At 45.5% G+C, this 70,806-nt stretch overlaps 4 protein-coding genes across 7 annotated transcripts in view; 1 reads left to right on the top strand and 3 right to left on the bottom strand.

Annotated features, from left to right (window-relative positions):
* map3k12 (mitogen-activated protein kinase kinase kinase 12) overlaps positions 1–20,972 on the top strand; it is a 29,316-nt gene extending 8,344 nt beyond the window's left edge. Inside the window, exons 3-13 of the mRNA XM_088914954.1 lie at positions 1,840–2,031; positions 2,714–2,872; positions 6,583–6,741; positions 8,085–8,193; positions 9,750–9,859; positions 10,275–10,391; positions 11,238–11,375; positions 11,858–12,557; positions 13,744–13,814; positions 16,012–16,300; positions 17,815–20,972. Coding sequence (XP_088771080.1) covers positions 1,840–2,031; positions 2,714–2,872; positions 6,583–6,741; positions 8,085–8,193; positions 9,750–9,859; positions 10,275–10,391; positions 11,238–11,375; positions 11,858–12,557; positions 13,744–13,814; positions 16,012–16,300; positions 17,815–17,913 — 2,143 coding nt within the window. The 3' untranslated portion in view covers positions 17,914–20,972. The remainder of the gene's footprint in view (positions 1–1,839; positions 2,032–2,713; positions 2,873–6,582; positions 6,742–8,084; positions 8,194–9,749; positions 9,860–10,274; positions 10,392–11,237; positions 11,376–11,857; positions 12,558–13,743; positions 13,815–16,011; positions 16,301–17,814) is intronic.
* A 3,070-nt stretch (positions 20,973–24,042) lies between these two features.
* On the bottom strand, positions 24,043–44,466 carry pcbp2 (poly(rC) binding protein 2). 4 transcript variants are annotated; one of them, XM_088914907.1, is made up of 13 exons: positions 44,265–44,466; positions 42,490–42,628; positions 41,020–41,043; positions 40,454–40,486; positions 38,021–38,137; positions 37,191–37,322; positions 36,646–36,774; positions 35,829–35,903; positions 33,859–33,900; positions 31,834–31,906; positions 30,631–30,686; positions 29,778–29,947; positions 24,043–24,482 (listed from the first exon to the last, which is right to left on the bottom strand). In XM_088914907.1, the coding sequence occupies exons 2-13, from the start codon at positions 42,556–42,558 to the stop codon at positions 24,446–24,448; spliced, it is 957 nt and encodes a 318-aa protein (XP_088771033.1). In that variant the 5' UTR covers positions 42,559–42,628; positions 44,265–44,466; the 3' UTR covers positions 24,043–24,445. The 4 variants fall into 4 exon arrangements, with proteins under 4 accessions (XP_088771033.1, XP_088771041.1, XP_088771050.1 ...); XM_088914915.1 differs by having other exon boundaries at positions 30,631–30,683; positions 44,265–44,441; XM_088914924.1 differs by lacking the exon at positions 33,859–33,900 and having other exon boundaries at positions 44,265–44,446.
* A 4,442-nt stretch (positions 44,467–48,908) lies between these two features.
* Positions 48,909–55,049, bottom strand: prr13 (proline rich 13). The gene is made up of 4 exons (XM_088914895.1): positions 54,937–55,049; positions 53,419–53,456; positions 50,315–50,751; positions 48,909–49,382 (listed from the first exon to the last, which is right to left on the bottom strand). Exons 2-4 carry the CDS (start codon positions 53,435–53,437, stop codon positions 49,341–49,343), a joined length of 498 nt encoding a protein of 165 aa, XP_088771021.1. The 5' UTR covers positions 53,438–53,456; positions 54,937–55,049; the 3' UTR covers positions 48,909–49,340.
* A 3,867-nt stretch (positions 55,050–58,916) lies between these two features.
* On the bottom strand, positions 58,917–69,703 carry LOC148841473 (bone morphogenetic protein receptor type-2-like). Its single transcript, XM_088919738.1, has 11 exons — positions 69,634–69,703; positions 67,905–68,066; positions 66,751–66,909; positions 64,063–64,170; positions 62,843–62,964; positions 62,273–62,494; positions 61,793–61,907; positions 61,503–61,660; positions 60,542–60,698; positions 59,588–59,724; positions 58,917–59,045 (listed from the first exon to the last, which is right to left on the bottom strand). The coding sequence occupies exons 1-11, from the start codon at positions 69,701–69,703 to the stop codon at positions 58,917–58,919; spliced, it is 1,539 nt and encodes a 512-aa protein (XP_088775864.1).
* Positions 69,704–70,806: the final 1,103 nt, after the last annotated feature.

Raw genomic sequence — 70,806 nt, 5'->3', positions numbered from 1 at the left:
CACGGGGCCCCCCAAAGCACGGGGCCCTGGGCAGCCGCCCCCTTCGCCCCCCACTTTGAGACGGCCCTGGTCAGACGGCTGGTGGCAAAAATCTGACTTGGGGTCCTCCTTCCCCCCTTGGAGATACCCAAGTCACGGCTGAGGCGCCTTCTCAAACCGACAGCTCGGAAACTGGGAGAGGACAGACTAAAACAAATAACTGTCCGTTCTAAATTGCTAGCATTTGTCGTTGTTTTTTTTTTTTAATAGAGAGCCCTGACAATAAGCTTTTCCCCAAGACAGCGAAAGGTTTTTCGGACGATCCCCCCGCCCGCTCCATCTCGCCAGCTGACAAGCGGGAGCAAAGCTGCTGAGTCGTCAGCTCGACTGCGGTAAAATTCAGAGTCGTGCTGAATTACAGGCTGTCTGGGATTAAAATGGAAGGGGAATCAATTTCTCTCATCTACTCCTAACTCCGTTAAGTAACTCTCTCTCTCTGCACCAGCCAGTGCTCTGACCTCACAGCAGTGCTGGAAACTTCAGAGCTACGGGGCACTGTTTCTGATTCCTGTGCTCTGCACATTGCCAAGATCAGTCTAAGTGCACTCCAGACTGTTGCCATGGTTACCTTCCCTGGTGAGAAGCGGGCATCACGAGGCAGAGAGCCGTGGGTTCAGGTTTCAGTGCTAATCCCCAGACACACGGTCTGACGCCGAGAGCTGGGCACAGAACGGTTAAGATGTGGGCATGGACTCCGACAGTTACGCGACAGGCTGCTGAATGCCATCAAACCAGCATTTTATTTTTTAAAAGAAGACACCGAAAGCAAACATCCTTTGCACCACGGCCCAGCAATCTTGGGTGATCCTGGAATCTGAGACGGCAGCTGTGCAGAAGGTGTGTTGCCCACCAAAGCACTGACCAAATCAGAGCTGTCTAAAAGGAGGTCAGGTTTCTCTGAGTGGTCATACATTGCTCTAGCTCATGTAAATCTCTGTGATGGGTGTAGGCCACACCATTAGGACTCATTACCTGCCTCTTTGTGTCCAAGTAAAGTAACTCTGTGAGACTCAGAGCCTCCGAGGATGAGATGATAAAGCACTGATACCTGTGACAGGCTGAGCAGCCTTAAAAGTTGCACGCTTCTGCAGTATTCAGAAAAACAAAAGATACCAAAATTTTGTCTTAATGCAATACACACATCTTTAGTATAACTAATTAAGCACAGATCAACCTTCTTGATTAAACATGCATAGAATGGCTGGAGCAATGGATACATCCTGGAGGAATTGGATTCTTCAGCCACATAGGAGCCCACTGCTAACACCAGTGGAGGTGAATTGCATGCTGCCCCATCATCAAAATTAGCAGTAGCAGGACCGGACATCCAACAACATTAATGCAACTAAGATGAATCTGATTATGATATTGATAAGTGTGAACCGTAGTTTTCTGTAGCTGTAAGTCAATATTGTTTTGTCACTGCGGTCACATACGTCAGGCTGGTCCAGCTCAAGATACTGGAGAGGCCGGTGTGTCTGCAAGCAGGCAGCACCTGAAGAACTGGGAGATAATTGGTAAATTGGTCCAATGAAGCTAATTAGCAAGCCAATTTAGGTGATGAAGAGCTGAGTTGGAAAGATAATCTGAAGGTGCATCAGACCATCAGGACTGGAGCTGGCCCACCCTCTCAGAGGTTGATATGCTTAGCTGGTAAGCAGGCGTAGTAGCATGGGAATCTGTGTTGGTAAGCAGACAGTGAAATGCTAGTCACTAGTACACCGGGAAAGGCTGGATGTGGTCAAAAACAGCATTCTGCTGCCGCCACAGTGTGTTGAACCCCACCTCTCTCTCCCCCAGGGGTGTGTGCACCCAGGCGCCCTGCTACTGCATCATCATGGAGTACTGCGCCCAGGGCCAGCTGTACGAGGTGCTGCGTGCCGGAAGAAAGATCACCCCCTCCCTGCTGGTGGACTGGTCCATGGGCATCGCGGGGGGCATGAACTACCTGCACCTGCACAAGATCATTCACCGGGACCTCAAGTCGCCCAAGTGAGTGTGGCAGCCTATCCTGCACTGCACGAGGCGGCTCGACAGCTGAGGGCAAGAGCCGTGAATTTAATTCATGCCTGCAGTCTGGGGATGGCAGACTTCCCATTGCATACCCTTCTCACTGCTTTCAGATTGTAAGAGCTGCAGGCTCTTGCACCAGTTGTGCCACTAAAGCTAACTTAGACATTTTTTGGTTCATAAATGTGTCCATGCAGTTACCCCAGAATAAGGTGGGAAACATTAAAAACCCAGTACCAGACATGTGTTTAAGAGCTTCCAACTGGTAAAACTTGCCGGTTCAAATCCTGTAGCCGGCAGAGGAATCCTACTCCGTTGGGCCCTTGAGCAAGGCCCTTAACCCCAGCTGCTCCTAGGGTGCTGTACAATAGCTGACCCTGCGCTCTGACCCCAAGCTTCTCTCCCTGTCTGTGTGTCTCATGGAGAGCAAGCTGGGGTCTGCGAAAAGACAGATTCCTAATGCAAGAAATTGTACAGGGCTAATAAAGTGATGTTATGATGTTATGTTGTGTTGTTATGCAATGGCAATCTTACAACGGTCATTACAGCTGTCACATGGCCTCCCACATTGTGGGTTGTACATCAAAGACACAAGGCCACTGCTTGAATGCTATGGAGAAATCACCTGGAGGATGGCTCTCGGCTCATTCTTTCTCTCTCTCAGCATGCTGATCACCTATGACGATCTGGTGAAGATCTCCGACTTTGGCACCTCCAAGGAGCTCAGTGACAAGAGCACCAAGATGTCCTTCGCTGGCACCGTGGCCTGGATGGCGCCAGAGGTGATCCGCAATGAGCCCGTCTCAGAGAAGGTGGACATCTGGTAAGGGTTTGAAAAGGGAGGGAGGGATAAACCAGCAACATCTCTTTTTACCTGTGCGTATATACACCTTGAGCTGCAAATATAAATTCCCACTTTAATATTAATAATCATCGGCAGCCGAAGTGCGCCACTCCGCTCACCATACATCAGCTGTCAGTGAAGAGGAGAGCAGAGGGATGAAGCCAGTTCATAGAGGGGGGTTATCAGGAGGCCATGAAGCCAAGATTTTTAAAGGCCAGGGGGACGTTTGGCCAGGACACCGGGGTTAATACCCCTATTCTTTTTGAGAAAACCGTTGGGATTTTTAATGACCACAGGAAGTTAGGACCTCAGTTTTACGTTTCATCCAAAAGTACGTTTTTTACAATATGGTGTCCCCATTACTATACCAGGGCATTAGGACCCACATAGACTGCAGGGTGAGCGTCTCCTATTGGTCCTTCTAACACCTCTTCCAGCAGCAACCTTAGCTTTCCCAGGAGGTCTCCCATCCAGGTACTGACACCTGCTGAGCTTCAGTGGGCTGCCAGTTGTGAGTTCTAGGGTGATATAGCTGCTTACTGCAAACTTTCTGGCCATCGCATTGACTTTGCTATTTACATGTATGGGAAACCAGACAATCTCTATGACATCTTATTAAAAGTTGTTTCAAGCCTGTTTTGTATTGCGGTGTACAGGTCCAAAAGTGTCCGTTGCTAGACCAGAGAAGGTGATGGCAAGTCCTTTTCATTGCTGATCATCCTGATTAGACGCAAAGCGTTAAACATCTCCTCAGAAGGAGGGAGATTTAGCTGGAGGAGTAGACAGCTGGTGCGTCACTACCAGGACATCTCTCTTGAAAATAATTCAATAATTGATTTTGCCAGATGCACAATGCTAAAATAACCCAAAAGGCCCTCTGTCTGGCTGGGTGCCCACTCTCCATTTGCAGAGAAGACAGAACTCAAATTCTGGAGTCTGTGGGAAAGGTTTCTGAAAGAACTCCAAAAAAATGACATCCCTACGTCCTCGGGAGACTTTCAAAGCAATAGTATGCATTTGCCTCTCTGTTTCCCACACTGCAGTGAATGTCCACAGTGTGCTTATCTGCACCTTCGAAAAACCATCATTAAAATGTTGCTTAGAGATATTGAAAAAAGTTCTTGTTCGCAGCTGTCCAGCAATAGAAACAAGAAATAACCAGTGTGCTGAGGAGCAAGTCCTACAGATTGTCTCCATCCTTGCTCTGTCTCCAATTATATAGCAGGATTTGGGGGACGATATAATTGTACGTGTTTACATGATTCTCTACTCATTTTGACTTGTCGCTTTTGCCATGCCGAGCATTTCTTCCACCAAAAAAAACCCCACTTGCTCCAATTAGGATTTTAATCGCGATTTGCAAAGGACCTGCAAACATTTGTGGACTGTGGCATGCTATTTCTGTCCTGGCACGGATTTCGTACTGTTTGTCTTAGTCCTGCAGTGTCCGGAATGACACACTGATGACCGTGAATTCGAACAGGCTGCTATCCGTGGTGGCAGAGGGGAAAGAAAGCACAAACCGAGACAAACGCGACGCGAGACAGCTGCGCTCCAAGCTAAGACCCCTGCGAGTGCTCCGCGCCCGCTAGTGAAGAACTGACAAACGCTTTTTGTGCAGAAGACAGCTGGCTCTCTGGGGTCGTAGCTGCCCTAGTGAGCTCCCCACGTGCCCACGGCCTCAGCACACTGAGGGGGCAGTCAGACAGCGGGGGGGGGGGCGGGAGGGAGATCCCCCCCCCCTCCTGTTCCCAGTGAGTGAGTTGTCATGCCAGCAGCTGACTCAGCAATGCCAGCTCTGGCATCGCAGTGGTGCCACCCACCCCCCACCCCCCCGCCACAGAGACGCTCGGGGAGGAAGGACGCTGTGAATGAAAGCCTAATAAAAACAGCGGCACTCTAATTACCCAGCCGGCACTCTCTTCGCCTAATGCGGCCTGTCACAGCAAGGCGGGCCCACGCCGCCACACAGAGAGCCTTATTAAAGAGCCTTCTCTCTGCTGGCACTGCGCCACACCTCCACATGGGGTAATTAGTAGGAGGTGGCAGAGGGCAGTTTTTGGGAAGGACAGGCTGGTTTTAATGGGGGTGCTGGTGAGGGGTACAGATGCTTGCGACAAACACCACAGCTTGGCCGGACCCCTCCCCCCAAAACACGTGGTAAGACCCCAGAATGGCCTCGCCTGGTCCGCGCACAATTCTGAGGCCCATCCTGCTCACTGAGCCCAGCCTGCGTAGACCAAAACTGTCCTCAGTCTGATACCTGGCCCGAAGTCTGTCTACAAAAGTGAGCTAAATGTCATCTTCGTGGTGGCAGGAAATTGAAAAAGCAACATTCAAACCCCGGTAAATGCTTAGGAACAGGGGAAGAAATGAAATCATGCAAAGGAGGGAAATTAGGGGTCATTAAAAAGAACTTGAACAAGCAGAGTGTGTTCTGATAGGAAGGGAACTATTTTCCAGGTGTTGTATTGGAACGAAACTTCTTGTAGTACCCTATGCTGGCATGTGGTTATATATACGCACTATATATATGTAGATGAAGGCAGGGCAACAGTCTATATACGTGTTGTGTAATGCTGTGCAGCTCATTGACAACATCTTGGATTGAAATGTCAGTTTCAGGTGCACATGCGGTAATTTCCATTTCTTTGGCAAGAAGCTTTCAAAACCTCTCCCATGCCAGATTAAAAATTGAAAGGACGCTAGCTGTGTTAACTCAGGCTAGAACGAGGCTGTTTAAACATTAACAAAACCCATGAAGACTCCGGGCAAATCCCTCTGCTATATATTAGCTGAAACGGTATCTCTTAAATGTGTTTTATGGAAGGGCAGCACAGAAGGAAGGATCGTTTATTTCCTGAAGCTGCAATGTGAACTGAGCAAAGAAAGACATGAGAAAATTCCCCTTCATCTTACAGCTTTATGCATAACTTCCAAAAACATTGACAGGTGAATAAAAATGAGTCCATAATGTTAGATGATAAGTCTTAAATTTTGTTATTGCGCTTGTAGCTACACTGTTTCTCAGTCTTCCGCACACAAGTCCTGCTTATTCTCTGCCACTGTGCTGTGGTCACCATGGTGATTCCGACAGCTGCAGTGTGGTGTTGACTGAGGCCTTGTTGTCACCCTTGAGGCCTGGGGCTCTCCTGGGTCTCACAACCAGCACCTGACTGGGGCTCGATCCACGCCTGGCTGCACTAAAGAACCGGCGTCGGGAAGTCTAGGCCAGGGCCCCTGGGACACAGACTCCGCTTCACAGACTCCTAGTTACAAATCCACCCCAACAGGCAGAAATGCCTCAGCTGGTAATGTCTTCCTTTAAACCTTTCACAAAAAACAAAACGCTGTTGAAGATCAGCTGTCAACAACTCGGTCTGCAGCCACGTTGAGGATGGAAGTCCGGCAAGTTCTGTAGGCCTTTTTTTGAGGCATCAACTACTGTAACTGGTAAAATTGGTCCAATGTCCAAAGTGAGCTGTGAGCTGAGTGACCTAATGAAGAGCCGAGGCAGAATGACAGGAGGCCCTACAGCCCTGGAAGATTGAATCTGTTGATCTCCTCTGTCGGGGTGAGGTGGCAGAGCACAGAGACTTGAGAGGGAGGCGGTGTCACCCAGAGGCGGGGGCTGGTGGATGCTGGCCAGAGCTGACACAGAGCGTGTCCCCTCTACCCCTGTCCCGCAGGTCGTTCGGCGTGGTGCTGTGGGAGATGCTGACGGGGGAGATCCCGTACAAGGACGTGGACTCCTCGGCCATCATCTGGGGAGTGGGCAACAACAGCCTGCAGCTGCCCGTGCCCGAGAGCTGCCCCGACGGCTTCAAGATCCTGCTGCGCCAGTGCTGGTGAGGGGCAGGGAGGCTGGTGGGCTGGGGGCGGAGGCACTGGACTGGAGGACTGGCAGAAAACCGGGGCCCCAGACCTCCACTGTGGAGAAAACCAGGGCCAGGGGGAGAACCCGTTAGCTCTCAGTCTCATTCATGCCCTGATGTGGGAGTGTGTGCTGGTTGTCTGCCACCCCTATTATCATGTCTTCTTCCTGGTAATTGTTTTAATTAGATCTAAATGGGTTGTTTTTCTAGAGTCCCCATACAGGAGGCAAACACTAGCCCATCGTGAGGCAGATTTTGGATATGTCGTACTGTGCATTGTAAATTATCGGTCACTGCTTTCCCGTTTCTTCCATCCAGGCCCTGGCTGGAAGAATAGTGGGCAGCCTGAAGTGTTATATGAGGACCTCAGACAGCCTCCAGGGCCATAGCACACCCCAGCATCCATCCATCCATTTTCTAACCACGTCTTCCAATACAGGGTCACAGGGGAGCTGGAGCTTATCCCAGCAGGCAGCAGGGGCAAGGCAGGGCACACCCTGGACAGGACGCCAGTCCATCACAGGACAGACACACACCTACTCACACCTCGGGGGAATTACTCTTTTAGCAATTAATTAGAAATCATTGCAAATCAGCAAGCTCCTTAATGCAGTGACCTATGTAATCATGGACTGTTGAACGGCACTTTTTGGAAACGTCTCCAGCATTCATTAAACAGAGTTATTCTATCTGAGGAAAACCTCACACTCAGTGAGACTGCGAGAAGACCTAGCTGAAGGAGAAGTTAGAAAGCAGTTTCTGCCACTGCTGGCATTTCAGGGGTGGAAAAAAAACACAAACAGTTTTATACTAGGAAAATGTCAGGCGTACACTTTTCTATGGTGGAAGGTTTGATGAATACTGCCCTAAGCCTACAGAAACACCTCTCAACGCCCTCTGTACTAGATTAACCAAGACCATGTCTAACAAGACTATATTCTAACTGCTTTATCCAGTTCAGAGTCACGGGAGAGCCAAAATCTATCCCAGCAAGCAACAGGCGCAAGGTAATATACACCCTGGACAGGACACCAGTCCATCGCAGGGCACACATAGACACACACTCACAATTTTCCGAGAACCCAATTGACACAAAAGGGCCAACTGTGGGAGGAAACCTAAGCGAACACAGGGCAGAACACGCAAACTCCTCGCAGACAGGAGGGTGGCGGCTGGTTCGGGGCCCAGTCAATCCTCATTTCCTCCGCGGGCGTGATGGATAACACTCAGATCGAGATATCTTGAGTGGCGGCGCCCTACATACACGGAGACCCAGGAAGCCTTAAAATCTCTTCCTCTCTCCTCTCCGTCCCCAGGAACTGCAAGCCCAGGAACAGGCCCTCCTTCCGGCAGATCCTCCTGCACCTGGACATCGCCTCGGCCGACGTGCTGTCCACCCCGCAGGAGACCTATTTCAAATCCCAGGTACCTTCGCCTGCTCGCCCATTCACTGAGGAAATCAAACAGGGGGACGCCCTAACCTCCCCCCCCCCCCCAAACACACCCCACTCCTCCTCTCCATTCAGCATGGTGACGCAAATGACCGAAATGATGAAAAGCCTCCCCCGTCTGACCTTGCCCCCACCCCCTCCTGCAGTTGATTCCCCCTGGCCAGCGTGACGTCAAGAGAGCCCTGCAGCACTGACGGGCCCCATTGATTGCTTTAATAGCAGCCGAGCGGCAGGCTGGGTCCTGGACTGTCAGGAGAGTCCATTAGCTTAATCATCACAACCCTCCCCCCCCTCCACACTCACACTCCCGATGCCTCCTGCTAACACACACACACACACACACACACGCCGCACAGGACAGGACAGGATTGCGATGCTGCAGTGAAAGGCAAGGTTACAAGGCGGTAGCGGCACTGCTGCTGCAGAAGACACCGTCCTGCTTGAACACCTTTCAGAGTCTTCTGAGGGGGCATGCAGCTCTAGGACTTGATGTCCCACATGCTCACCAGCCTGGCCGACTTCTCACCTGAACTCTTAGTTCAGTTAAAGTCATTCAGGTGGCACTACAGGACAGGAGGTGGAGGGGGGGGGCATTTTCAATCAGATTATTTGCCTTCTGAAACAGGATGCACTACTAAGAGGTGTCCTGCTATTCTTCTCTGCACCAGTAACTGTGGCAACCCCTGTTTGACCCCGCGGGCCAGAGCCAGTATCTCTTGCAGATTTCACCAAGCGGCAGGGTAGCCATCTAGAGATCTGATGCATATTTGCCTCACCAGCCATTTGCAATACAGGCTCTTAATAATAATAATTCCTTACACTTATATAGCACTTTTCTGGACACTCCACTCAAAGCACTTTACAGGTAATGGGGATCCCCTCCACCACCACCAGTGTGCAGCCCCACCTGGATGATGCGACAGCAGCCATAGTGCGCCAGAACGCTCACCACACACCAGCTCTCAGTGGGGAAGAGAGCAGAATAATGAAGCCAGTTCAGAGATGGGGATTATTAGGAGGTCATGATTGGTAAAGGACCAGGGGATATTTGGCCAGGACACCGGCATAACACCCCTACTCTTTTCGGGAAAAGCCTTGGGGGTTTTTAATGACCACAGAGTGTCAAGACCTCGGTTTTATGTCTCATCCGAAGGACGGCGCCTTTTTACACGAAAGTGTCCCCGTCACTATCCTGGGGCATTAGGACCCACACAGACCGCAGGGTGAGCGCCCCCTGCTGGCCCCACTAACACCTCTTCCAGCAGCAACCTTAGTTTTTCCCAGGAGGTCTCCCATCCAGGTACTGACCAGGCTCACACCTGCTGAGCTTCAGTGGGCTGCCAGCTGTAAGTCGCAGGGTGATATGGCTGCTGGCTCTTATAACATTTTATACTGGTAATTGTTTCCTGTGGTTCCGTTTTCTTTTGTTGGCAAAGGGAAGACAGTGTGGGATTTTAGGTGGGCAGCAGCTGGGGTGGCGGAGCCGCTTGTAGGAGCTGGGGCTGACAAGCTGCGTGCTGTCTATCGCAGGCGGAGTGGCGCGAGGAGGTGAAGCAGCACTTCGAGAAGATCAAGTCGGAGGGCACGTGCCTGCACAGGCTGGACGAGGAGCTCATCAACCGGCGCCGGGAGGAGCTGAGGTATCCCACCTGGGGGGGCGGGGTGTTGTCACCCCAGATTCTGCAGGGCGTCTATTCAGTGTACAGTGTGACATTTCCAGTTTTGGAGCCCCAACACCCAAGTGTACAGTTTGTATATGTAGAAAGACCCCGAAGTTGCTTATATTATAATAATGCACAGGGCAGAGCCATTGACAGAACTGGAAATAAGCGTTTTCACTCTCTGACTGCAGTTTCAAAAAAAGTGCAGATTTTGTAACAATAAAAAGCATATTTATGAAAACAGTTTTGTTAGTGGAAAGGCGATGCATTGCCCATGAATGTGGAGCAGCAGAACTGGTAGATGAGCCGGCGTGGTGTCTAAACAGCACTCCGCTGCCCCGTGGGGCTCCAGGTGAAATGGCTGACAGCGCGGTCTTGCTCCCGGTGCTCACAGGCATGCCCTGGACATCCGAGAACACTACGAGAGGAAACTGGAGAGGGCCAACAACCTGTACATGGAGCTCAACGCCGTCATGCTGCAGCTGGAGCTCAAAGAGAAAGAGCTGCTCAGGTAAGGTGGGAGAGGCCCCAGGGTGCAGGGTGTAGGGCACAGGGTGAAGGGACAGGGCGTAGGGTTCAGATGAGGGCACAGGGAGCAGGGTGCAGGGTGAAGGGGAAGGGAGAGAGGACTGGCTGGGGGATGCGGGGTGGAGGGTGAAGGGGCAGAGTGTAGGTTGCAGGGACAGGTACAGGGAACAGTACACAGGGCGCCCACCATCCCACTGTAGAAGCCCTCCTGGGGCCGGTTGATCAAGGAAAATCTCCTAAGGCTGGGTGGAGGACTGGGGTGCTCTTAGATCTCATTCTGGATGTGTGCATGTGTGGAAATGTAGCCGTAAATCTTACCTTAGATCTTACATTTGAGCTGGTGCAGCATGGTCAAATGTTCTTGCTTCTTGACAAGAAGTGTGTAACTAGCATTCTTCTATTTCTGCATGAAATCCTACTGTTAATATATGGTTCTTATTTGTGTTTCTCTTTTAATTGAAAAAAAAACCTCTCCAGGAGTATTTGGGCAGCTCCTGCAGTCTGTGCATTTTCAGATGGGATGTCACGATTGGGGTTGGGATGCAGGCTGGGAACTGTATAGGGTTGATCAGGATCCTCCCTGCACTGCCTTTGGGGTTTATGTGGTGGCACCAGGAAAGTGTGGGACGTTTTGATGGGTGCAGAAGGTATGCTGATGGGAAAGTATGGGTGAAGCAGGAGTAAGCAAATATCCCACAGTCTGTAAAAGCATGTGCCGTATGTTTAACCCCCTCCCATACCCCGGGAGCACAGCAAAGCATCCCGTCCTGTCCAGCCTCTTCCTGCTGTGTGATGTTGCTGACTAGTCCCCCCCACCTGTGTTCCCCAGAAGAGAACAAAACCTGGACAAGAAGTACCCAGGGCTCTTCAAGCACCACAGCTCGCGCCAGGGAGGGCCCTCCAACTCCATGGAGAAGCTCATCAAGAAGCGCAACGTCCCGCAGAAGCTGCCCTCCCACAGCAAGCGGTGAGCAGCCCCTGGCCCCCTCTCCCTCGGCTGCTTCCATGCGTGTCTTCGCCTGAGTCCCGCTCCGGAGCAGTTCGACCCATTCAGCTGCGGGATCTTACCTGTAATGTTGGTTGACGACTTGGAGACGGGAGGCTTTTTTTGAGTTCATTTGCATAGAGATTAGAAATGTTATAGTGTCTGCAGCTCTTGTCCAAAGCAGTGAAAAGTGGTTTTGCAATTTTTTGAAAGATCTAATACAAAAGAAACAGCAGCACAATTTATTTGAAGGGTATGATTTATGGGGGGGGGGGAAGAAACGGAGAAACAGATGACCGAGAAGCTGTTCACACACTGCAGGTTATTAAATAACCCTCAACACAAGAAGGAAGATAAATGTTCCTCGGTAGTTTGAAATAGATTTCCTTTTACCTGAAACTGATGTGATGTTCAGTTGCTTGTCCTTCAGTTTCTCCCTCTTGTCTCTCTCTCTCTCCCCACAGGCCAGACATCCTAAAGTCGGAGGTGATTCTGCCCAAGCTGGACTCTTCCATGACCCAGGTCACCATCCCTGCCTGTCCCAACAAGGGCTCCACATCGCCGGGTCGGTCCCGGAGAGGAAAGACCCGCTACCGCAAGGCAGGGGGAAAGGGCAGCAGTGGAGATCTGGCAGGGCTGAAGGCTGCCCTCTCCCCAGCTTGTCGGGACCCGGCCGCACTGCCCACAAAGCACCTGGACCCTAGTGCCGCTCTGCGCGGGCTGCAGCACGACCTCCTTCTTAAAAAGATGTCCTCCTCTAGCCCAGACCTCATCTCCACGACCCTGGAAGCCGAGGAGCGCAACAGGGGAGAGCCTGGCTTGGACAGGGGCAGTCTCAGTGCTTCCGCGGGGCTGGAGGGGGCCGTGGCGGCCGAACCCGGGGGCGGTGCCGATGACCTCACTGAAACCCCGCCCCGCAGCGACACGCCCAGCGAAGACGCCGCCTCCATCCCGTTCTCCAGCAGCCCTGATTCGCCCTGCGGCAGGGGGGGCGCCACGGGGCGGAGTTCAGTGCTGGGCCAGCCCCGCCTCCCACAGGAGGGGGAGGAGAAAGAGGAGGGGCCTGGAGTGAGCCGAGCTCCAAGGGGAGCAGCCGGGGGCAGCAGCCAGCAGCACCTAACTCCTGCAGCTATTCTCTACAGGGCAGCTGTTACCCGTAAACAGGTACTGAGAATCCCTAAGCAAATCCTGTAGTTCCTATACTCTAGTGTACTTCAGCCCTCTCTCCCCCTTGAACCAACCACTCTAATGATGATACTTCAGCAGGTATCAACCACACGCGTCATTTATACCTTGTACAGTCTCTGATTTGCATCAGAAATGCATTCCAGGGCGTTTTGCACAAGAACCTTATTCAGATTTAATATTCCCAGAGTTCCTTGTTATAATGGGAGGGAGGCATCCCCCAGAAAAAAATTCCATCACCCTGACATAACAAAAACCTCATTCAGATGTGCATTAAAGGTAACATTCTCTAAGTACATACATGAAGTGCTACAAAGGAGAAGTGAAAAGAGCTGGGTTCTTCACTCGTCCGAGACAGACGGGAGGGGGAGGAAGGCCTGACCTTGGCCCCCAGGAGGAAATCTCTGCCCCTGTGTGCAGCAGGAAGGCCGAACACCCGTGGCACACTCACCGCGATCTGGAAATGTCCCGTTTCGCGTCTCGAGAAGGTCAACATACGTTTCAAAGCGCTCATGAGTTACTCGTGTGGAACAGTTCAGTTTATTTTGAAACGTTTTTGAGCCTCGAGCTGTCCACAGGAGAGCTGTCCTGCATGAAGACGCTGATAAGACTGGCACACGGCCGCTGAACAGTGCGTGGTGTTGGCGTTAGGCCAAGCAGAACGTTGGAACATTATTTCAAATGATATATAATGTCAAACTACATCTACCATTTTCATCCGAATCACAGTTGTGGGGGGGCCAGAGTCTGTCTGACAAGCAAGAGGCGCAGGGCTGGGTACACCCTGAGTGGGACGCCAGTCCATCGCAGGACAGATACAGACACAGACACACACAGGGCTAATTTTCCCAGAATCCAATTAACCTACCAGCATGTCTTTGGAAGAAACCCATGCAAACACGGGGAGAACCTGCAAACTCCCCACAGAAAGAACCCCAGGTCTGGAATTGAACCCGGGGCTCCAGCACTGCGTGGCTGCAATGCTAACCACTGCGTCACTGTACCGTCCAAATAAATGTCAGACTGCAGTACCCAATGTGGTGATAACCTTGAAACTATTATTTTTCACAATGTAACACAATTGTTAACTAATGCCATACCAGTGGGCCAGTCAGGATAACAGGGCGAAAACATGTGACCAGTTCCTCTCTTGTCTTGCTGACAGAAAAGGGGCGTGTCTTCAGAGGAGGAGGAGGGGGAGGTGGACAGTGAAGTGGAGTTGCCACGGAGACAGAGGTGAGCGGTTTATGGCAGATGTGTTGCGGTGCTCATCTGCCCTCTGTAGAGCTGAGAAAAGCCTGTGATCCCCCAGGTTCTTGGGTATTTTTAGACTTAAAATGTAATTGGACCTTTGTGAAAGTCTTAGGAAAAGAAGAAGATTACCTGAATAAATGTATGACTCGAAAGCACATTTGGATTATTTAATTAACAAAATAATCCAAACACAAGTCAATATGCACGTGTGAATAAGTCTGAACTGTTGGATTCAGTAACTGGTGACACCTTGAGCAGCCAAGACTTAACTAGACCTTTTCTGTTCCTGGAGCTTTCAGTTTCTCACGCCGACTTCAGGATTTCTGGCCCTTTCTTCCTTACAGAAGTGCAGAGGGTGTCCTTGCCTGAAGAGCTCGCTTGAAGTCAATCACTGGAAACCTCCGGCTGAGGCCCCTGTTGCTCAGCAGTTACTGAATAAACAGGTTCTCAGACATCTTCACACAACGATAGAACTCTTGGATCATCTTGTTAAATAATCCAAATATATCTTCTCTCTCTTTTTGTTGGACGTTCCATCAGGTTATCTGCATCATTTAATCAGGTTTTTCATCTTTCATTTAAAGGGGAACTGCGGTCCCAATTTCTCAGAACAGTTATTAAATCTCAGTAACAAAATAAATGTATTGAAGGTAGAGGGGAAAAAAAGACCATTTTCAAATTAAGCACAAAATCATGAACTTTGTGAAAGTACTGCAAGTCGCCATGTTGACGCAAACTCCCAGCGAGAGCTCCACGGCATTGTGACGTGATGAGGCCCTTCCTGCTCACTAGTCACTGTCCTGACTGATGTCATGTGATGTACGAGCGAATAAGTACAGGTTGTGCGGCACACATTTCAGTGCAGAAATGTTCCAACACGATCTGAATGCATGAGTTAACAAGTAAGTTCCAGTTATTGGCAAAACTCTCTTGAACTCGAGAGCATTATTTCTATTGGATTAAGAGAGATGTATTCAGAGGCCTGCTTGTTTAACAGTGTAATGGGGCCACTTCATCTCACTGGATGTTTTGTTGCCTCTTTCTGAATAACACAATATGGCACTGTGCATACCTGGGGATTTAGTTTATTCTCTACTATAAATCTGATGTCTTACAAGTTACTGTGTACATTTGGCTTTTATTCTGGTTTGAAATACACTCAATAATACTGATTCTTTCTAACCCCGAAATATAAAGATAGCATTGCAGTTCCCCTTTAAACGTTCATGAAATCGCGTTCTGTTTTAGGTCTAAAATGTACAAGAACCTCTAGAGGGGTTCACAAACCTTTACTCTGGTGGAGGGGGGGATGCAGATAGGGGCAAAGTATTGAAGGTCTCTCTCAGAACACCAGTTTGTAATGTGATTTGTTTTTTTGTATTTTTATAGAGTTTGTTAAGACTCAGTACCAAAAACACGAATCAGATTCTGTACTCTGAGATGTGTCTGTCAACACTTAGCATCACCGCTCATGGAAGCAGGGGCTATGCCATCTCAGGCAGTAGAGCTCCGTTTTCTCACTTGGTGTTTATGTCCGTATCATAAATGTGTGTGTGACATTGTCATCGAGGATTGGAGTCTAATTCTATCAGCAGCAATGAAGTTAGAAAATGATTGAAACAGCTATGTTTGCACAGATATTGATGAGCGTTTTTGTTAATACTTTGTCCAGCAGTGCACACAGTCAGCAATCACTTCTCTGTTCAGGTTTCTTTGTACAGGATATTGTTGCAACAGCCCATCCACTATAAATTACCCATTTACTATTCAGTGCAAGGTCCATCTGCCCTAATATAACTCACAAAGCATGACAGAGAAACATGCATATTCAAGCCTCAGGTTTGCTCCAAATATGACACAATTAGCCAGCCTCTGACAGGGGTACTGCAGCACATGAAAGCAGTGACGCTTTGCAGAATTGTGAGACTGAAAAAAATCAAATATGTTAAAGTTTTACTAGAGGTATGAACAGCTACAAGCTAGGCCTACCTGCACGTTTAAGAACATGTAGCAATTCTCCATTGAATCAATATTGGAACAACACAGGAAGATCATAGATTTTAACACGCTCAACATCTGGTGTGCAGCAAACACAATATGCCAGGGTGGGCCGCCAGCGGGACGGGGGAATGGGCAGATGAGCTGGCATCAAGTCCTTGTTGGTTCTCCACCCCTGCAGGCGGCCGGCAGGCATGACGAAGTGCCAGTCCCTGTCCACCTTCAGCTCGGAGAACCTCTCGGTGTCGGACGGCGAGGAAGGCAACACCAGCGACCACTCGCACAGCGGGACCCCGGACGTGGTCAGCACCAACACGGACGAGCGGCTGGACGACAAGTCGGACGACCTGCTGTCCCAGAGCTCCGAGATCCCGGTGGACGTGCTGCAGCAGTCGGACGGGCTCTCGGAGAAGGAGGCCGCGGTGCGCGAGGTCAAGACACAGCTCAACGCGGAGCAGAGCGCCTACGAGGTAACGCCACTGTCCGCCACAACTCCAACCCCCCCCCCAATGCCTGCTTAACAGCGAGTCGTACAGCGCGGATCTGCGGACCTAATCCCAGAGATCTGCTGTCTCTTTCTCAGTGTATCCCTGCTGAGCTCCGCCTGGCTTAATGGTCACCGTAGCACCGAAAGGTTACTGATCCTTGACCCAAGTCATGCCACAATAAAAATGCACCTCCTGAGTGGTAATGGCACTGTATAGTTTCCCTAGACTATATTCTGTAGCTGTGTTAATAAATATCCACCTTCTGCCCAAGCATCTGTGTCAGGCCCTGCGCCATTTTGTCCACCGATCCATTTTCTAATGGATTTTTCCAGTTCGGGGTCGTGGAGGAGCCGGAGCCTATCCCAGCAAGCAACAGGCGCAAGGCAGGGTACACCCTGGACGGGACGCCAGTCCATCGCAGGGCATAAACGGACACAGACACAAACACACACTCACGCCAGAGACAGTTTTCCCAGAAGGCAGTTAAACTACCAGTATGTCTTTGGACTCTGGGAGGAAACCAGAGCATGCATAAGGAAACCTATATAAACATGTGGAGAACTTACAGACTCCACGCAGACAGCACCCTAATGTCTGTAATAGAACCAGGGGTCCCAGCACTGCCTGCATGATTTTATAAAGCTCCTAAAACACCTCTTCTTCATTAGATGCACCAGACCATACAAAAATAAAGACACTGCTGTCCATACAAACTCCTCATGCACTGTCATCAATTGCGCCCCATAACAGTAAATATGACTGTTAACATTTATATGACTGTTTACTATAAACATTTACTAGGGAGGCCATTTAAAAAAAAAGCTCAGGCAAAACCACAATATGAAACCTTCAATGTAAGCGACTCTGACTTGAAGAAAAATAATACTTAAGCTTATTAGAATAAAAAATGGAATTGTGTGCTGTCGAGTGATAACAAATGTGTTCTGACAGTTTAGAAAACATGAGGTAGAAGGTTCAGAGGATTTTCAGGACCAAAGACATGTTTTCATCCCTGTTTCTTCAGCGGAATTGCACAGTTTTGAAAGTGCCAGTCCAGCAGGGGGGGAATTTCGCTTTGGGTGAAGAGCACTCAGCTGAGGGCCTTCTCACCTGGGACAGGGTGCTAGAAAAACCAGCTGACGTTTATTGGGAGTTTGAAAAATGGAGGAGGCTTTGCAGCTCGGCGAAAAGCTTTAAAAACTTTTCAGGGTATTCCAAGAAATCCCTTCACAAATATAGGTTTCTTAGCATTATGTTCTATAGAAGTGGCACTTTTCCTCTGCTGCAACGTGGCCTCTGTTGTCACATAAACAAAAGGTCACATGACCTCTCTGCCGTGATGCGTATGAAAGGTCACATGACCACTGCTGTAATGTGTATGAAAGGTCGCGTGACCTCTTCTGCGTCCCCATAGGTCGTGTAACTTACCACATCAACCTAGAATCCAGATAGAGCCCCTGTTCGTTCTAACACTAAGCTTTATTCCCCCCTTTCAGAACCCATCCCTCTATGACGACTCGGACTGCGACAGCGCCGAGCTGGACCACTCGGGCAGCGCGGAGGCCAGCCGTCCCTCCAACACTGTCACCTGGTGAAGACCCCAAGGACCCCTTTCCCACCAGGCATCTGTATATATATATCCCCCCGGCCCCTGTGGGGGCCAGTCTCACCTCATTACCAACCCCCACAGTCCCTGGCCAGCACCCCCCTCCACCCCCGGGGAACAGGGGGGCTTTTTTTCATCCTTAAATTTTAAATTTTTTAAAAAAAAGCTTCTTATTTATGGACTGATGATTCTGACTGCACAGGTGAAAGGAGAGGGAGGGACACTGGTCTGGTTCTGGGCTGGAGCTGGTCTGGTTCAAGGCTGGTTCTGGGCTGGAGCTGGTCTGGTTCTGAGCTGGGCTGGTTCTGGGCTGGGGCTGGTCTGGTTCAAGTTTGGTTCTGGGCTGGTTCTAGGCTGGAGCTGGGCTGGTTCTGGGCTGGAGCTGGGTTGGTCCTGGGGTGGGCTGGTTCTAGTCTGGTTCTGGTCTGGGGCTGGGCTGGTTCTAGTCTAGTTCTGGTCTGGGGCTGGGCTGGTTCTGGGCTGGAGCTGGGTTGGTCCTGGGGTGGGCTGGTTCTGGTTCTAGGTTGGAGCTGGGCTGGTTCTAGTCTGGTTCTGGGCTGGAACTGGGCTGGTTCTAGTCTGGTTCTGGTCTGGGGCTGGTCTGGGGCTGGGCTGGGATGGTTCTGGGCTGGAGCTGGGTTGGTCCTGGGGTGGGCTGGTTCTGGTTCTAGGCTGGAGCTGGACTGGAGCTGGTCTGGTTCTGGGCTGGAGCTGGGCTGGCACAGGCCATGAGCGCTCACCATGGTCCTGGACGGCAGCGGCTGCTGGTCTACACAGCTCTTCCTGGGGCCGGGACGCCTCTCAGGAGCCGCTCTCTTATCGTCGCAGAAGCAGGCGTTAGTCCAGGCCCGCGGGCCACAGGGCGACACCCTAACTTCCAGAAAGCTTGGGAAAGGTCAAAGAAACACGACGCTCCCGATATTCATATATATATATTTATAATTTTATTGTCGTGCTGCAGAGCCCGAAAGAACAACTGTTGTTTACATTTTTATTTTTTATTTCCGTTCACACTCCCAGCTGTCTTTTTTATATTCAGGGAACTGCATTTTCAAGGTTTACGTTGTCGATTTGGATGTTTTTCTTTCCTGTAAATAGTTCAGGTCTCTACACTGTACAAAGAGAAACATCTGAGAGACGGTATACTCTACACTGTAAAACACACTGGTGCTGATGCGGCGGCAGAGAGACACGGGTGCGGGGCGGTATTCCAGCTGCTGTAACTTCCAGGCAACACCGAGTCGGGGTGTGTGTGGGGAGGGGCTCCCAGTCCTGGTCCTGGACAACCCCACACTGCTGCTCGTCATTCCAGTGCAGCTCCCTTACAGCAGCGCTGCCTTAATTCAGACTGCGGGCGGCACGATGGTGCAGTGGCCACATTGACCTCAGCATGCCTCACAGCACTGGGGCTCCATGTCTCATGAATTAATAATAGTAATCTTATTTTATACAGCACCGTTAAAGGTGGCTTCTCAAAGTGCTACATAGAATGACAACAACAAAAAAGAAAAAATCCACAAGACATACACACTGAAAAAACACAATGAGAGGAGACAGTAGATGGGGGTACTGAATATGGTAGGAACAAAAGGGCTTTTACTTAATTGATCCTGTTATGTACCCCCATATATAACAGAATCAATTAAGTAAAAGCCCTTCTAAAGAAGAATTCCGTACCTGGGGTGCCCTCTGTGTGGAGTCTGTATGCTCTCCCCGTTTCCTCCCACAGTCCAAAATCATGCTGGTAGGTTAATTGGCTTCTGGGAAAACTGCTCCCTGTGCACATGGACTAGTGTCCCATCCAGGGTGTAGCCCGCCTTGTGCCCCTTGCTTACGGAGGCTCCGGCTCCCCTGCGACCTTGAATTGGAAGAAGCGCTTAGAAAATGGACAGATGGAGCTGTCTGTCTATTTTCAGCTTTTTAAACACGTTGGGAGGGAGGGAGGTGGGAGGCAGCTTTCACCTACTGTATTTCATAAGCAACATAAGATCTCAAACATTTGAGTAGAAAAGAAAACTTGTCAAAACATTACAACCGAGGAACGCATCAGCGCTTCAATGAGGTGATTAAGGTGGGCTGGAGCGAGGTGTGAGGGCCTTTAAAAAAAAAAAACCAGGACTGGTGGGTGACCTCTGTTCTGTGGGAACTATAACAAATACAAAATTACACAAACCATATGAAAGTATTCCAAAAGGAAAACTATCCCTTTAAGGTTCTGCTCAGGTGCACCTATATGCAACTGGAACTGTTTGGCACAGAGTGCTACAGACATGCAATTCAGATTCACTGCATGGGCTCAGCTCAGGACACCGGAGAGAGCCAGGGGCACGAACTGGGCTGCAAGGGCTCGTTGGCCAGGGCGAGAGCTGAAGCTGGTTAGGAGATTTCTGTGCTGCCCCTTGGCACTCTCTCTGGTGTCGGACCCAGAAGCAATACCAAACCAGACTAACCTAAGGTTTAAGGGCAAAGGTGGGGGTGGGGGGGGGGGAGGCAATGGCCTTCAAAAACAAAGCGAGATCTTTGTTTTTAAACTGTATGAATGAACGTTGGAGTGAGCAGCTTACGGCAAGTTAAGCCAAGTCCAACCTTTTTTTGCAACTCAAAAGTACCTCATCCAAGCAGACTACTGTTATGATCCCAAACAGTAGGTTTTTCTACATCTTCTAAAATGAGCACTTCTAACCTATCACCCTGAATTAAACAAAAGCTTATATATTTTGTATCTGGATGCAAGACTTCAGCAGCTCTGACCCTCAAGCGTTTCGCAACTCGTGATTTGTACTGAGACTTTTACGGGTGTTGCCAGCACAGTTAGGGAATACTGCCCTCTGGTGTTGAAAGGAGGCATTTGTAGGAAGTTTCCAATCATACTCTGGAAGCCATAAATCTCAGCCTCGTTTTAAAAAATGTAATTGTTAATGTTTTGTTTTGATTTTTTATACCGCATTATGTATTGTATCTGTGTACTATAGGAAATGTATTTAAAAAAAGAATGAGAAAAGGAAAACATAAAAGAGAAATTAAACTGCACTCTCGTTAGAACAGAAACCCGAAGGGAGTTTTTTTTGTTCGAAGCAAAGCGTTGCATGAAATCACCAATCTTAACGTTTTAGCCTTGAAACGCACATACCATCATCTTCCCATCCCTCCTAAGAAACAGTTGAATTACTAGTTAACTAGAATATAATTAATACAATTACTAGAACGCTAGAATGGAGCTTTCTAGGAGCACGATGTGTAAAGCCCTGTTACAAATGAGCACATTGCCTTACTCTGTTACCGCCTGTGCAGAGTTCAAGCAGGGAGCTGCGTCAGCATGCGTAGGCTACAAAGGAACAAGTAAAGGTTTATTCCATGCTGAAAACAGAAGAAACCACGTTTTGGATATGTAGTCTTCTTTGGGTGTCACATCCAAAGTGAAGAAGGCTGTTGTGTTTTTTCTTCTCTTTTTTTCAGCATGGAATCGACCTTTACTTGTTCCCACTGCTTATTTAAACCACTTTTGCAGGGCCAGTGGGGGTCTCAGCACCAGGGGGTTACATCGCTTAAAAACAATCCAACAAGGTGTAAAAGAAAGGACTGGGACTGTGCAGAATAGCCCTGCATTTGCAAAACATGCATTTGCAGCTTATTTCGGCATCTCGCACCCAGGATGGAAATTCACTGGTGCCCTGCGATGCCGGTGCTCTGATCGCATAAAAAATGAATGGCATTTTTAATTTTCTCTCCAGGGTCCGCGCGCCACACAGTTTTGACAGCACCTTGCTTTTAAGGCGTTTTAGTGTTCAATGAGTGAACAGAGAATAGTTCAGCGGCTCGAAAAATAACTGGGAGGTCAGTCTGGCCTATAGCCTCCATTTACCAGCTTTTTTGTGTGCATAGTACCGAAATGAGGGCCACATCCCATGAAACATGAGCTTTTTAACAAGGACACAATTCACATAGAAACGTCAAGAGACTTTTTAACGGTTTTAATAAGTGATCTTCAACAGTATGCAGAATCCAGGTCTACATTGTTTTGAAACCAGTGCAAAGGCTAGTTCTGAAAAGTCTACTTTATAAAGAAGGGTGCAAGAAGCTAGAGATCCAAAAAGTTATCTTTAAACCATCATTCAAATGATACTAGCTGCCCCATTTTAGAGATCTTTTCAGAGGACAGACCTTCTAGTAGTCTAGAAAGTGTTAGTGCTGGTTTGCAGTTCTTTTAAATTCATAAAAATTCAGTATCCCCAGCAAATGCAGATCCAGTTTGGATTTTCTAGGGAACAACTCTCTCCTCTTCTGTTCCTTGGCAGCTGACCTGTCATACTCCCAAAAAACAACAGGTGCAGTGGAGAATGGGAGGGCTGGAATGACACGGTGAAGAAAGTACCCAAAGAAAATAAAATGACACCAAAGGGCACTGTAAAATTGCACCCACCCGTGAAAGTCTTACCCATCAAAACTCAGAATGGAGACCAGATGTGCACAGCTCCTGTCCTTGAGGGGCATAATCTTTAGGCTTTCACTCCAGCCGAGCTCTTAACCTCAAACTACTGGCTTAACCGGACCCATTTAAAGTTTTTCCCAAGAGTCGTCATCCATCAGTAAAGGGTGATTGTGTCTTAGGAAACATGCAGAATGATGATCGTTGGGCATCAGAGATTTAGAGCATGGGTAGGCAATGGATCTTCCAATTTTTTTCCCCCCCATTACTCTTTGTTCCACTTAATTAAGAGTTACTAAGTGATCACAATAATCTGGTTCAATTAAAGTTACAAAGTCATTAGTGAATATGTTGGGATATTAAGGTCCTGTAATGATATGGACGACAAGAGCCAGGATTCCCCAATCCTTCTGGTTATTATTCCACCGAGCTCCTAAACTAGATTAATTGAAGCCTTAATTGCCTTTTTTAACATAATATTTATATTATATCCAAATTTTAAGTGCTATATTATACAAGGCTGCCTAGTAACAACCCCTCTATCCACTGTAGCATGGAGACAAAGACATTCCCACCTGCTGGAACAACTCATATTTTGTATTGTAAAGCCTCCTTCCAGGAGATGCAGCAGAAACTGGAGAGGGTGCTGCAGCCACCTGGCAAGTTGTAGAATGTCCCAATAGCACAACCATTCCTCATCTCAAAATCATGTCCTAGCAGTGCTCAGCTAATTACCAACCACCACTGCTTCAGATAAAAGCAACACATACAGTACAAGGCTAAAGAATAAACCCAACTGGTGCACTGTCATCAAATTAATAAACCAGTGCCGATTAAATGTTACACAGATAGATGTGTCAAACACTCCTACAATAGGCACTGGGAATTCTGCATGGGTACGTAAATATCCAGAACATAAAGTAGCAAATTTTCAGTATAGTGTGACCGCAATTTCCAGCTCCGGTCCTCAAAGTTAGAACACAGCAGTTTATCGGAATTTCCTTCAATTATCAGCTCTCAGAAGATGTGTGCCGCATTCTCCACTGCCTTAAGCAGCTGACTAATGAGCTGCAGAAAGCCTGCTGGACTCCAGACCCCAAGGACAAGACCTCGAAACCCCTGAATCAATCACAATTAAGGAGCAGGCTACACCACAGAGTACTACTGTAATGAACAGGCATACATGTTCCAATACTGGAGTAATCATTACTCATAGGAGGTGTGCTCACCTCCAGCGGTAGAGGACACCAATCCAGCAGGATTGCAGGGATCCGCTATCTCCAGGGCCTTAATCTCAAAGAACTGGGGAAAGGTGTTAAACTGCTCCAGTTAAGCCATAATGTAGTTGGTGCAACAGGGTTCAGGGCACTGAGTGAGGTACAGAATCTAATCCCAGCAGGGGCAGGGAGAGCTGCACTCTCCACATCAGAGCTGAACAGAGATGAAAACCTGTGGACTGAGCAGTCCTCCAAGACTGTAGCTGTACATCCCCGACAGTGAACACGGGCAGTGTTGCAGTGCCTTTGGGAGGGATTTACAAGATACATCCCTTACACACCAATGGTAAGAATCCAGAATTTATTTAGATCAAATTACTATAACAGGGATAGGACTGACCTCAGTGGATGCATGGGGTTTTGCACTTTCTCCCCAGAGGTGGGATTCATAATTAAACAAAAGAACACAGAGATAATCAGTCCATCTATTCTTTTTTATTTTGTTTTTTGTTTTTTTTTAATTTTTCTTTTTTTTTGTCGTTTTTTTAGAAAAATCTGACATTACAGAACTAAACTTAAGCCTATTCAGATTTTTCACTTCTACACTTTCTGATGGTATAACAGAAACTCAAAATATGAAAAGGAGAGAAAGGTAAATGGTCTTCTTTTCAAAAACAAAAAGGAACATTAAAACCACCGATCAGATGTAAAGGGAATTAAAAACTGAAATCCTTAAGGAAAAAAAAAAAGATGGATTTATTTGTGGGTATTAGTTTAACAAAAATAAAATAAGTATGAAAAAGTGGATTGTGGCTTTAACTACTTTAATGGATTTTAATGGGTAAAAAGTAGGATTTAGTGCTGGGACTTTTTACATGTCAGTTGGTTGCCAGTCCGGTCGCTTCCGAAGACAGCCTGGAACAAGACATTGGAAAGAAAGAGAGAAAATGCGATTTCCATTTAATAGTTTTAAACAAGGTATCATGATCTCAAACAGTGAAACACACTTAATGCTACCCATCTAGACCTGTCCTGCCGCCATTTTTCGCATTATTTAATATAATATATATATACACGTTACATCTCCCGATGGCCTTGAGCTCCAACCACCTTTCCTCAATTAATATTAGGTAGTGCCCAGTTATAATTAAAGGTTACATTAAGTAATTTTTCTGGGAAAAAACACCAAAAGGGTTAAGCTATAAATATCTAAGGTGACACCATAACTGATGAACACAGACTTGTTCATATATACCAACTTAGAAAGTAGTGATATTTAGGTCAAGATCCATCTGAATCATCTGTTGCACTAGTCAAGATATCCATGGCAATTTGTACAGAGTTCTACAGCTGTAAGATTCTGTGAAACAATTAAGTAGCAGTCTGTGACGTTTCTGGAAGGTTTAAAAGCCACCCAATGACCTGAAAACCTTTAGTTCAAAGCACAGCAGAGTAGAATATATGTAATATAAATGGTACTCCATAGGTTTCCAGGAAATAATTTTATGATGGCTCTTCAACTGCAAATAATCAGCATTGATTCACAGCTCACATGCACATAATTTGGGATTTCATTTACTTCAAAATAAAAGCTTGAGCGTAGTCTTTTAAAGTTCTTTTTCCGAAACAGAATTCAGCTGTTGCATCTCATAATACCACAATCTTTTGTAAATATAAATCCAGCTGGTAAGATTTCCTAGCTAAAATGTAAATAAATGAGTAAGGACTCTACAGCAGTCATCACTTTTTCTTACAAAACACTCAAGTTTATCTCCCCAATGTATCTGTGCTTCTGGTCTGATTTGTGCGACAGCTGCAGAGCTGGGCCTCTTTAGACAGATGGTTGGACAACACTTTCAGGTGTACTGAAGCACACAGGGGTCTCAACTCTCTCCAAGTAGCTTTTAACCAAAGTAGATTTCCATTTGTGCCCAAGATCTGCACAACCATCACTGATGGACAGTTATGTGAACTTCCAAGAAGACTTCAATGTAAAAGAAAACTACAGAAAATGACCACACCATAAAATAACCCACCACCCACCCGACCCTCTGAGCAGACAGCAGGCACAGGCAGATTATACAATTCAGTAATCAGTAAAGTGAACAGATGGCAGTGCAGGAAAAGGTCCATTCCACACAATTGAATGAAAAAAACTCAACCTGCTTTTGCAGGACCACAAACGCATTTAAGCAGACATCAAAACTCCCTGGAATTGATGTATTTTATTAGTTACAGAGAAGATATGGCAAACAGATCAAGGCTTTCCATCATGTAATAGTGTAGAGCCAACACAGAGGAATGGGTGCAGTGACGCCCAGCACTACCCAGGGGATTAAAATGACAAGTATCATAGGGAGTCACTGACTGGCCCCACTCCACACCCACTCGTGCACAATTAAAAAAAATGAGCCAAACAGCACCTCTGACGAGCACAATTTTGCGATAATGCTTCCATGAACAACAGCAAAACTTTATCCCAATCCTAACTTGTGGTAATGCATGATCCAAATACAAAATAAAACGTGAAAGATGTGAAAGGAAGCCTCACTTGGCAAAACCCAATTTAATTATATAAGGTTATTACTTCCATGAGGAATATTCCACTGTTTATGGCTTTTAAACACGTTTGCTTCATTGTGGTCAATGGTGCTCTTTTCACAGAAACCTTTGTAAACACAGTCCAACATTTTCCAGATTTTGAATTCCAAATATTGCTCTACCCCATTTCCACCACTATTAAGACCATTCCAATAAGGCCATGGGCTTTGGGAACATACTTGATAGCCATGCTGTATCAGGCCAGTGGACTCTGCAAGCTTTGAAGCCAGCAAAAGAGACTGCAGAAGTTCTTTGCTTGAAGTTAAATATATCCTCAATATACAGGCAGAATGTTAAAGGAACAAACTGAGCAATGCATTAGAGCTTCATGTTTAAACTGCAGCAGCTAGAATAAGATTCTTTATAATACCTGGAACTCCCCCTCCCTCCATAGTCTTAACTTTCCAGACAAGGCATCATCCTAATATCATTCTAATATTTCTCACTACTCTAAAACACCCTCTGGCTTAATAGCCACCTTTATCCGTGACGGTGTCAAGATTCAGGCTAAATCTAGTCACTACTTCCACTTAAAGCAACAAAGCATGTTGGACCCCAACTGAAAAGATCACATTGAAGAGCCAGGCCATTCCCAAGCACAGTTGCTGATGCTTGCAAGTGTTAGCCGCCACTTTGCGGAGAGAAAAACAAAACTGGCAGCAGTTCAAAAATGAAGTCAGAAAACGGAAAGCGTCCTCAATCCGATGCAACCGTTGTTAGCAGTGAAAGTGCACGGCCAATAAGGGGAAAACTGGGGAGTGCGCACAAAATAATATGGGATCAGACTTCATAAGGCAACACTAAAATCCTCTCCAGAACACCAGCAAGAGAACAAAGGAGAGGTGAAAAATTACAGTGGCGGCTGGGGGGGGGGGTTTCTATGGGATGCCAGAAGAAAAGGGCTTGCAGCAGGCTTAGTCCAATACATTACAAATAAAAAAACATTACAACCCGGGACACAAAGCGATTTAAAAAAAAAACAAGCCACTAGTAAGGAGACAGCCTTCTTTTCTTGGACTTGGAGGCCAGATCGGAGGAACTCAGTTTGTTAGCGGTGCAGGGGACCGCTGCCGCGCCCGTGCTTTCGGGTGGCATGGCAGCGGCGGCGGACGCCACCGGGCTCTTGGCGGGCGCACTAACGACATTGAGGGCCAGCAGTGGGACGGGTTTCATGCCAAGCAGACTGGAGACACACACGGGGGAGCTGGGGAGCGGGGAGTCGGAAGAGGAGGCAGAGGAAAGGGGGCCCGGAGCCAGCAGGGAGGAGAGGGTGATGGAGGCTGGGGAGGACACCACAGAGGAAGAGGAGGAAGAAGAGGAGGAGGAGGTAGCGGTGGTGGTAGTAGTAGTGGTAGTAGTAGAGGGGGGGCAAGGCTGACAGAGGCTCATGCTGAGGTGCTGCTCGGGATTCGAGGAGGAAGGTTTAGCGGACTCTACGCTGTAACAGAGAAAGAGAGAAAAGGAAAAAGAGGGACACACAGTCGGGCTGGGTTACTGGGTAAGGCGAGGTGTTGGGAGAGGGTGGCAAGGGGTGGGGACCTAGCTTTACAATGGACGCACACACAAAACAGGGCAACATTCACAGACCACATTTCACAAGACCAGAGACTTTACTGGCAGAGTAGTTAAGGAGAATAAAGAAAAGCCAGATTTACTCAGAGGTGACTCTAGTTAATTGAATTCGTCTGATGCCAACAGCCATTTCATTCATGGGTATCGTTTCAATGACGACTGGAAAACGACACCTTGCCAAATACAAAGTGCATGTGACGAGGAAAAAAATTATTGTACTCATAATCTGGTTTCTTCTTTAACGGTTTGCAGAGGTTTCAGTTTCTACAGCATGGCATTAGCCGACACTACACAAATAAACGCCAAATCTGCCAGTGAAGTCAGAGTTAGGGGTAGGACACAGTGTACACGTATATTAAATGGTTAAGATGCGTTATACAAGGTTATAGCCTTCTTCAACTAATATCGTATCGCCAAGAGGCAGTGGGCCGCCTGTCCACAGAAGGCTTATAACATAGCAACAATACTGGATTATGACCAGTATGCTGCATTGGAATTTCAATGCTTGGAAAAGCTTTTACATTAACGAGTGAGAGTAAGGAGTACCTCAGGGGGATTAACTGCATTTTCAGCTTTTCAAAGTGCTAAGGGAAATGAATTCTTAAAAATTTATATTTCTACGTGGGCTTTTTTCCCCCCAGATTTTTTAGGTTTTCCCTTGATAGGATTGTAAAAAAAAAAAAGGTTCATTATCCATCTTGGATAATGTGTTTTTTATTAAGCAAAATGAGAAAATTATGCTAAATGAATGGAGATGAAAAGTAAGTTGGTGTTGCACACATTTTCAGACTGTCAAGTTGTGTAAACTAATTCAACTGATCATAAATTATAGAACAGGATCCCAGAGGCTTATTCAGTGAACTTAAAAGTCCTCAGAATCAAAGAATGTTAGCAATCATTGAAAACTGTGCTCAGATCTCAAAACTTAAACGAGCTTCGGGCAACACTAAGAGACAGAGAAAATCTAGGTTGCTACAGCAGGTTATGTAGGTGCTAGGAGGTGAGGCTGGGGGTGCCATCAAGATCCTATCTACAATGGTCCAATGGTACGATCTGAAATGTGGAATTTATTCTGTAATTCAACTGATTAAGCAATCCCTTCCGTGCCCAATGTGCTGTGTAGTGGGGCTACTGCGCATCACCCCAGTGAGGACTGTACTTCAGAGATGGATAAAATGGGCCCCTTTCTATGTGCAAAGCACTTTTGGATCCTTTAAGATGAAAAGCACTATGTAAAATGTAAGGAAGTATAACATTTCAATACATTACAAAAACTAAAGGTATCTGCCTTACGGAGTGATCTCCTTAAATTTGAATAGAATCTAGTCATGACGGATTTCAGATACATAGACCTTTCAAGTCTGTATCTGAAGTCTGATAAGCAGCAGGAAAAAGGCTTTAGGAAACTATTTTCTAACATGCAGGACAGGGTGATCAAGAGAGACCATAACATGTTTGTACAGAACAGATTAAAAAGATGACCTATTCGGTAATTTTCTCTTTTGAAATTGTCCCCATTACTCCTACAGAGATCAGTACCTATTTGTTTATAAAAACACCTTGACTTTCTGTTTTCAGCTCTCGTCTTCCTTAGCCACGACACTACGCCATTAACAAGCTGCCACAACAGAGGCTCTCAGTTTTTTTAGCATCCGAGTAAAAACATAAGGCCCTGTCAGATGGGCCCACATGAATACAAAGTCTTAAAATAAGAGAAAAATATTCCCCATTGTTTTATACTTGAGGATTGTTGTTCAGTGATAAATGTCTGCTTAAATGGTCTGAAGTGTCTTAAGAGATGACCCTCCTGCTCTCCTGCTCCCATTCGGCAGAAAAAAGGTAAATCAACATAAAATCACACAAAGGAGATGTTAAAACGGTCCATAAGATCAACACCAAATAGGGTGTCTGGTAAACCATTTTAAAAGGAACCCCTGGCTTCATGTGAGTGCACCTGTGCCCCTACAGGTAGGTTACTGCCTGTGCCCAGCTGCCCCCAATAAAGAGTCCCATCCATCGCTTACTCCGAGCTCTTACCTGGCATTGATGAGGTACTCTGCCAGGCTGATGCTGGCCGGTGAGCCGGTGATGGTAACTTGCCGATCTGTGCTACCCTCTACCGGGTTGGCGATTTTGATCTGTGCGCCGGACATCTGGCGAATCTCATTGATTTTGGCGCCTTGGCGGCCAATGATGCATCCAATTAGCTGGAAAGGTGGTAGTGGTGTAGAAAGGTTACATGAAGAAATACAGCAGGAACAAAACAACTTCACTTGCAACTGAGTTGCTTGCTCTGTCTCAGCAGCTGAAAACCTTAACCTTGGGAAGACCGTGGATCTTCATGAAATCTGGAAGGCACTGTGCACTGCCATAGAAAAATGCAAAAAACCCAGAGAGGACAGAGCATTATCTGAATGTCAACAAATCAGACAGGCCTTTAATATAACCTTTAGCTTTGCTTACTGCCAATTACCACCATCAAGTGAGGGCAATTAGGAAATCAATCCTCAAAAACAACCTATTCTAGAAGATCAGGAATACACAATCCACGTTTCCAATGCATTCTGCAAACCCTGATAAAAGATCCAAGATCATATTTGCACCTATACAGAGCAGCCAATAACCATCCATTCAGCTTGATCATACCTTTTCAAATTTTACTCGGCCTCTGAAGGTAGCCACTGCAGCTGTTAAGATCTTGAAGAGACTAACAAATTTAAATGGATGGTAATTGATCTGGAGTTGACTGGCAGTTCTCAGTCCAACAGTACAAATACAACCTTAACTCAGTGATCAGTGTTTGCAAGACCAGGGATCCCAGCCTGCTCTGGGGTCTGCAGACTCGGCGCAACAGAGAATGGGCAAAGAGGAAGGGGAACAGAATACTTACATCATTCGGAATGGTGAGCTCATGAGAACTGGTCTGGGCTGAGGCATCCATCCCTGCTAAAAAGTGAAACGTACAGAAATCAGTCATTCAATTAAGGAACAACCTAAATCCAGATAGCGGGAAACTGCTAATGTAAATCAGCAAACAGTACCCACTCCTAATGTACACAGCAAAACCTCAGGCATAACTGTGAAGTTTGTGACAACCTATTTAACCCTTGAATTTACTACCCTTCTATGATTTAAAACTGTAAATTGAAAACCAGATCTATCCCCTCTTTATTTGCAAGTGCCGTCCTCTCTGAATGTTGTGCTTTCTTCCTAGCACTCCCTGTACGTATTAGACATCTTTAAGTCTGTGCAGGGCTTGTCCCACAGTATTCCAATCTTTGTCAATGCATCTCATGACGCATGATGTGCAGTCTGATCTACCAAATATCATTCCTCTCTAAACCCAAATCCAGAAGGAGGCCTGGGAAACCATGAGGAGATGCACTCAAAATCAGGCTGTGAGGGCCTTCCCAGATAAGTCCTATCTCATGAACTGCCCGATGCCAGGAATTTCATCAACTCCTCTAAACCAAATACTCCCCCCTCCCATCCCCCTTAACTCCCTGGTGGGAATATGGCACAAAAGACCCATATGCAGCATGCTTTACTGTAGCAATGATTTAGGAGCCCTTCCCCCATCTGCCCAAGGTCTCTGAATACTATCTGCTGTACAGCACTACTTCTCCCCTGGGTATATGGGCTTTGTCACACTAATCAGAGACAAACAACAGGACTGTCAGGACAAAGCATTATTAAAAAAAGTACAGAATGTTCAGATGTTCTAATCTAGACCACAAACAATCTGAAGATAATAAAAAAATTCAGATAAGCCAACCATTTCCTGAACATTTAAAATTTGGTGCATTATAAAAGGAACAATGTTATACTTTTGAGACAATGCACAATTGCGACATATCACTGTCTAACAAGAAAAAAAGTCAACTTTTTATAAAGTACGGTGAGACTTTCAGAGTTTTACACAAAGGAATATGAACCAACAACTGCTGCCCAGGATGATTAAGCATACTTAGAAGTAAGACAGGACTCGACAGCATTAAGCAGCTTTTGGAAGTGGCTTGTCCTTCAGTCTGTCCTCATCCAGCCACTGCAGTAATCAAGACAGATACTGAAAACTCCAAGCCCAGCTACCTACCAGTGAAGCCAGTGTTACTGGGAGCCAAGGGGAAGGGGCTCTGCTGCATGGCCAGCTGGTGCAGTTTAGTGAGCTGCGGGCAGAAAAGCAGAACATAAGCGTTAATGTAGAGGAGGCGCGCACCATCTTTTACCCCAGTGCTTCAGCGCTACAAACTCACCACCTAGCTGCACACACCTGGACTGAAAAGACAAGTCCGCTCTATAGGCAAACTGCAAAAAAAGGTGGCGCACGACGCACTGGCTCAAGGGCCAAAGTGTGGTTTACAAAGTGCAATGGTTGAACAAACGAAACAAAAAAAGTCCTCTGGAGTCCTGAGGGTCTTCTCACATCACACTGCAGAATTTGAGCTGTGCTTTAGTAACAGATATCCCAATGTTTCACAGAGGTAGGACACAGTTCTCTCCCAAGAACCATGAGAAACAACTCTTAAGAATTCCCAACTTCCCTTCAGGTTCCACGTTATATTATGTGAAAAAGTGTCATCTGATCATAAGTATTTCAGAGAGCTCAGCTAAAACTCCGCAGTTTGCAATGTTTGGTACAGATCCCGTCTTGACGTGAGATTGGACAGCAGCACCACCGCTGACATTGCACATTTCGACTTGTCGAAATTCAAGGCTGAAAAATACATCCAGTGTTTTTCAAAACACAAGAAAATAAAACAGAGCTGACTAAAATAGTTTAAGAAAGGATTTAACCACACCAGATGTCCTGCAAAGATATACCAAAAGGTGAAAATGGAAGAAAAAAAAGGACAAGACCTCAGACCTATTAAGCACCTACTAGCAAAATTATCCCAAGCTTCCTAAGATGGAAGTGCAAACCTAATGTAATCTTATTCCAAAACTACATTATCCCACAAAACCACACGGTATAAAAGCACTGGGCTCAAGTGACCAAGTGTCACACAGTCGGCTTCACTACGGAGCAGTTTTCACAGAACCTGTAAGCAAGGGAGCTCCTTCAATCCTTATGAAGTTTTATCCTATGTAAGCAAGTTTACATACATTGTTCCACCTAAAGAATGCTCTAAAAAATCCAGAAAGATCCTCCTTTCACCAACAAGATCAAAGATGGAATCATCAAAATCATGTCTTCAAAATCACAAACTGCCTGCGTTTTTTTAGAAAATAATGTACATTTGTCACCACGCTGGAATCACTCCAGAGAAGTACTAGATGCATTACCAAGCCTGAAAATGTTCGGACAATTTAAAACAAACCTTTAGTCTTGAACAGAGGACTGCACATGGACCTGATTTAAGCATTCAAAATTAACCCAGTGGACTTATTCGGAACCAAAACAAACCTGAGAACTCAGGTGTAAACTAAAGGGAAGTGCATTTAGAACTGACACCAGAAGGCACATCTTTACTCAAAGAGTTGTAGGAGTACGCAAGATCCTACTTGAACAATTTAACTCAACCTCCAAGCACCGCTTGAAAGAAACCAGGATAAGATCTTCAGATCACTTAGCTAAGAACCAAATGAGACAGACGGGCTAAATGGCCTTTTCACCTCTTAGTTTTCACTTTTCACGTCCAATTTAGGTGAAAACTCAAGTTTAAAATCTAAAACAAGCTCTGAGCAGACTGCAAACTAAGGCTAAACACATACGGTCATACAACTTCTACCAAGACAATTACTAAGTAACATCCACCTATTCCACTTCCAAACAGAGAAAAAAATGCAGCAGAAAGAAACAAAAATGCTAAAGAAGCAAGGGATCAGGAAAGACTGGGAAAGAAGGTCTAGATGCAAGTAAGCAAAAAAAATCAAGGAAGGGATGGGAAAGTTGCTTCATAGCATCACTGATGCTCTACACAGTTTGCTTTGCTAGGCTGTTGATTTGAAAGGGAAGGACTACCCATGAGAGCCTTAGGCACAGGACCAAATACATGGGCAACTTCCGGTTTTGATTAAAATCGGAAAAACAAAATCAGAAATAATCTTCCACCCCTATACGGCTATTGATCGAATCACTCAAGTCCTTTAAGAAAAGGAAAAGGAGACTAACACTTACATCTGGGTGTGGAATGGCGTACTGTCCTTGAACGGTATAAGCCTGTAAAGAAAAGACAGCGTTCAGGAGAGTGGCTCAACATGCGACCTCGCTGTCCCCATCGTCACTGAACCAAAACCCCGCCAATGGGGCCTGGAGTCTGTGACCTCTCAGGCAGGCAAAACACTGCTTTTCTAACAACTGAGCAAAATCCCTTCCCAATTTAAGATCCCAGTATGTTTGAGAGTAAACGGGGGGCGGGGGGAAAAATGTATGCAAGTCCAAAAAATTTCATGCATCACTGGAAGGATGATAATCACTCCCATTTATTGGTTTCCAAGGGGCTGTGGAAATACAGGAAGTGCAGGATGTTGAATCTATATTGGATTCAAGATAGCTTTGCATCTGCCAACATCCTGAAAAGGCTAGAAAGCCTTTGTCTTTGTGCAGTATGTCTAACTATTGCCCAAAGAAAACAAAATCAAGACCTACATCAATAATTCCAGTATTAGTGCTATTCAAAAGGCTCGGGAGAGCACTGGTTTGATAGCATGGCTTCCAAAAGAATTTAGATCACACTGAGAGGGGCTGTAAATGTCCTATGTAAATGACCAAAACACCATTTGGAAGAGGAATGTTTAGCAAATATTACAAAACAAAAGGTGGGGAGATATAGAAGGGCAGGGTCTCCTAATTCCGTAACAGATCTGAGAGCAAGCTGCTGTTGCTGGGAAAGGATCTGTCTTGTAAAGTGATGCAAAGCACATGGAACAGGGTGTCAAGACAGGGGGGTGGGTGGATAAAGGAAGGAAGGAAGGGGAGCAAAATAAAAATCAAAGAAGTCCACTGCAAAGACCCTGCATTTCTTTAGCTCACTCTTGTACCTGAAGTACTATATGAACATCTGCAGCCTCAGTGTAACCAGTAATGCACAGTTCATTCACACCTTTCCAAGGTGCAATGCAAGAAAAGGATTGCTCTCCAATGAAAAACACCTATCAAACTTAGAAAAAAGGACTCAGCCCAACTGCATCCACTGCAGGCCATTTCAAATATGACAGCTATTACCACTCATAATATCCCTCGAACTACTATTACATATAACAGTCAGCAATGCCAATACTCTCCACTAACACGTTATATAGACTGGATAAATTGTCCTACCACACAGTGATCATTTGATAGTGATATATTCTCTACTGATAGATGCAAATAATACGCTTCTCAGAATACCAAAAACAAACAGTCAAAAGACTGTTTTGAGAAAATGAAAGTAAAAGTAATTCCTGATCACAGATGCATCTGAACTAAATCCTCTAGATTACCAATGAAGAACAGTAAATTTTGGTTACTTTGTGTGTATTTTCTAACTACAATGAAAGTAACAAAGCAAGGTTTGTCTTTCCTTAAGTACTGTCACCACAGCACATGGGAAATCATTCTTCACATGTTTGTGGGGATTCTGGTTTTGGCAATACGAATATGAAGCGCAAATTATTCTGTAGTTCTAAATTGTTGTGCCCATTAAATCAAAACCCACAGCCTCAAAAGGGGCTTTATTTTTAGAAGTTTGGTGCCAATCTACATAATCCTCTAAGTACAAACAGGGATCAATCTAAGAGCTATAGGATTTTTACCCATCATGCAACTCTGTACTCAGACTACAAAGAAGTTGATAAAAAAAGCCAGTCTCACCATAAACACATGTAGTTCAGAAGCAGCATTATGAATATGCATTTAAAAAATGTATAGTTCATATCTTCAACAGACTCAAAACATTCACAATTTTTTGAACCACTAAGGAGGACATGTCATGCAGGTCAATTTCTAGCCAAGGCAACATTAAAGAGATACAGATTCCCAAATGCTACAAGGCAGATATGGTCAACCCAGAATACCTGTCGACAGCTCTGGTATCGATGTTGCTGTGCGAAGATATTCAGATAGAAGATATACACGTCCCCCCAGACACACCCAACAGGGGAAGTTACCTGTCCACCAGCAAAGATGACCGGAGAGCCAGAGGGCTTGGGCCTGTAAGGGATGGTCACACCCTTCGGAGGAGACTGGGGAGAAAACAGGACAACCACCATTTAGAAAGCAGCCATCAGTGAAGACATGCTGACCATGGAAGTAGTTCCCTCTTTTTCCTTCCTAACCTAAAATAAAAACCGTGTTTAATGGATGATCAATTCTAGATAGGATCCACACCACATTTAACAAGATTCAATTCAAATACCAGAGCTATTCAAAGAGTTTTTTCAAGTAGAGCTGAATGTGTTGACGTTCCTGATGGCGTTTTAGGTGTAATCCCCTGATCCTCCTGAGCAGAAGTCACTCAAACCCAAGGGGATTCCCAGCAGCTATGAAATTCTTGGCTAAATTCTACTGTACTCTCTCTCTCGCCAGCAAACAGATTAATGACATCCAGGTGCTCCAAACAATTCTAAAGAAAGCACCAGGTAAGAACTGATCAAGTTACCAGAAATAAGCAAGAATCTTAAATTCCGGAGGAGTACAGCAAACAGATATTTATGCCTTGCTCGATTGGGGAAACCAGAACCCCCTTGTGTTTCCGTGTCATTCACGACTGCTCACAGGAGACAATACTGCCCTACTACAGCCTTCTTAACAGGTAGAACCTAGTAATTTTTTAGCAAAAGACAAGAAATGGATTGCAGGCCCACAGACTGCTCTGCACCCAGGAAAAAGGAGGAACCCCCCGCCTTGTGCTCACAGGGGACCATGTGGTGGTTTGTATGGCCAAGCGCATCGATGTGTTTCCTGGCTGTCTTAGAAAGAACTCACCTCAAGCATGACAACGCAGATCTGCTTGACGCACTCGATGATGGACTGGGGAGTGCCGGCGATGGTGATGGCACGCTCCGTGGAGTTGGGCAGCATGTCCCCTGCCACCTGGACCTGAGCGCCCGTCGACTGCCAGGGAAACAATAACAACCACCCCCCATGGTTAGCTCACTGCAGGAGGACATGGCACTCCTGACAGATGATCTTTGTAAGGCACACAGTTCCTCCATGGGCCACAATCAATTACAATTACCCATGCAGATCAGTAATTAAAACCTCTCCGGATTATCATTCCTGTACCTTACAGAGCACACAACCCAAAGGGGTACAGCTACTTGCACTTGTCTCCAGCTACAATTAGGGCTGACCAAAAACCTGCACTAGTAGCAAATAAGGTTTATATTTTCAAAAAACTGTACACTTGCAGGAAACCTTAGAGAAAGAGAACACACAAAAGGGGAGATTTAAATCACAAAAATGAAAGCATCACCCCCCCCCTCCACCCATGTCCTGTGACAGCACTCACCCAGCACGCGTTAACTCACCTCGCGGATCTCTTTGATCTTACAGCCGCCCTTGCCAATGAGAGAGCCGCACTGGCTGGCAGGCACCACGATACGCAGGGTCACTGGGGGCTTGCTGGTGGCCGTGCTGTTGGTCATCGCACTACTGATGTCCTGCAGGCACAGAAGGTGCGAGATCCTGTCAGCAGGAGGACTCCGCCCTGCTCTCCTGAACTAAACGACAGCTGCCCTTTGAGGAGAGGCGGGCAGCAAACTACACAGAGGTTTGTTAAAAAAAGACTAACCATTTCAGATCAGGGTAGCAACTGAACAGCTGAAGCCTCTGTACCATCCATTTAACTTCAATGCTTCAGAAGTCTTGTGCATTGCTTACTTAATTTGCAATATAATTTTCTACATATAATGTACAACTGAACAGCTGAAGCCTTTGTACCATATATTTAATTTCAATGCTTCAGGTGTCTTGTGCATTGCTTACTTAATTCATAGCATAATTTTCTATATATAATCTACAAAAGTTGCCTCCTAAATTACAAGGACCTTTTTGTCTGTTAAATGAATTCATCCCAGTTTAGTGATTTTAATTCTAAGATGTGAAAAACAGAACCTTCCACATTACTAGATTAGATTTTAAATTTCTGAACCTTTCGAAAGCAGAGCAAGGTTCTTTTTGGTCTATTACACAACGAGCTTTGGCAAACTGTGCTAAAAAGCAGAATACAAAAATACCCTTATGTGGCAACAGCCTGGCAATTAATTCATTATTTTCCATTCATTGCTCCGACTCCCTATTGCTTTTCGCTGATCAGTCCCAGTTTCTGATAAATGATTAGCCTGGAAAACAGCGCTACCTCTTCCAGCTTCTCAATGATCATGGAAAAGGCTTTGAAAATGGCAGTCGTGGGTCCAGCAAGAGTGATGATTCTCTCAGGACAGTTCCCTTCAGAGATATTAATGCGAGCGCCACTCTGTAAAGGCAGAAACAGGAAAAGACTTAAGAAACTGTATATGTTGTTATAAACCAAAGCTGTCCTTAAAAGCAGAGCACGTCCTGCAAAGACTGCTTGTGAGAGTCTGGAAAAATGAGCATTTTGTAAAACTAGGAAACGCGTGGATCAGCTAACATTCATTAACGTTTCTTGTTTGCATTTGGGTGAAGGTATTGGCCTCAACACTGAGAGGTTGTTTGTTGGACGTTGCTACAGATTTAAAAGAAAAAAGGGTCTCCCAGACATGGCTCAAGTCACAGTTTTTGATACAGAGCTTTGAAGTTATTGCCTCAGACCTACTTCTGCACAAATGCATATGGGCAATTTGTATGACCTTTGTCTTTGCCTCAGCGGTCAATGCGACAAAAAAGGGAATGTGTTGCCGACAAGAAAAGCCCACTTTCTAATTATTTAAGTTTCTAAAAAAAACAACCTCAAGACTAGTTTCACACTGTTTATTAAAGTCACCAAGGATAACTGTCAAAGCAGTCAAGCATATACAGTGGTGTGAAGAAGTGTTTGCCCCCTTCCTGATTTCTTTTTTTTTTTGCATGTTTGTCACACTAAAATGTTTCAGATCAAACAAATTGAAATATTAGACAAAGATAACACAATTAAACACAAAATGCAGTTTTTAAATGAAGGTTTTTATTATTAAGGGAAAAAAAAATCCAAACCTACATGGCCCTGTGTGAAAAAGTGATAGCCCCCTAAACCTAATAACTGGTTGGGCCACCCTTAGCAGTAACAACTGCAATCCAGCATTTGCAATAACTGGCAATGAGTCTTTTACAGTGCTGTGGAGGAATTTTGGCCCACTCATCTTTGCAGAATTGTTGTAATTCAGCCACATTGGAGGGTTTTCGAGCCTTAACCGCTTTTTTAAGGTCATGCCACAACATCTCAATCGGACTCAGGTCAGGACTTTGACTAGGCCACTCCAAAGTCTTCATTTTGTTTTTCTTAAGCCATTCAGAGGTGGACTTGCTGGTGTGTTTTGGATCATTGTCCTGCTGCATAACCCAAGTGCGCTTCAGCTTGAGGTCACGAACAGATGGCCGGACATTCTCCTTCAGGATTTTTTGGTAGACAGCAGAATTCATGGTTCCATTTACCACAGCAAGTCTTCCAGGTCCTGAAGCAGCAAAACAGCCCCAGACCATCACACTACCACCACCATATTTTACTGTTGGTATGATGTTCCTTTTCTGAAATGCTGTGTTATTTTTACGCCAGATGTAATGGGACACACACCTTCCAAAAAGTTCAACTTTTGTCTCGTCAGTCCACAGAGTATTTTCCCAAAAGTCTTGGGGATCATCAAGATGTTTTCTGGCAAAACTGAGACGAGCCTTTATGTTCTTTTTGCTCAGCAGTGGTTTTCATCTTGGAACTCTGCCATGCAGGCCATTTTTGCCCAGTCTCTTTCTTATGGTGGAGTCATGAACACTGACCTTAACTGAGGCAAGTGAAGCCTGCAGTTCTTTGGATGTTGTTGTGGGGTTTTTTCTGACCTCTTGGATGAGTCGTCGCTGCACTCTTGGGGTAATTTTGGTCAGCCGGCCACTCCTGGGAAGGTTCACCACTGTTCCATGTTTTTGCCATTTGTGGATAATGGCTCTCACTGTGGTTCGCTGGAGTCCCAAAGCTTTAGAAATGGCTTTATAACCTTTTCCAGACTGATAAATCTCAATTACTCTGTTTGTCATTTGTTCCTGAATTTCTTTGGATCGCAGCATGATGTCTAGCTTTTGAGGATCTTTTGGTCTACTTCACTTTGTCAGGCAGGTCCTATTTAAGTGATTTCTTGATTGAGAACAGGTGTGGCAGTAATCAGGCCTGGGTGTGGCTAGAGAAATTGAACTCAGCTTTCCAAAGATGTGATAAACCACAGTTGATTTATGTTTTAACAGGGGGGGCAATCACTTTTTCACACAGGGTCATGTAGGTTTGGATTTTTTTTCCCTTAATAATAAAAACCTTCATTTAAAAACTGCATTTTGTGTTTACTTGTGTTATCTTTGTCTAATATTTCAATTTGTTTGATGATCTGAAACATTTCAGTGTGACAAACATGCAAAAAAATAAGAAATCAGGAAGGGGGCAAACACTTTTTCGCACCACTGTAGCTAAGTGTGCCAAATGGAGTTTAAAATAAACCGTCCTTTTCAATTAAGACTAACAGAAAAACATTTCACTCACAATTCACAAAAAACTGAGAAACAGGTGGATGCACTGCAAATACCAACTAACAGTTCATCTGGAATCAGCCTTTTCTTTGAACTAGAACCTTACCTCTTCTCGCATCTTCTTTACAGATTCTCCTTTCTAAAAAGGCAAGGGAACCAAAAAAAAGGTTTCAGTGTTGGTATGTCAAAAAGGAAAATAAACATCTCCAACATCAAGGTCTTCGTAAGAGTCAATTCTAAATCCTGCAGATCAACAGACTCACCCCCTCGCTATCTTCTTGAAGAAGAATAGAAATTGTGCCCCCTTCCCTCCCCACACTATCCTTTCTTCTGAGCCAGTATACATCCAGCATTTTCAGGTCCCCATCCATTCTATACTCCTGAGAGCTAGCTGATCTCAGGTCTTCTCCCCTTCACTCCACTGGAGTCCTCTGTCTTTAACTCAACATAATTAGTGCTGAATGCAATGGGGAGGACTGGGTGGGTTCCTCATTGCTCTACAACGACCATGTGCTTTCCATTCAGGGAATTGTTTTTTTCCCCCAGGCAGGAAGATCTAAAATGACTCCTGTTAAATACAGAGCTGACATCAGAATGCCTTTGTATGCAGGCTTGTACTTCCCTGGTATCTCAACCTCCTTAAATAAAGTGAGAAAATGAACCAACACTCACCTTGCCTATGATGCTACCGACTTCCTAGAAAAAAGAAACATTACAAGTTAAAGCTCCTGAATCCACAAACTAGAGAAAGGAGTACAAGTGTAGCTCTGCGGTCACCAGACTCCGGGCCTTAAAGCTGCTACAGTGGTCCATGAAAAAAAATTTGCACCGCGGAGAAAGACTGAAGGTTAAAACTCATCTCTCTAACCTGATATCCTGTCAGGAAAACAGAAACAGCCAGCTCATTTAGTTACTCAAAATTCACAAGTTCTCACACATTGCTGTGCTTCCGAAATATTTGTTAGCGAGGTAAAAAGAATTTGACAATGTAAGGGGCACATTGCAAATGTTTACCGAGTACAGATCCATTTGGTAGTTGACTGGCCCAGGGATCTCACCCTGCAGTTTCATGCAAGAAACCATGTTATCTGCTTAAACATGGCTGGAGATCTTGTTCCACAGCCCCACCATCCTTTAAATCCAGAAGTGCCTTCTGTTCTTGGTTTTAAATGCATTCCCAGCAATTCCCTTGTTTGCCCTCCATTTTGGGTTTCACTGTTCATCCCGAACAACAATAACAGCCATGTGGTACTTCATTTAATGAAAACTAATTGAAACTGAAAATGCCCACTTCATAAATTTGGGAATTGCTAGCATAGACACAAAACAATGGTGTTATAGAAATTTCTATAACAAAATACTGGAGCTTCAGTAACTCCACAATGTTCGTGAAAAGAATATGTAAAATGTAATTTAAAAGCCTGGATTGGGGAATGTATGCTTAATTATGTAAACATTACAAACACTGCATCAGCTCTTCTGATGGTCAACAGAAATGAATTACCTTGATTAGCACTAATATCTGGTAAAATATTATCAGAGCGCACAAAAGCTATTCTCACCATATTTTTTACTAGTTTGGGTTCTTCCTTTTTGAATGAGCCATAATGATTTTTAAGCGCAGTAATCAATTGTTTCATTAACTGAATTTCAATTTTGGAGAATGGTTAACTGGACAACAGCCACACGCGTTGCTCTCAAATGGAAACAAATGCAACACAAAAATGCCGACAAAATTCAAAGTGAAGAGTGCTCCACTCCACATGTTCTGCATTTGAAACTTTCCCATTTAAAGTTTTGGACAAAATGAATGCTGCTCTGACGAGCAATTGTTTTTTGCTAAACCTATTCACGTTTCATTCGCACTTATTTTTTCTAACCCAAGGGAAACATCAAAAGAAATATTTTCTCTCTCAACCTCTTGTGCACTGGGTAAATCTATCAAGCACACAGGAACAACACCTGCTTTGAAAAATATTCAAATACGCCAGATTACAAACACAGAAGGCATAATGGTTGTTCACAGCATGACAGGCCGAGAGGCCAGCATTAATTTATGAAGATTTAGGTGAAACCACCAACCTCACTTTTCACAGTGGGCTATGATATACTAAATGAGATCTGTCAGAAACTGCAGGTTACCTTGCCATGCATGAGCAATCTGATGGTGAGGGTGACATTGAGTCCTCCTTCGATCACACCGGAGTCCATCACGGGTACAGTGACTAGCGGAAGGACCGGGCTGGTCAGGAGCTGGCGTCTTTGGTCACAAGAATGGAATCTGAGTGGGGGAAAGTGTGCAATGCATTTAAAAACACAAGATCAGGTCTCTTGAAGGGAGGGGGAGACAAAAGGCCACACCAGGGATGCAGAATCACCACGTTCTTCAACACGAGAAACATATTTCGGGACAGACTGCAATTAGGCTCAACAATTAAAGCGATCGATTGCTTATCCTTCAAAAGCTACAGGCAGGATTCCTTGGCTCCAACCACGTGTTCTTCCATGTTTAATGTACATAATCAAGCCCGTGGGATTGGATTTCTATAAAATAAATTCCATTCAACCTTTTCCTCTGCTTCATCCGGCAAATATCAATATCGATGTGGACGTAGTTTTAAACTTAAACGTAACAAATGACTATACAGTACAGAAATATATTGAGATTTATTGACTTGTCCAGCTTTGAGAAGCGACTATAAACAAACTGCCAACAGAATGTGACATAAAACGGACAAAACGCGTCGTATATTTTGCGTTGCTGTTTTTTTTATTCTGGCTGCATAGGTGCGTATACTGATTAGCGAATGTTTAATAAGACAAAAAGTCCAAATTCACAAATGTTCCTGTTCATACGCGCATACACCTGCCATTAACTTCGTCTCCAACTCAAAAAACCTGAACAGCGAGTTAAAAATCTCGCAGACGTTTTCCACCTCGATCTCAAAATCTCAAACGGCACCGCGGTAGCCTGAGCTTGACCGAAATGACACGCCTTGTTGTAACCCTACAACACCTGCCAAACGCTTAACGGCGGCCGAAGTCTTGAAGACTTAAAACAAATGAAGTCTGAATACACCTACCCAAGACTTACACCTTCCGTGCGTACTTGTACAGGACTACAGGACCCCCCCCTCACCCCAAGACAACATGTCGCGTTAATGACATTAAATCACAGCGGCGGTTCCACTATTGACACGGTCGCAGCGAGAAAACCAAAAGGTCTTGGATGTTGGAATTTTAGATAAAATAACACTACATTTATAAAAGGGGGGGGGGGGACGAGATGCAAAATCCGCGCTCAAGGCAGGCACGACAGAGAGACCGCGGCCCTAAGGAAAGCAGATCTCCTCCTACGTGCTCTACTGCGGGCGGCGATCACGCAGTTAGAAACGCAGGCAACGTGGAAACCCTTTCCTAATTCGCCAGAGCATCGAGTTTCCCCCGCGACACAACCGAGGCAGGACGGCGGGCGCCGAGATCGCCCTCATTATTCACCATCATTCCTGCGAGTACCCAAAACAGCATATCCACGCTCAAAACAACAACGCCACCAAAAAAAAAAAAACTCGAACACCGACGGGCGATTTGCACCGTCAGAGCCGCCGTCCCCCAACCCCCATTCCCAAACCAAACTACATACGGAAAAAAAAAACGTCATACACCGAGAACAAACGACGCACTCGCACGGTAAACTACCGTGGGGTGCGAAAACAAAAACCGAGGAAAGGGCCGAATAAGTGTCGATTTCGGCCAATAAACACGTTTCGCCCGAAAGACGCAGCGCATAAGCCATCCGCATTGTGCTGCGCGCTGTCGCGGCCTACACCTCCTCGCCGAGCCTGGAAACTCCTAGCCCGTGGCGAAATGTGTGCGCGCTTTCTTTTTAAACAACAAAAAAAATACAGTTTTCTTACCTGTTTCGTGCCTTGGAAGGTGTTCAGGGGGAGGGTAGGGTTTTAAGGGTAGAAGGGGATAGGTTCGGGTGGGTAAAAACCCAGGGGGAGAGTTTACAAAGGAGCCGGGGAGAAGGGAAGAGAGACAGTGAGAGACGGGAGCTCCTCTCAAACACAAAGACAACAAAACTCTCACCTTTCCCCTTTGACCTTTCATCCGCGCCTCCTCCTCCTCCTCCTCCTCGCCCAACCCCCGCCCTTTACCGGTTTTTCTGTCCTTTAAAAACTAAAGCAATCCCCACAATAACCAACGAGTAAGAAAATTATATAGTTAACAACAATTACATTTATGGTGCCTTTTTCGTGCAATTTTAGCGCTTCATTCTGTGGAAATTTACTGGGAAGCTCCGCCGCTCGACCCCGGTGCAAACCCACGACGTCACTGCTTATTTTATGACTGGACGCAACTCGCCTGAGAGTCAGCTGCACATTTTACATTAACGGCAAAATATGAACGCACATTAATCAAGAGCGCGGTTTTGCTATTTGTTAATCAGGAGCGTGGTTTTGATATTGTGCACGCATTCTCACAGGATTATGTCCTATTGGAGTGAAACTGTAAAACATAAACTGAATATATAAATAATTTGAAATTAAAATTAAAATTATATTGATTAGAAAGGTTTATTTATTCATACACTATACCTTTAACCTGTACTTTAAAGCATCGTTATGAAAAACAGTGCAGGACCTAGCTCTGTACTGTCATACTGTTTTTTTTGGGTTTTTTTTGTTTTTACAGCGACTATGATCAGCACATTTTGCACACACCTATGTATTTATTTATTTTTATTTATTTTGTTTGTCTTTTGTTTTATAACTATTCTGATGTCTGTTTTGCTTGTCTTGGGCTGGACTGCGGGATTAATAAAATATTATCTATCTATACTGGTACCATACTCGTTGTTTACATTGTGATTGTATTTACTGTCTATTGTCTTGTCCGCAGTTCTGTATATACTGTACCTGAGAGACTAATGAGAAACACTTTTCATTATACTATGCACCTGTGTAAGTAAAGTTGAACTGAATTTTGCTCAGCGATTGCTGCAACATCGTTTTTTTTAAATCACTGGTACATTTTCTAGAGGCATGTATAGATACATACTGCTGGAAACACGATTTTATTGTGCGTGTCCCGCACAGTTGAGCCAATATACCGTACGTGCGAATGTTACTTTAACTCACAAACGAACGATCTTTATCATAACATCCGTCCGTTTCTGGGAATTTGCATGAGCTCAGTCTTGCACTGATGCAAATGTTTCCCCTCTGTAAAGGAGTAACTCTGTAAATCAGAATTTATAAACAGATTTTACCTAAAGATGAATAATTTGGACAATCAGATTGTGATCAATACATCAGATTGTGGTCAAAATGGGGGGGGGGGTCATTTCATATGCCTTTGATTTAATTACACTCGTACTGTACTTTTAATTTAATTTGATTATGAATTTGCAATTAATCCTTAAAAGTTAGTACTTTTATACCCCCCCCCCCCACCACCACCACCACTGCTACCTAAATGCTCACATTTTCCCCACAACACCTTGATTGAACATTTACAGGTATCAGATTTGTTAAGTCAAATGATGATGAAAAGGAGGATGTTTGCTTTAATTCAGTTTGAGCTTTATTAACCCCTTTGGGAAATTTGCATTACAGCACACCACAAAACAACACAACAAAAACAGACATCACGACACCGTCAAAGAATACAGCACATCAGCATTTTAGGGGATAAAAGAGTTACTTTACAATGAGAGTGATATTGCAGTGGGTATGAAAGATTTCATGAGTCTGTTACTGTTACTCCTGGGGACAAAGAGGCGTCCCCCACATGGGAGAAATGTACATTTACAAAGGAGGGGTTGAGAAACACACTCCATAATGCTCTTCGCCTTATTTAGAACCCTCTGTTTGTAGAGGAGATTGAGGTTTATTTGACTTCCCCAGTGATTTTGCTGCTCGGACAGCACGGTGATATGGTATTGTCCTACCTCGGGGTTCAATTCCTGGGGCCCTGTCTGCGTGGAGTTTGCATGTTCTCCTCACGTTCACGTGGGTTTCCTCCAGGTGCTCTGGTGTCCTCCCACAGTCCAAAAACACAGTGGTGATCTATTTGGCCCCGGTGTGCGTGCATGCGTGCGTGCGTGCGTGCGTGCGTGTGTGCGTGCACTGCAATGGATTGTTCCAGGATGTATCCTGCCTCGTGCCTGGTGCTAGCTGGGATAGGCTCCAGCTCCCCTGTGACCCTGCATTGGATATGCAAGTGGTTAGAAAATTGATGGATCATTTTGCTGTTTATCATCTCTAATTTTTCCATCAAACTACAATTAAGAGCAATTGTACAATTAAGGCCTTCCTATTAATTAAAATCTAGCAAATTCATAGAGCAAACACTGCTCAGGAGCGCCACTACCACAACCGACTAATTGAAAGACCCAGAATGTCTCTGGAGTGGAGAAAACCTTCTGCCCAGGCAGATTTGACTTCAGACATCTGAGAGATTACGAAAGCAGGGGAAGGAAAGATATGCTACAAATATGAAAGCACTGTTCTGACATTCCATTTGCCTAACTTCTTGTGCAAACAAAACTGTGCTGTGAAAAATGCCCACAGCTTTTAATATCCCTCCTTATCTTTTTCCCTGTTAAAGTACTGAAATAAAAAACCCCAAAAGCTTCTATCACTGAAAAGCTCTATCAGTGAAGGGGGCAAGAACTAAATTGAATGCCAAACACAGGAATGCAGTTATGAATATGACTTGATAAGAGAAGCAGGAGACAACGTCAGATGCAGCCATTTAATTACACTGATATTAAAGGAGGATTTTTAATCGTACAAATAACGTCCCTACAAGGTCACACTTCGCATGGTACTCCATGGGCTTGCTATTCTTCTCAAACTGCCTGTTCTCCTTCAAATTTCAACCCCCCCAGTGAACTTCTGAAACAAACAGACATCATTATTCAGACACAGATAATTACATGCACAACTCTGCAACATATTACGGATTTATTCCATACACAACTCAACCAAACAACCAAATACAAGGCACTTCTTTGACATCAGCCAGTGTTGTTTTAACATTTTGATCTCTTAATTTTTCCTTTTTTTGTTTTCACTTTTTAAGCAGGACAGAAAAAAATGACAAATCTCACAGCAGCCCATTACATCCGGTATGTTAAGTACAAGGATTTTGTTTCCAACTTGAGCATCTCATTTAAGCTGAAATAAAGACTTTTTAAAAAAAAAAAACTGATGATCAAAAAGGACGCGGCATTTGATTGAAAGTTACGGTGTCTGCAAAAGTCTAGGAGAACTATGAAGGACATATGTTTTGTGTTGACATTTAATACATTTGTGGAAAGTGATCGCAGGCTCCGTTGACACAGCAACTAGAAAATATTGTGGGAACTACGTGTGGCTGAATGATGAGGAATCCTCCCTTCACCATGAATAACGATTCCAACAAAAAAGCGTCTGAGGAGGCCTTATTTTAAAACTAGTATTCTAATCACATTAATATAGAAGATGCTCGCCAATCCACTCCTGTTTACAGTGTTCTCCCAGTCTGCCTTCCATTTAAGACTGCATTTAATTAACTGAGCCCATGACTACATTCCTTCAGTAGGCCTCTTAATCGTTTTTAACTTCTGCAACACCGGAGATTCCAAGTTACTTCAGTTTTTCAACTGAATTGAAGTACCGTGAGGCATTAAAACAGTTGAAATTGTCCAGTAACAATAAAAACAGTTGAAATGAGTAAGTCAAAGAAAACGCTTAATACCCAAGGATTGTGCTGGGTAATTTTTTCACAATAAGCTCCTAAGAGTCAAGTGGGCTGTCACTGCTAACTAAGGCACACATCTCCAGAGGTTTTCAAAAAACCTGCAAGAGGTTCACAATTTGCTGTAGGATGACAAAGAGTCTGTACCTACAGCACATCAGCTTATCAACTCATCACAGTTCAGTTTCTTGTTTGGATTGTATCTGTGGTGCACAACTCCCGTTCAGGATGACCGTAGTTTTGGATATTTGTCCTCCCATTTTTAAAAAGTATAGTCTGTACTGCTTATATTGTTTTGTCCTGTTGAATAACCTGTTCCTTGCCACATACACTGATGTGCAATTTCTCACTATTCTCCTGATTTGCCCAAATTGCCTTATGAAGTATTTAAAAAAACCTAGTTATTTTTAAGTGTTTTTTTTTTAACAAAACTGGACTAGAGGAAAAACAGAAAACGTAGAAGTGCATGAATGATGCACACCGAACCCAGCTGATGAATTTGCTCATCCAGAATTTGCTAAATTCATGTTCTACTCTTATGCACAAGCAGGCGGCTTTGATATTTCTTTTCAGTTCCCAAAGAGATTATTGCTAAATTGACCAGAGGACAGCCAACAGGATTTGAACTGATTAAAAATAAAGAATGATTCCCATTCTCTGTCAGGTGTAATATTGAAATAATAGGACAGGACGTAAAGCATGGCTTTGGAGCCATCAGCTGGCTAAGAGCCAGAAAACCTGAAACACTGGAACCACCTGTTAGGTAAAGTCCATGGACAGCAAGCACACAAAACCACACAGCCACCAGAGACTGGAGTCACACATCTTTGTCATTTATTGTTAAAACAGTCATTGAATAATCTTAAATACAACACTCTTTCCTTCAAAAAAATATAGTGTTTTAAATAGCCTCCAGCTTTCCGTATTAGCAATTTCACAGTGTGGTTTTCAAAGTGTCATGGAATGCGGTCCTCAGAGATTGTTCTTAGGTGTCCTCAGGGGGATCCGCACGATTTTTCACTAAGCCCAGCAGAGGTGTATTAAAATCAGGATTTTTACTTACAGGTCCGAACAAACCAGACGTGCCTGTGTGAAATCCCTCATCCCCATGGCAGTTTGAAAACCTCTTCTGTGCTACGTCTTACATCAGTGCTGTACAACGTAATGCAAAGCTACGAAGCGCGCGGTCCGGGTGAAGCCGGCGTGTCAGAGTTTGATGGGAATGTCGCGTCAACAGTGACAGCTCAGTCTGAGTCGCTGCTGCTGCTGCTGCTGCTGGAGGAATGCTGGGAAAAGAGGACATTAAAAAAAAACAAGATCAGCAGAGGTGACAGTGCTGCCAGCTTACAGCTCAGTTTCCTATCAGTAAGGGAGTTCAAGGAGCCTAAGGTCCAATGAGCAGCTGCTCAGGGAGACGTCCAAGACAAAAACACAAAGCTCGCTGATCAATTAAAACACAGAGGGAAGTAAGGGCAGATCTACACAGTTACATTTGCCTTGGCCGGACGATGTTTTTTTGGCCATCAATATGTACAAGGTCAAGTTTTTCCAGGGAACTGAGGGAGACTTATTTCGATAATTAACACAGGGCAGTGGCAGAGCATCAAAGGGAGATCAAAACCTCCTTGTGGCTGATTAAAGCAAATTTTTACGGGTCCGACCAACGCACCACTAACGACCAGACTTGTCCAGGAACGTCGGGATTCGAATACAGAGATGGGTCCCGCACCGGTGACATGTTCGAGACGCTCATTTCTGCACCATGAACACCGTTTGCTAGTGTTTCACGTGATCAAAGCAGAGGAAGGGTGTGAGAATGGGAATACGAGAAAGAAAACCGGTTTGTTTTGCAACAGCAGCAGGAAACCTCCCCTTGAAGACAGCGGATGTTTCCACCAGCTGCCACGCTGGACACGGAGCTCGGCCAGCTCATCCCGTGTCTCAACTCCTGCCATCTGACAGGCACTACAGATCTATTCAAGCAAAAGCTAAATAACAGTACAGACTTTGCCATGCTAGAGCTTACAACGCCCTGTCTGCATTCCTGTGCAGTTTCATGTTGAGCATCTGTTTAAACAGTACCGAGATCAGGATCACGCAGGGACTATTCTACAGCTAAAGCAGGATGCTCAGACTGGGTCTCACTGTCTCTCTTCAGCACTGCCTGTACATAATGGGCCCTGCCCTGCCTCCTAAACCAGCCCATTCCCAGCTTTACCTTCCCGTGCTTGTGGTACTTGTGTGCCTTCTTCATCTTCTTCTTCATCTTCTTGTGCGCCTTGTGCCCACCAATTACCATGCCCGCCCCCGCCACGCCCGCCGCCAGGCCCCCTGCCATGGGGTGGCATTTTCCGTGTTTGTGTCCCGGGCTGCCAGCTGGGTAAGGGCCAGGAAAGACCCCACCGTGTGGCCCTGGGTAGGAAGGGTTGACCCCTGGGGGACAGGGAGGGCCCCCCGGATAAGGTCCCGGGCCCATGGGAACCCCAGGATAGGGGTTCTGACCCGGGATACCAACGGGGGGCCCTGGGTAGGGGCCAGGGGGGGTCACCGCAGGTGGGAAGGCCGGGTTCATTCCTGGTGGGTAGGCTGGGTTTTGACCAGGAGGATAGGTGGGGTTGGGAATTGGGGGTCCCATGGGATACCCCCCTGGCGGACCTAAGGAAAGATGAGGAAATGAACATGAATCCCGTGTTATGTGGAAGGATGCTCTGAAAATACAATTCAATACTCTACTGCTGTGTCATTAAAGCTGGAATCTACCCCAGTGCAGCCCAGATATTATACTTAGACAAAGTACACATTATTCAATCGATCCCAGATCTAATCCACTCATATTTATAACCCCTTCCATACAATTCTTGCATCATCCAAGACCTACATGTTAAGGTGCCTCATGGTCTCAAGGTTTACATGATCCAGCTACAGCAACTTGGGTTCAAACAATCTGACTAACTGTGTGCTCACGCCGCACTTTAAAAGACCAGGCGAGTCGAACATCGAATTCTTCCATCCGTGTCAGCAAAATCACCACAAAAAGATGTGGGTCTTATCTCATTAGCCAAGAACTACGGCTCCTCGTGGAATACCAGATGGAGAACAAATCTGTTCTGATGGCATTGAGCAACACAGTAGCCGCCACAAAAGCCAGAAAAAAATGATTAGCAAAGAATTACTGATAAATGCAATGCATACGTTGGTACTATAATGCAATTAAATATCTCAGGATATGACAAAACTTACTAAAGTGCCTGAGCACTTATGTATCGTCATTCCCTAAATTAAACTTGGAGTGGAGCTTGTGCAGTTGTACAATATTGTTTTCCGCAGCAGTAATTTCTGCATTTACAGTAACTGGACCCTACAATGGGAGGACATGGCAATAGGTCAAGACAAAATACAAAAATCCACAGTGACCCTGTGCGATACAATGTAGCGCAATTCTCTGAAAGAAAATATTCTCTCTCCCTTGCCGATGAGAAGTTTGAGCAGATTAAGACTGAGTGAGGAGGAATCATCGTGTGTTCCTTTATTGGGAAATGGTATTTTCTCCAATATTTGGGGTGTGAATCAAGTGGTATAGCTGAGGCTTTCTCCCCTTTCCCCACCAAACTGCAGAAACTCTAAAGCTAGTCTATTTCTTAGGCTAAAATTGTATTTTTTAACTGTACATTGATACTGTTAAATGATGATCTGATCAAAATCAGACTTGTTTGGCCCTGTGAGGGCTTTAATAAGGATGCCTGTGTAGTCCACAGCACCTGTTATATTAGGAAATACTGCAAGAAATGTTTAGATCACAGGGCATAGCTACAGGGAACAGAAATGACATTCACAGTGGATAGAATTATACTGTATACGATAATATTAGCAGCTACTTCATGAAACCCTGGTTTGATGTACCAATTTACAATATGGCCTGGAAACATTATGAATGCAAGAAAAAACTGTTTTAATGCAAACACCAATTTCCTTATCACACGACAGACTGTCGCTGTACTGAAGCGGTCCGAGTGGCCAGCACGGTAAAACACTGCACCAGTCACAAGGAATCAGCCCCACGAACAGAGCTGGAGCTGCTTCGAATGCTTACCTATGACAAGCAGTATTAACAGTATTGGCTTAAGATATCGTGAATGTAAACTATACATTAGTACAACTATAACTATATAAACTGTCTGTTGAACGGTATCTTTCAAATAACAATTATCAGCGAACTGTAAAGGACGATCTCTAATCTTTCAATCTCTCTGCAAAGCTCCCCTGCCAAATGGATCCCTGAAGAAAGGTGATGTCGCTTTTTGCAGGCGGCGACTGATCAGTTTAACAGGTTTAAGACTAGGTGATATGTTGCCATAGATACTTAGCTGGCTACAGTTCAGTCTCGCTTTGTGAAACCGAAAATCAAAACAATTGTCAACATGTTTACAAAAGTTATCCAGTTAACTGAGTAATCTTGCTTCATGAAAACGGCCCCCTGTTCTCCTCACTTTCCTGCGTTTTCTAGTACGTCTTACAGATTTCCCTCGGTGCCTTGCTGCTGTGTGTTTACTGCCAGAGTTTACTTTTGTGCCTGACTTCACCCTCAGAATGTCTGCCTGCTTGTTTAACCTGCAGGCCTGCCTTGCTACACTCATCATGTCAGCTTGCAGTTTCACTACCGCTCTGCCTCTCTCCTCGCCTGCTCCTGGGTTTGTCTGTCTAAGACCCTGCTGCTTATTTCCACCTCAAGCAGAGGCTAAGACAGGATGAAGCTTCAATCTTCTGGAAGGCCTGTATGGAGACTAGGAAACTGATAAACAAAAGTATCTTCTCCTGCCGTGCTAGGAACAGGAGCATTTCGTTAACACATCAGAACATCATTCTGAGTTACCCTGAATGTCAAGGCACAGGCAGAACGTAAGTTTAAACACAGAACATAAAAAGGGCACATAGACATGCTTTAAAAAAATTAGGAACCAATCACGTATTCTTCTTCCAATTCAGGGTCACGGGGGAGCTGGAGCCTATCCCAGGAAGCAACAGGCACAAGGCAGGGTATGCCCTGGAAGGGACACAAGTCTACTGCAGTGCAGTCAGACACTCACACATTCACACCAGGGCCAAGAAGACAATTAACCTACTAGGATGTATTTGGACTGTGGGAGGAAACCGGCAAACCTGGAGGAAACCCCAGCAAACTTGGAGAGAACATCCAAACTCCACATAGACAGCACCAGGACCCCATCACTGCAAGGCAGCTAAGCTAACCAGTGTGTCACCATGCCGCCCAAATAACATTTATATTCAAAGAAACAGGCTGCACACTAGGCAAACACCACGTACCTTGATTAGGGTTCCACATTGCTCTCCTTCACTGCAATCTAGAGAGAAAACAATTCAACAATTGTGGACAACAATTTGGGAAGAAATTATTATTTTTTCTTTTACTGGGTATGTCAATTGAGAGCAAATTCTCATTTACAGTGGCAACCTGGAAAAAAATGTATAGTATTATAGAGCTAATCCAAATTACATTAATGAATCTAACGGCTAATTAGTCTGCATGAAATTTGGGGTTTGTACCCATAACCCTCAAGGATGGAGTAATAACCATTACTACACCCCGCTGAATGAATTACAGTGTCTAAATATTTGTAATATCTATTGTTATTATGTTATTACAGTTGTAATAACTTACACAAGTAACATATATATGTAAATTAATCCAGCACAGAAAGAAGTAGCATGACCATAAATTGTCCTTTGGACTTCCCTGTACTGCTAAAGCAAACCCAATGTTGTCAGCCCGGTCTGGTTTCCCCCAGCTACAAACAAAACAGCCTCGCCCGTTGTTCTCTCAGAGAGGTAAAAGTGTGCGATAAAACAGCCAGCAGCTTCTGAGTCATTAAGGTTACAGGACATGGCAAGATTTCAGGCAGAGATCGCCTGAGCCAAACTCCGTCCTGATTGTGAGCGTCACCTCGGAGGAAAACAGTCCAGAGAATACTTCTGTTACAAAGCCTCCCTGCACAGTGACCCCGTCTCATTCGTAAACCTGCAATTATTTTCTCACTCCCTAAAAGTCTTTGTCATTAATCTGAACTTAAGCACAGGTAAAACATGAAACATTAAGCACCTGTCGCCGGCTTAATTTACAAAAAGCACACAACATCTACTGTACCTTATGCGTAATGCATTGAACGTAAAGTTTCGTTTCATTAATCATCGTGCCCTTAAAATTAAAAGGCGGAGAATCTCCTGTTTTGTTAAAGGTTTCGGTTGATGGTTATATCTGTATTTCTGTTTCCCACTAGGTGTTTGCTTGCTTGAGAATTTAGATCTGGCAAAACAAAATTATACATTTCCAGAAAGGCGGGGCTATAACTTTCAAGTCTTATTTATGGGCTATTTCTATACCTAAGCTCGCTTTGTAACAAAAACTGAATTGCGTAGGTGTATTTTCACGACTTTAGTCCAGAAACAGCAATTATGCTGATATTATCTAGACAAACTCTTTCCGTCCTTTGCAAAGTAGTAGGAGTAAAACAATCCTTTTCACCTGGAATGATTCCAATGACGCAACCTGCTCCGATTTTTTTTTTTGGCAGTGCTATAGTTTTTATTCCAATTATTTGGCTACAATTTGAACTTCAAAACAGCTCGGAAGATCCTCATTTCCTGGCACGGTCTGACCTCACCACAGTATTTCCGTAACCACTACAGCTCCCATTAATCCCACTACAAGCAAGCAAGCAAGCAAACCGCGCAGAAAAAAAAAAAAAAGCTATCACCGACTACGACAGAATCTGTTTTCTTTTAAACGGGATGAAATGTTCCGAGAGACGCAGTCACATTCCTTACCTCTGCCGGATCTTGCGGACCTTGTGAGCGGTTCCACTTTGCCAGCTGCCGTACAGACTGGACGGCCAGGAATATTGTTTTAAGCGGCTGCTCTTCCGGGCTGTGTCATTCCGGCCGCGAGCAACCCCGCCCCTTATTCTTTACCAGGGCTGTTGTATAAACCATAGACCAATAGCATCTACTGTACAACACTTAACACAAGTCTCGTCCCTTGAACCGAAGCCCATATACAGTATAGGCATGTAGGGGCTACGGAATTATTTTGACACGAGGATACGGAATGTGCCGCATAAGAATCCCCCATTACGCGCTACCCTTGTGTTTTCAAAAACCGCCCTTCGAGCTGTCGTTAAAGCAGGGAGTGATTTAGAAACTGAGTATATTTCCAGTTCTGTTTGAATAAACGTCTAGCAATTCTACTATGTGAGAGCCCTAGTGTCTAGCCTTGGCAGTAAATCTGAAATAGTACATAATCCCAAACGCATACTACACGCCAAAACCTGTCGCTTTCATCAATGAGCGGCGTTTTTTGTTTCAAGGTTTTATTTAAAAATGAAAGAAATTCCAAGTAGAATGTATACATTTAAAAAAAAATCCGCTTTCAACTTTCCTTTTACAATTATGTTTTTCTATGTAAAACTTTTTACATTGGTGCCAGCATAGATTGGCGGTTACATGTGGAAACATAATTAGTAAAAGCACAACAAACCTTTTTTTAGTTGACAATTACGTTGTTAAAACTATTTACATTGTGTGAGCAGAGACCCCCCTCCCGGTTAAATATAGAAAGATATTTACATCGAATCTACATTAGTTTAATCATTACCAAAAAACAACAATGCAGAAAGAAATAAGGGTTTACACAGAAATATTGCAGCATGTTTCTTCACAGAGTGAAATCAGGTCTTAATCGGGACATATTTTTTTCCAGATTAACCAGTATTTGTTAAACTTCTCGTAATTTTACTCGCAGGCAGAAGAATTCCCAATATGTCTTATGGTTTAATGTGATCAACCCGAGTGCTTCCCAAATACACAAATGAGAAGTCGAAAGTTATAATTACGTTTATCTTCTTGGGGACTATGTGTATAAATTGCCAATAACGCGGTAACGTTGGGCAGGACCAGCATACGTGCGAGTGATTGGCCCCGCTATCCACACATCCTCCACTACACTGTGGCTCCCTGGTGTTTAACGTTTATTTTGGTGCAGATCAAAAGAACGGATAATTTTTCCCCATCAGATATTTCTCCGTGTCACTGTGAGGGGCTTTAGTGAAATTTGCCTATATTCATCCACTGATCGGCAGATAACGAGAATTTCTATGTTTTTCTTATTTTATTTTCATATATCCTGTTGGGTCTTTTTTCAAGTACTCAATACTAGCGTCTCATTTTGAAATTATTCTATATTTTATTTATTGATAAACAGCTATTAAAATATGAAGGATTGTGTTATCCTGTTCCACGAGGTCTTTGTTTGAATGATACTATACCGTACATATTTATTCTTGCCTCCTAGTCAGCAATGTTTTGTAGTTTTGTCTTTGGCACTCAAAGTAGTACAAATGCTTTTAAGTGTCCAGTCCTTATTGCTTCAGCACAAAACCAAGGTACTGGCTCCCTGTAGTCATTAAAAATCCCAGGGTGTTACCCTGGAATCCTGGCCAAATTTTCATTGGCCTTTACCAATCATGGCCTCCTAATAATCCCCATCTATGAACTGGCTTCATCACTCCATTCTCCTCCCCACCGGGAGCTGGTGTGTGGTGAGCGTTCTGGTGCACTAGAGCTGATGTGGCATCATCCAGGTGGGGCTGCACACTAGTGGTGGTGGAGGGGAGTCCCCATTACCCGTAAAGCGGTGTGAGTGGAGTGCCCAGAATAGAGCTATATAAGTAAGAAATGATTATTAAATATTGTATTTACATGACTTTTAACTAAGCAGCGCCCCTTTAATGCAAAGCGAGCACGTTCAGCGTTAGAAGTTCGTTTTTAACGCGGCGCACGTTACGCGCGGTTGGGCAAATATCTTCCTCATTCTTGCCAGCAATAAATAAATGCCATACATCTTCGCCCGGATCACAGTCCTGAGTCCACGTCTCCACCTCATTGCCGCGTCATTATAAACTTAAGGAACCAGCAGCAACCGTACCCTGGCTATAAGCAACTCTCTACAGCAGCCTCTGTTAGTTTAGAAAGACAAGAGTGGAACTTGCGTTTAAGTACCTTACTCGACAATTATAGCGCTCCTCCAAGTCTCTCGCACAGGCACTAAAGACCTAAACGCAACGTTATTTTCCGTTTAACGATGTAGTTTAAACTGGTTAACATTCCGTCATATGAACAATATGCATTTTAGCCCTTCATTCAACCCCTGTTTAAGAAACTCTATAGAAACGATTTAAGGGTTTACTTTTGTAAATCCACTTTCAAGGGTGGAAAGATTTTATTTTTTACGCCACGTAAAAAGCAGAAGTTAAACCGGTAATTATGAAAACTCGTCGAGAGCAGCAGGGGTTGAATAGGTAGCGCAGGTTAAACTTTGTACCTCAGTGCTGCGCTACTCTCTCTCCATCTTACACCGCCCAGACACAATCAGCAGGTAGAACTTGTTTGTTACAAGCATCAGCACTTTTCTCAAGGCTCGAAGGCTTTTAGCTGTTAACACAACCTACTGTGGCGGAGAAGAAAACGAGGCGGCCATTTAACATTTTTAATGCACGTTGTGATCAGTATCTTCACAAGCATGAACACAAGAACGCGGGGTCAGCTGCACACGGTCGGTCAATATGGAATCCTGTAGCATCTCTCGTCTACAGCACCATTACCATTCACTTAGTCCAAAATAAAATGGCTAAAATCACACTAAAATATTACCAAACTTCCACTTAGAAAGGTAAAATCGCGAAAACGGCAGTAAAACGGAAAATGGCTTAAGACTTCTGAACGGGAGTCTGTAGTTACATCCAGGCTCTGTGCTTGCTGCAATAGTCTGACCTGAGAAGTCCCAAGAAATTATTTTTGTGTGTATTAACTAACCCATCTGGGACACTGAGATGCTGGTTTAAGCGGAACCCACACATAAGGATGGGAGAATGGCTCCTTTTCATTTGTAACCTTTCAGCTTCCGTCCAAGGGGACAGAGTTGAAGTTCTAATCGGCGAAAGGCAATATACAAAGGGCACAAAGCTGGCTTTAACAAAATGAAAACAGCCGAGACAACAAGACCATAAATACAATGAGCAAAAAAAAAAAATCACAAATATAAAAAGGACAAGGTCCTGCGTTAGACTCTGTAGTAAGGGACAAAAGCAACGTGAACCGAGGCAGACACAGGGATGAAGAGCCAGCGAAGGGGAAAGCCATGGAGGGCAGGCTCAATCGTGAGGAAAGGGCCGCAGCTGTGGCTCTCGAGCGGCCTCAGGGGCCACAGCACGCCTGCAGCGACAGATTGAACCGCAAGAGCACATTTACGCCTCTTGTGAGCAAATGGCTTTCAAAAGCTCATGTGACGAAAAATGTTTTAGGAATATCTTGTGGGCCACCTTGTGTGCCCGGGGGGGCTCGCAAGCTGCGTGTGGCCCCTGGTGCCCACCACTCATCTGACAGCAGGAGGAGAACGTACAGCAGAAGGGACAGGAAGGGAAAAGAGAGAAGAAGGAGCAATTAAGGGACCAGAGAGAATGAGGGGCAAGAAGAAGTGCGAGAGTGACAGTTGCTAGTGAAGACTAGGCAGGAGGAAAGTCACATGGCAAAAGTGTTTCTCCCCCCACCCCCACCCCAATCACATCACTTTGTTAACCTAAAGACAGCCAGCAATGCAAAAGTGTTTACAGCCTTCTCATACTATTTTAGCATGGTTATGGTCAGAGGGGGGTAGGGGTGGGGGTTCTAAAATCAGTTTTAAAAAAAAAAAACTCCACTTAAAACACCCGGTTACGAATGACGGGCTCTTCCAGGAAGCCACGGCCGCCGATCTATCTCCAGTACGCGCTGCTCATGGCCTGCAGGGTGCCCAGTCGGTCCGCGGTGCAGGGGGCACTGGACCTGGCCTCCGCATCGTGGTCCCAGCAGTCGCCGAGAATCTCCTCCAGGCTGAAACAGAACTGAGAGAGACGGGCCCGCCTCACCAGCCGTGCCACACACGCCACCGGACGGCGGTCTTAAGGGCGCCCACAGGTTTTGCCGAGTAACTCAGTCGAACTTGAGCGGAGATCATGTTGACATCGGAATAATTAGAAGTGCGTCCCTGGGTGGGCGTGAACCACCAACCTCTTGGTTAACAGCCGAACACGCCGACTGATTGTGCCACAGAGACTCGCATAGGTGGGCGCCATCAGCTGCCTTTGTAGAATGTGCTCTCAGTCAGTACATGCTCCCTAGGCTCCATTTGTGCTTTGCACTTGTCTAGACATCTAACAAGATATCACTCTAATCTGTTTTTTTTTTACCCACACATATTAGCTAGATTAATATCATTTGATAACTACAAAAAACATCTGTAATATTTGAGGAAAATCATACCGCTCTAGTGCCTTTAGGAGAGTGGATTCAACAGATCCACCGTGTTGTAGCTTTGGAATCCTGGGTAATGGAGTCCAAATGACCCAGTTTACCCCCCCCAGTGGCGTCACCAGCCATACTTTACCTGGGTGGAGCGTTTCCACAGCTGTGGCACAAAGGGACGTTCTCTCTTCTCGTACACTAGCTGGCGGAAGTCTTCCAGGGTGGGGCTCGGGCCTAGTTCAGCCTCGTAGGGCAGGTGGTACTCTGGGACCCGGGCTCCTGCCCCGAAAACAAAGCCAAGCAAGGGTCAGGAAGAGGAAGTTTAGTGAAATAGCCACTGTAATGGCAAGTCTGCATACACCTTCCATAACGACATTATTTTCTAACCACTTGCACATTTGCATTGAAACCAATTGCTACAGACAATGGTGCTTTGTCTCTACAGCCCAAGTGCCGACTGATCCACTCAGTTACTCTTTGGATCAGAGCAGCACATCGTGCAAGCACAACGCCACACCCTGTAAAGGTATAATGCAGGAGAAGAAAGTCTTTTTCAACCCTCAGCACTGCCCCATATCCCAACCCATTTGATCACAGCCAGTTGTCTCAAAAGACAGCCTTCTGTCAGCAACTTTAGGAACAAGATGGGCAGATTTGTGTCCATCGCTTTTCCACACGCAGTCGCTGACACCACTGCAAAGAAGTCACCGTCACACCCAGAGCCCCAGCCAGCTAATCTCCGCCCTGACCCAGAGGCATTCGGCCAATCGTGTAATCGTGGTCACAATTGGCTAGCAACATGATCCAGACTCGAACCCATGATGCCTGGATTACAGCGTCTGTCCCGTGAGCAAGTAGCATTAAATGGTTGAGTGACTAGGGAGACCAAATTCAGAGCCCCTGACCTGATGGGCAAGAACTGGGATTACAGTAGTCTAAACAGACTAAACTAGGAAGTTAAAGGCTCTCGTAGGATTAGAACCTCTAGGAGTAAGAGTCTGGGGTCCTGATGCTGACAAGTAGTAACAATTCTGGGGACCTGAGTTTGAGACTCCAGTACGGTTGACCAACACCCACTCCTCGTTTCCTGCCCCACCTGGGAAGAGGTCGGTACAGCGCATGGCGATCTCCCACAGCAGCAGGCCCAGGGCGTAGACGTCGGCTTGCTTCAGCTCACTGCGGTTCCGCAAATTCAGGTGGCCATCCAGGACCTCAGGTGCCATGTAGCGCAGAGTCCCCACCTGAGCATACACCTGTGGGTGCCCATTGGGCAAGGAGACGGGCTGTCAGTCCCTCATACCTGCCCAAGGTATGCATGCGTCTGGCCTTTTTAAGGACTAATGCACAACAGACATCCATTACAGGTCAACGAAACAAGTTATCACAGATAAGATCACTTAATAGGCCATACACAATTTCTTGTACTAAGAATTTGTCTTTTCACATACCCCAACTTGCTCTCCATGAGAGACACAGACAGGGAGAGAAGCTTAGGATATTATGCAACTAGACAATATACCATGCATATTACAGGGAACGCTTGCCAGGGATATGAGGTTTTAAGAACACGCAGAAAGGGGTCACGGATTCTGGGAACTGGACATATGATCAAAAGATCTCTGGTGAAATAACACCCTTTCAGTTTTGAAAACTGGGCCCCAGGGCAGAACTGGGAAGGTTCGGCTGTCATTTTTAAAAGATGTACAGCCATGAAGAATGAAATTCCAGACCAAACAGTGAGACTTTGGCTGTTTTTTTGTTTTGCATTGCAGGGCAGGGGGGAATCTGTATCTTCACTCTTGATGCGAGACCTAACAGGTCCAGCTAATGTGACCTTTAACCTCAGATTAGCATCTGACAATCTTAAAGCAATAGATTGCATAGGAACGGGTAGCCGAGCAGCCGCACAACTGCCATGAACGACAATGCACCAGCACCCACAGATATTGATGGACAGGGGGGGGGGGGTGTTTGCAAGAGGTGCACTTCGCCTTTTTCAGTTTCCAGCTCTCCATCCATCAGTGCTGATGATGGCCTGGTGCCGTTAAAACACCTACCAGATGGACATCGGCATTCTGCTGCTGTGCCCCAAGAGCAAAAGGGGTATGCAGGATGGTGGAGCTGCCAAAGTCACACAGGACACAGGTACCGTCCACCTTCACCAGCACGTTATTACTACTTAGGTCCCGGTGCACAATGGCGGGCTTGTGAAGTCCTAGCAGGAACGTAGTAGAGAGGGAAGGAGTCACAGAGGGTTTCAGGTTAGCAAAATTGGAGCACAAAAGATGTACAGTTGACCAGCCCCTTTAAACCCGTCAACAACAAAATGTATTACACCCTCGCTCACCATCTCTGAGGATTTCTTCATGCAGGAAGGTGAGGCCCTGAGCCAGGGAGAGGCCTAGCTTGAGGGTGGCTTCCCAGTTGTTTGTGTTCAGAGACAGGAAAGACTTCAGGGAGCCCTGGACCACAGGGGAGGGGAAGACATGAATAGAGACACTCATCCTTCTAAGATAAACGAGAAATGAAATCACAGATGTTGTACCTGCTGCACATTTATTTTAAACCTCCTCTATCCAGTACACACATTATAGCTTATTAGACAATTGAGGAAGAAGTGGATATAGGAAGCAAATTATCACACAAGGCTCTGAAGAGTGAGGCTGATGAAGCTGCAGGAACTAAACCCTATTAAGCACTTTGTAAGCTTACCTCTGCTCCACGGCTTTCTCTTCACAATGAGGGGTTAACCCTCGCTCAGATGACAAAAAGCACACCTCCGTTAACGAGCGGACCAACTCGCAGCGGAGAAGCTGAAGTTACTCACATGGTGGGCCAGCTCCAGCAGCAGAAAGTAGTGTCCCTTCTGCGTCCACTCCCCAGCCCCCAAGAACAGCGCGATGTTACCGTGCTCCATCGTGGGAAGGCTGTACACCTCCTTCTCGTTCCTGTAGAGGTTGCCATACGCCGGGGGGTATATCTTGAACGCCACAGCCACTCCATTTAGGGTCCCCTTCCAAACGTCGGCATAGCGCCCCCTACTCAAGATCTGCAAAATAAAAACACAGCCACAGATTCCAGATGATATTGATTGCTGGTGACATAACATCAAAACATTCCCACAGGGATCAAGCTGATAAAATACTACATCATTTTAAGTTTGCATGGCCTCCGGCCTGTATAGGTTCAAAATGGCCCTTTCCTCCCCATGATTCTTATTGACCGTGCAAACATGCGGTTCCAGCATGCAGAAGGATTTTGCTCATCCATGACTGGAAATGGCCGGCGGGGGAGACCCCTCAACCGTGGGCCCTTCACACGTGCACCTGTGGCTCATTCTTTCACCAAACGCCAGAGGGGTGCACGGGGCACAAGGACCAAAAGAGAGCAGGCCTACCTGATGGAGCTCCTTCGTGGAGAGATCGATGGGGGACCCCTCATCTCGGTTATACTCGTTCACCAACATGACGGGCTCCTCTGGCGCACTGGAGAGCATCACCCTCAACCTCCACAGGAAGCCTCCAAAAAAAGGACCCATTGAATCCCTTACACGTACAGTATATAGTGCTGTTCAGTAACAGGAGGAGGACTGGTTGTAGTATTAATAGATGGTACAAGTACTAGCAGAGTAACTGCTACTAGTCCAGGTGTCAGCGACTGGAGCATCAGCAGCTGTAGAAATAACCATTACAGGGGATTTGGGTTTTTTTCTTACTAGGTGACATATCAGGGGAGAAATAAAACTACAGATCTCAGTGGAGAAGGGAGCTGGTTTTTCCATTCTGCATGAAACAATATTGCAACGGCCCGGTGTCACGCGCTCGCACGACCCGTGTGATTTTTCGTTCGCCTTGGCAACAGCTTTCAGGAGAGCGAGAAAAAGAGAGGCAAGACAGGAAAAGGGAGTAGAAGCTTTTGATTTGATTTTTTTTTTGGGCAATGCCAAGGTCAGTGCTTGGTTTGGGAGGATGGAGTGTGGGATTCATCTTTCACGGGCGGCTGCGAGGGCTCACTCAGTAATGGCAGTGGGCCGGCCCGCAAGTCAGGGACAGCGCAGCCAAACAGCTGCTTATCAATACGGCGGGGGTGCCCATCACCTGGCAGATGGGAATATCTTCTAAGTGCAGCCAGAAATATTTAGCTCTAATATTTTTCTGCACTGCAAAGTCTCTTAGGATGTCATTGCTAATGCATAACTTTAACATGCCAAATATCGGGATTGATCAACTACCAAGCTAGCAGGCAAGGATAAAAAAAAAAAAAGACCCCCCTCTTGTCTGGAACTTTTCCCATATATTCTTATGGGCTTGACTGAGCTGCAGGGGTGATGGGCTCCAGAATAAGTTTCCGGTTTTATTCAAGTGTTACGATTGCTCTGTATCTGAGGAGAAGCAATTACAGGTTAAACACTGCTGTATGTGCTCCAAGGCTAACCTGTAACTTAAAACAGTGACACTGCATGTCTGGACTTCCTCTGGCTTTATTTTTGTGGAGAAGATAAAAAGAAAGAGATACAACTATGGGTTGTTCTTAATCAGTTCTATAAGTGTAACAAGAAAGGAGGGTAGGCTTGACTTGGGGGAGGGGGAGTAGGTTTTCGTTCTTAAAGGAGCTTACCACATTTTTGGACAGCATGCCTACATTTCGTCATTAGCATGAGGGAAACCAGCATGATCAACACCATCCCAGCAATGGATAAAACCAGCAGGACTGTGCTGGAATAACCTGGAAAACAACAACAAGTAAACAAATCAATCATTCCCTTAAGAGACTCGTCTACAATACGAGCTGTCAGGGCATGAAACAGCTCCAGCAACCGGTGTAAAGACAGCAGAGGGCACTATCCTTCATGGTCACGTGGTGAAATAGGTACTATATGGTTTATGAGGATGTGCCGGCAGAGGAACAAGTGTACGAGTGCTGACAGGGGGCAGGTGTGGGATAGGGAGGCCAGGACTCTTGATTCTATCGATATCAATTGCAGAATCAGTTGCACATCAATAGTGAACCTGTTGATTTACCCCAGCACCTGGAGTGACCTCAGGGAGTGATCTGCCACTCCTGCAATCCGCACCAGCTCCCCCCCCGTCAGGGCTCGGGGGAGCTCACAGACGTGGCAGTCGGATCAGAGCCGCCTCCCAGCCCTTCCTCCTTCCCTCCCTGGGGGCAATTATCAAGCACTGGGAAACGGAACGGTCGGGGATGCCAACGGACATAAAACAAAACGCAGAGAAACTATAACTTCAAGTAACGCATGCGGTCTGTCGAAATTACAAGGGAACCAAGGCCAAGCCCGGAGCAAAATAACACCCTTCTCAATTTTCTCCCATTGACTTATATTGAAACTTGTCAGCAAATATCCTTTCCACCCCTTTTCAAAAAGGGAATTTTATACGTGGTTGTACTTTGGTTTTCAAGGAGTACACGTATTAAACGATATTCATCAATATGCATCACACCAAAACAGGCCTACAGTTGTCCCAAAGCCTCAATGTACACACTTGTCTTAGATCAGCAATATCCAGTGGATGGATTTGTGGGAGATGTATTGGTTCTGTGTCAGTCTATTTAAAATGACTAATATACAAGCGTGTGGCAGCTTTGTATTTGATAAACGCCTTGCATCTTAAACCAGCTTTAAATGCTCCGTTACACATTTTATCAAGAAAGCACCTTAAGATGCATTGATATTCTCTAACCTAGACACTGGGTTTATGGCTACTGGAAAGACGAGCATATCCGACTACATTTCATTAGAAAGCCCTCACAGAGCAAGCAGGAACAGTTAATCTGGTAAATGCAGAACCAAACGTAGCACATTATTGTAAAGTTGTGGCAAAGCAGAGGGTGGTATGGTAAAACAGGAGTTAGACTATTGTCAAGGGAAGCATGCATGGTACTTCCATAAATGAAAATTAGCTGAATATTAATCGCAATTTTTAAAGAAACGTTTTATGTTATACCTATTTGAGTGACAGTTCACAAGTAGTATAAGAGTGGGGGGGGGGAATTATCCTGGATGCTTTCCCAGCAGAGGGAAGAGAATAGAAAAGGGAAAAAACAGTGAATAAGAAAAAAAAATGGTGACAGAAGTGTGTAATCCCACGTCCATCAGGCACCTGTTCAGAGACAGGGGATAACTGGGGTTGCCCATACTGGGGTATGTCTGTTTAACACTGTCATGGAGCATGCATGTGCCTTAGTGAAGCAGCAATAAACACTTATATAGTACCTTCTCAAAGCTCTTTACAGTAAGAAGACAAACGTTTACAGGGGGAGGCAATAATGCTAGCCCGATTTGAAAACAAGGGTTGAAAGCAATAGAAGCCCACACAGCCAGTGTAGGTTAAAGAGTTTCGAAGACCTACTCATGAACCAATATGGAATAATCAAATCTACCAGCAGATCAAAATAATAGCTGGGAACTCCTGGTAAGGCCCAGCACACACTTTCAGGAGAATGGAGAAAATTTCCTATTCAGCCAGCTCAACAGCAACAGTGTCAAGAGCACAAATTAAAAGAAATATTCCAGGTGGATAAATATGTGGATCAGAATGACAGGCACAGTTTACTTCATAAGTAAGCACCAGTGTGGAGTGTGGTTTTAGGATATTGAAGGGTTAGGGTTAATTTCTTCCAGATTATTTAACAGGTAATTGCACTTATAAAGTGCTTTTCTGGACACTTCACTCAAAGCGCTTTACAGGAAATGGGGAATCCCACCACCACTGTTGTGCAGCCCCCACCCTGATGACAACGAGAGCCAAAGTGCACCAGTACACTCACCACACATCAGCTATCACTGAGGAGGAGAACTACTGTCTTTATGTATAAATTCTGGCCATGACAGACATGACTCTTTGCACAACATGTCTATATATTGCAAAGCAACAAGTAATAGGTTTATTCCATGCTGAAAAGAGAAAACAACAATTCGGCCATGGAGCCTTCTTCAGGTGTCTTGTCAAGGATACAGCTGTGCCTCCTACTGGGGTTTGAACCTGCAACCCTCCAGTCAGAAGCCTGATGCCCTGGTCACCACTCCACAGCAACATTGTAGACAGTCATGAACATCTTGAGACTGGTAATGTTTATTTTTCCCATTTTTGAATGGGGGCAGTTTTTTCCCCCCTCCTTATCAAATATGGCTAACAATGCACTAGGAAATGCCTGGCAAGTATGACTCATTGTGATCTTGAAGTGTGTACTATGCATGTACTACCTCTGCAGTGTCGAACATTTTAAACAGACCTACTCTAAGAGGCCTGGGTCGCGTCTGGGAGCAGAACGTGAGGAGTAACGTACTCTGACTGAAGGGGTCCGTAGCGTGCTCGCTCTCCGGCACCCAGGTTATGTTGCCATTGCAGAAGTCCGAGTTGCACAGACAGGACGTGAAGTTATCGTTCACAGACGTGTAGGTGCACTTTGCTCTGGGACACCTGGCAAAGCTATAATTGTAGCAACCTTTCAAAAGAAACATACACATGGCACAGTCCAGTTTTGTTGAAGGCATAGACACTTCAGTTAAAATACAAAGCTATTGGAAAAAAAACATGCTAAATGCATCTCATTATGACCCGATTGATGCTCTATACTAGTACTGGACTATCATTCCAAACGTCTACAAGAAATGTTAAAACATTATCCAGAAGCTGAAGCAATCCATTTGTGGACTAAGCAGAGGAATTCATCGCCTTCTCTATCCATTTATCCATTTCCTAACCACTTGATCCAGTTCAGGGCTGCGAGGAAGCTGGAGCCTATCCCAGCAAGCATGGGCCAATTGCACAAGGCAGGGTACACCCTGGATGGGACGCCAGTCCATCCCCGGACAGACACACTCACACCAGGGTCAATGCTCCCAGAAGCCAAATTAACCTACCAGCATGTCTCTGGACTGTGGGAGGAAACCGGAGCACCAGGGAGGGGAAATCCATGTGAACATGGGAGAACATGCAAACTCCCCACAGACAGCACCCCTGGACAGGAGCTGGGGGCCCCTGTGCTGTGAGGTAGCAATGCTAACAACTGCATCACAGTGCCACCCACTTGCCTTCTCTACTAGAAATGTATTGTATTGAAATGTAACCAGCTCAACCAAGATCATAACCCAGCTGCTGTCCCATTCTGAACCTCTAGTCTTACGGTTTGTATCCCCGTGCACCCTGTCATTAAGTAAGAGAAACACCCCCCCACCACACAAAAAAACAGTTTACATTTCTCTCTGCTTAAGTCCCTATTTTCCTGTAGGACGAAGCGTGAACAGGACAGCCCACTACAGTAAATTCAGCTGGCAGTGGTGTCCACAACTGGCCCGCAGGAAATCCAATCCGGCTCGGTCTTTGAAGCGCACCTTCAAAGTTAATATTTACAGAAAACGAGGAGAGGAGAGCAACGAACTAGCGCGTCCCCCGAGGGGGGAGCAGAAGGCCGGCCGGAGGCGCTCGGCGCTGACTTACCCAGGCGCTCCGGGCGCGGCACTCCGTTGACGATCTCGAAGAAACCCACGCAGCAGTCGGAACGGGAGCAGTGCTGCACGGGGCCGCTGATGTTGTCCGCGTCGCGCACGTCCGTCGAGGTGAGGTCTCGGACAAAAAAACACGTCCTGCCCTGCGCGCTCCCTGCCAAGACGCGGGAAGACGCGCAGATGCGTACTGGTACCGAACGGACGGGGCATTACTGGACATTTACCGTGGCCAATAGCAAAAAAAAACCACACACTTCCGATTTGATTTTCACAGAAAATAAAAGCACAGAAAAGCAAAGGAAATCCACCTAAAAACACACTGCCCAGCTCACAGAATACGTATTAATAAGGAAATCCGCCTTCACAGGCTTCGATTTTAACGTGTTAACGTGCGCATTCATATCAACTGTATAGCATACAACATGCATGCATATGGGCATCAACGAGATATAACACTGCTCGTTGATATAACATGCTCATAACACTGTTTTCATCCATTGGCAAGCTTGGGTGCGATTCAGTCAGAACAGCTGGTAGCGGCAGTGGTACAAATCACTACAAAGGTAGTGGTTCTTCCCCTAGTCAGCGGATTCTGAAACAAGGAGCAGAGACACCACCGGAGAAGGGGAGAAGACTCGTCCGACCCTGAGCGGGACGAGCTTGCTGGAGAACGATGGTCTAAAGAAGAGAGCCTTTTCAGTCCTCTCTGCCAGCCTGTGAACATCCCACAAGCAAGGACTGACTAAAAATAAAATCTCTTAAAAGACATTCTTATGCTTCAGCTCCTACTCTCCTGACGTCTTTTTACCTCTCGTGATTTATACCTTTGTCTGCGCCGTTCTACTGTTTTTATATACTTGTGTTTTGAAAAATAAAAGTCTAAGTATTTTATTCGAGTTTTTTTTCTGGTGCGGGATTGACTTTTTCGCTGATGAACTATGTCGCGCTCTAAAACGCGCGTCATGAAATGGGTTTGATTGCCAGGGTTGTTTGATCGGGCACGAACAACCCGTTTAGGCTGTCACAAGCCGGCTCTGACTCTATGAAATCAATCGAAACGTTTGATCGACAGAGGATCGTGCAAGCTGCGCTAGATCCTGGCTTTTCGCGTAGACGACCCGTTGCCTGTAAGCGGCTGGATTTCGTCATTGACCAGTAAAGCCGCAGCTAAAAACAGTTTCCCGCCGATGAAAATACACAGTTCAAGACCCCGGCACTGAAGGTCGTGTTTTCCCCACACACTGGGCACTGAAATACAACAGTTTGGAGCTTCCGAGCCGAACAGTAACATCAACAAGAGCGTCTTTCACATGACCCCAGATCCAGTTAAACACCATTACCCGTAATCGCGTTTCCAAGTCCTTATTAGAACTGCATTTAAACGCGTTTATGCTATGAAACAAGGGGTTTTAAAACTAACGGCGATTTCATTCGATAAATCAACTTCAAAGCCCGAAAGAGTTCTTTTCAGCACGAATAAATTGCGTTCTAAAACCTATGTCGCTTCGGGGAAAGAAAAACTCACAATAGGCTAAAATGTGAATTCTGGCCGGAGATTTAAAAAAAAAATCTGTCAAATGCTCCCACACACAAGCTTCGTTTCATTAACATTGTAAGCAGTTGGAGGCGTCTTCGCTTCTCAACTTTTTCTTTTGGACAGTGTCAGTTTGTAATGCTGGAACCATAACACTTCAAAGAACCAGACAGGGAAGGTAACTCACCAAGAACCGCGACCAGTATCATCCCAAACGCAGCTGTGTGGGAACCGGGGCTCTTCTCCCGGGCCGACATCGCCGCGCGGTCCGGGCGCGACGAGCTCACCGGGGTCTCGCGCGCCGCAGCTGGCAAGGGGCAGGCCACTCCCACGCGCGCGGGACACCTGCGAGTTCCCCCAGCGCTCAGAGCCAGAGAAAAGACGCACGAAGATTCAACTTCCATGAGCTCTTGAACACAGTTCAGTCCTACAAATACGCAAAGCCTTTCCCTCAGCAGGGAAAAAAGAACTTGCACCCGACCAGAGCAGGTAGAATTACGTGAATACGGTGGTGATAAATACATACAAGATACGCACTCGATTCATATTTTATAAAATGCTTCGGCTGCTGTGCCAAGCGACTCTGGGAAGGTATGTACTCGTACAAAACCAATGTGAGCACCTGCTTGTAAGCGAGGTATACGACAGCAGTCGTGGTAAAACATCTCGCAAGAGGCTGTAAAATAATTTTCAGCAGTTTCCCATCTAAACTGTCTAAAATACGCAATGCAGAAATATGTACCACATATAGCAAGAATCACCGAACTTTAAACCGAATTCAAATGCTTAACTTGATGCAGAGCTGTTGATAAATGCGTTGAGTTTGTCCGGTACTCACTCTCTCAAGCAGTGACTTCCCACGCCCGGTTCAGAAAGAGTGCGTTCGCTCACAGGAAGAAATGCCGGTGTTTCGTGCCAGGTTGAAGATAAATCCTAATGTCTCTTCACACCAGTGCTTCCCAGCCCGGACCCTGCAGGATCACTGCGTGTGCTGGTCTCATTCCAGCTGAGCTCCCCCTCTCCAGTGCTAATTAGTGACTTAAATGGTGTGCTTGTTTTGTTTTAACTTGTTTGGTCAGTAGTGTCAAAATTACGGCACTCAAAGGATTCTGTTTCCAGAAGCTCCAGTACACAAATATTTACACAGTGTATCCTAAACTTGCAGGATAATGTTTCTGACTAAACAGCTCTAATTAACTGGTCAATAGAAGATAAATAGACACAGGTGGAAGAGCCACGGAATAAGATACGCCCATAGCGGGAGTGGCATCGAAACGGACACGCCCATTTATGGGTGTGTCATCGTAGCAGACGCACTCATAAGAGATAGTGAGATTCAAGCGGACACGCATACTCAAGG

The sequence above is a fragment of the Atractosteus spatula genome, chromosome 1, assembly GCF_055471065.1.
Source record: "Atractosteus spatula isolate fAtrSpa1 chromosome 1, fAtrSpa1.hap1, whole genome shotgun sequence".
NCBI lineage: Eukaryota > Metazoa > Chordata > Actinopteri > Semionotiformes > Lepisosteidae > Atractosteus > Atractosteus spatula.
This window is presented reverse-complemented; position numbering and strand designations above follow the sequence as displayed.

Excerpts from the sequence above, each read along its gene's own strand:
- LOC148841473 (XM_088919738.1), bottom strand. The coding sequence starts at position 69,703 with ATGTCGGCCCGGGAGAAGAGCCCCGGTTCCCACACAGCTGCGTTTGGG. Across the intron at positions 68,067-69,633 it reads GATACTGGTCGCGGTTCTTG|GGAGCGCGCAGGGCAGGACG; the intron begins GTGAGTTACCTT and ends GCGTCTTGGCAG. Across the intron at positions 66,910-67,904 it reads GCCGCGCCCGGAGCGCCTGG|GTTGCTACAATTATAGCTTT; the intron begins GTAAGTCAGCGC and ends TTCTTTTGAAAG.
- pcbp2 (XM_088914907.1), bottom strand. The coding sequence starts at position 42,558 with ATGGACTCCGGTGTGATCGAAGGAGGACTCAATGTCACCCTCACCATC. Across the intron at positions 36,775-37,190 it reads AGATCAAAGAGATCCGCGAG|TCGACGGGCGCTCAGGTCCA; the intron begins GTGAGTTAACGC and ends TTTCCCTGGCAG. Across the intron at positions 33,901-35,828 it reads TCATCTTTGCTGGTGGACAG|GCTTATACCGTTCAAGGACA; the intron begins GTAACTTCCCCT and ends TTTTCTTTACAG.
- prr13 (XM_088914895.1), bottom strand. Across the intron at positions 49,383-50,314 it reads AGTACCACAAGCACGGGAAG|CATTCCTCCAGCAGCAGCAG; the intron begins GTAAAGCTGGGA and ends CTCTTTTCCCAG.